Source organism: Alexandromys fortis, unplaced genomic scaffold, assembly GCF_014885135.2.
Source record: "Alexandromys fortis isolate MF-2015 unplaced genomic scaffold, M_Fortis_MF-2015_v1.1 scaffold_147, whole genome shotgun sequence".
Classification (NCBI taxonomy): domain Eukaryota; kingdom Metazoa; phylum Chordata; class Mammalia; order Rodentia; family Cricetidae; genus Alexandromys; species Alexandromys fortis.
The window spans coordinates 366254-431784 of record NW_026068029.1 but is presented as its reverse complement, the minus strand read 5'-3'; the positions used below and the strand labels follow the sequence as shown (position 1 = coordinate 431784).

At 39.5% G+C, this 65531-nt stretch overlaps 1 protein-coding gene and 1 long non-coding RNA gene across 3 annotated transcripts; one reads left to right on the top strand and one right to left on the bottom strand.

Moving 5' to 3' along the window:
- Positions 1 to 4960: 4960 nt before the first annotated feature.
- Ppef1 (protein phosphatase with EF-hand domain 1) lies at positions 4961 to 30192 on the bottom strand (the record flags this gene model as incomplete). The annotated part of the gene is made up of 10 exons (XM_050164399.1): positions 4961 to 5567; positions 6793 to 6877; positions 9312 to 9475; positions 14082 to 14188; positions 17304 to 17446; positions 19348 to 19533; positions 22514 to 22654; positions 25823 to 25972; positions 26963 to 26999; positions 29999 to 30192. Coding segments are annotated over 10 exons (1461 nt in total), but the record flags the coding sequence as incomplete, so codon positions are not given.
- A 16056-nt stretch (positions 30193 to 46248) lies between these two features.
- On the top strand, positions 46249 to 55499 carry LOC126515034 (uncharacterized). 2 transcript variants are annotated; one of them, XR_007595735.1, is made up of 3 exons: positions 46249 to 46572; positions 47698 to 47847; positions 54098 to 55499. It is a non-coding gene; the product is annotated as an uncharacterized lncRNA (long non-coding RNA). The 2 variants fall into 2 exon arrangements; XR_007595736.1 differs by lacking the exon at positions 54098 to 55499 and adding an exon at positions 50818 to 51798.
- The last annotated feature ends 10032 nt before the right edge of the window (positions 55500 to 65531 follow it).

Here is a 65531-nt window from a genome sequence, read left to right as displayed (position 1 = left end):
GACTTAATCATTAGATAAAAATATGAAGTCTAAAGATTATGAACAAATACTAAGAATGCAGCCCACACTAAAGAATACAAAAGCTCTATCACTGCTAGTAATATAGCAACTCAGACAACATGAAAATCCTTTTACTATAATCACCTAGATACACTGAGTAAAACCTCCTGTGATTATTTTAAATGTACAACGAGGCTCACAAATAATAAAAGCCAACCCCCAGGTGCCAGAAACAAAAGGGAAAAAGAAAAAGCAGAAGAGTGAATGCTTGAGATAACAGGGGGTATTTGTCTCCAGAACCTAGGGGTTTGGGATTTAATACCTTACATAGGCACAAGAAATGAGGCTTTGGGCTCTAGGGGGTAGAGAATTAAACTGAGTACTTCACATAAAGCCAAGACCCTCAAAGAACTATTTTATTTATGAAAAGATTTAAAAAACAAGAGAGACCACACAGGGCAACTGGGCTTTGGGTGGGAGAATAATAAAAGCTCTCTGAGAATTTAAAACCACAGGACTACCAGTCCTACGGCTTTCACTCTACCCACAGAATCCCGAGACTTCAGACTAAAAAGTTACATAAGAACAGTTCCTTAAACACCGATACCCCTGGGAAGAAGTCGAACAAAGACATAGAAGCAAAGCTCCCACATCCCAAATATCATGGACTGTTCCAGACATACGAAGATGTGGAGCAACAACGCTCTGCTAATGATGAGTTCATGATGGAAACTTACAAAGCCCACAAGTGAACAACCCAGGCTGATCAAGTGTATGCATATAGTACAAACACATAACTAGGTTCTCCCCCACAAACACACACCGATCATTCAAGAAACACATACAGTAACTGGAGACTAGCAAAGAATCAAACTCTAAAGATAGAACTCGGTGTGGAGGAAAGATAAAAAGAGGAAGAAGAAGAAGACCAAAACTTACATAGTATATCTTGGCATAAATATTTTTTTATTTATTTTTTGAGATTATAATTACATCGTTCCCCCCTTCCCTTTCTTCTCTCCAAAACCTCCCATGTACCCCTACTCAGCATAAATCACTTTTAAAGATTATGAAATGACATAAAACTCTTTGTTAAGATAGGTGAGCGAATTCTAAAATGATTGAAAACTATGTCATGTTTCTGAGCTTGAAGGGTGACTATAGTAAAGGCTAACTTGTAAATGGTGACATGCCTATCAAAAGCCACTAGCTGATTCTACAAACTTCACAAGCTGATTCCAGTGTGCATACCGAAGGGAAAGGGACCAAGAAGAGTCAAAGAAGTCAGGTGACGGCAAGGTTCATGCTACCAGAAAGCAAGAAAAATATAAACCTATAGTGTTTGATACATGAAGTATTTGCAAGAGAACAGCTCCAGAGATCAGTGGATGGTAACCATGAGCCACACGTATGTAGGATCCTGCTATATGACGGAAGTGTCATTACAAATGAGCCCAAACAAATATATTAGTCAATAAATAGCCCAAATCATTTGCAGTGAGTTGAGCAGATAAATGACCTTAAAAAGCAAAATTTAAAAAAAAAAAAGAAGAAGAAAAAGAAAATCTTCAGAGAACCCACTTGATTCTCATTATTTTGGATCTATGTATTCTAAATGAACATTGGATTAGCAAATATTGAAAGAATGCTCCTTGGGAAAATATAGAGTTGGGTTCTTGCCAGGCTTTGGCTACCATTTCTATCAACTGATCAATATATAACTTGTTTTACAAGTATTTTTCTTTAAATATAATCCATTTACTGTGTATTGTCGATTCGTTAACATGAAGCTCATGCCAACAGTACTATCGCGCATGCTTGGAATTATTTTTACTTAGCACATGTATCTGCTCCATAAGGCACCTCACAGTTTAGTTACTCTTAGGGAATACTAGGCACCACTTCACCACTGAGCTTGGGAGCCATTTTCAATAGCAAACTCTTTAAGAAGACAAACACACATATATGAAAAGCGTGATGCATAAGTTTATCTCTGGAAGAACATTTGGTTATGGTCTGGAAACTTAAACAAAAAGGCAGAGTGTCACCATGTTTGACCTCAACTGGAACCATGCATTTGACCCATATTTTCCACCGCCTTCGCACATGACAATTGCACATATTAATATTGAATTATGAATAAGTTTTAGTGAGCAGGGAAATTTGTAAATCTGAGATCTGAGCATGAGGATCAACTACACCTATATGGTTTTTTTAGGGTTCTAGAAAAAATTCTTGAGAATAAATAACCAAATGATATTCACAAAATAACAACAACAACAACAAAAAAAACCCCAGTCATCAGAGATGGCCTGAGGTTTTAGACATTTTGCAAACCCTACATTATCAGTCAGTTTTAATATGAGAGAAGGGGAAAGGAGTTTTGTACACGTAAGTTGAAGACCTCGGGTTTGTTTTCATAGTTGCTGCCCAGCCCATTATGGATGGCACCATTCCCTAGACAGAGGATTCTGAGCTATATGAGACAGGAGAAAGCGACATGAAAACCAGTAGACGCAAGCAGGGGTGTGCATATTCTCCCTTCCTCTTGACTGTGATGTGATGTGACTAGCTGATTGATTTCCTGCCTTGACTTCCCTGAAAAGATGAACCGGGAGCTGAAATTGTAAGCCAAATAAACCCCTTCCTCCTCTGTGATGCTTTCAGTCAGGGTATTTTATCTCAGCAACTGAAATCTTTTCATGTAGCAGTTATTTTTGTTGCTGTTGTTTTTGTTGTTAAGATTTAGCGTAAAGTTACAGAATTCTTGCAAATTTATTTTTAAAGTTTTATGGCAAATCTATAGTTATATTCTTTTTTAGTTTTCATTAATATGGCTAGCTTTTCACGTTTTTTTTCTTCAGCTCAAACCTAGGGCCTTGTGCATATTTACTTTGAATTTAATTGCATTAGAATCAGAGAATGTACTATGTTTCTCAATGATTGGTAATTGTGATCTGTTTCGTGGTCAGTTTTTATAAATGTTCCAGTGTGCTTAAAATATGTATTCTGTAGAGTGGATCTTAAAAATTGCATTTCAAACGTTGATTTGAGTTCCAGAAATGTTTGCACATGCACAGATCTATATAGTATATAGACATGCATTTATAGATACTCACATGATGCATCAGGTTAGTTAGACTGTCCAATATTTCATACTTTTATATTTCCATGACAAGTTATTGACAAAGATATCACAAAGCTTTCTCTATCAATTTAGCCTAGCACTTGTGCAAATTTCTGTATTAATTTTAAAGCTTTGTGATTAGATGCATATACATCTAAATTATTTTCTTCTTCATGGTGAATTATTCCCTTTGCATTTAGCAATAATCTTTTTGTAAAAATTCTCCACAATATTCTTTGTATTGTGAACTGAAGGGAAAAAGAGCTGCACCTGTGTTAAAGATTATACAAGGTCAAATGACTTAGTTTTGTGATTATGGAAAATTAAAATGTTTCAGCCCAAGTCAAATTATTTGGAGCTATTTTCAGTCCCTTTAAAAGTCATTCATTGCCCATTTCTGAGTTTGACAGAATGCCATGGATCCGAGAGAGAGCGGGGGAGGGAGGCATACATGGGAGGGGTTACAGGGAGGAAAGGGAAGGAGAAACAGGATGTAATTATATTTTAATTTAAAAAATTAATGAAACAAACACTTTATTTTATTTTTAGAAAGCCACTAGCTTCCATCAATCCACTCTTGTTGCCGCCTTGGGTGGGTCACTAGTCTAGGGGTTGTAACCCACCCTGCAGCTAGTTATTCCAGGGTCTCGGAGGGGCGCTACCTGGAAGGGAATGAGCTAAGACAGAAGAAGGAGGCCAAGCAGATTTGTCAAAGCCTCCGTTTATTAGGGTCATGGTTGCTGTTTATATAGGCCCGAGATGAGGACTTTGAGGGGCAGGGAAACTGGATTCTTGCCGCGTGTTCCAGGTCATGTGGTTCAGGTTCCTCACGTAGGCCAAGAGGTCACATTCGGACAGGTAGGCCAAGAAGTCACGAGTTGCCACACCTGGTTCCCTGGATAGCTGGAATGTGAGGCGTGTTCTGCTAACAGATTAACAGTTAATTGGGTGTGGGGCAGATTTTGTCAATAGAACGTAATTATGGGTGTGAGGTTCCCTGCAGACTCCCCAGGGTGATGGTTCCTGTAATGATTTTTAGGGGGAAATGGCTCATGACACACTCTAACAGTATCTCCTATATTGTGTGAGGTCTGGGATGGAGATTTCCACACTCTGCTATAACTCTCAAAACTGATGTTTCTCCCAATGTATTAATGTGTTTTGATGCATGATTTTTTTCTGCCACTGTAAAGATTGATTAAAAACTGTTACCATGTTAGAACATAGAATTAGAGGTAATACAGGTTTCTGAGCATGACCATACATATTTAAATAAATTATCATTTGTTCTTTGAGGTGAAAATTACATTTTTACAACAGCATTAATACCTATCTTGTCTGATGGTAGAATTATCATGATTTCTGTCAGACTGTTTTCCTGCCTCTGGGAGTTTCTTTTGCTTTTCTCCGAGTTTAGATATTCATTTCAAAAGATATCTGATACAATTCATGCATTATTTCTGATATATGCAGCAGGCAGACTTGTAGGATCTGGATTGTTTCTCAATCTTGAAGTTCTAAAGTTGTAAAACTAATGAAACATAGCCTAACCTTTCGACAGAACTTAATTGTCTGATATGCAATCAGAACAGCAGAGTAAGTTGTAGTATATATAACCAAGACCCTGTCTTATCAGTCAGGTTCTCAAACCATATTAATTATAGGGCTCAATCTGAATATACTTATTTTATAATTCCAACAAACATAAAAAAATAAGGGCTTTGTTGTTGGTCTCACAGTCTCTCTCAAGATTCTGATATGACCCTCATCCCTGAAGGTGGTCCCCCACCACTGAAGATCGCTGGTTATGGAATCTCCAAAAATGATGACAGATTGATGATGGAAATGCTTTATTTCAACAACAGTTTAGCATTCTTCTTATCCTCAGCCACTCATAGATATTATACCTAATAGTTTTCTCTCCTGCTCTGTGGGTTCCTTCCAGTATGCTTCCAAATTGTTCCGGTCTCCTGGTTAGGTATGATCTAAAACCAGCAGGCTCAAAGCCAGTTCATCACAGGTCATGTATGAATCCCAACACTGGAGGTCAATCTCATCAACAGATTTTTAACCTAGTCTTAGTGGTTTGCTAAGGACTGCCAACACTCACACTATGCATCTGCTTGTTCTATGAATTAGGGTCTACTTTGCCTGATTACGATGGATTTCAAAGGTCCTGGTTAAGACTAGAGATTGGGATCAGCTGTTTTCAAAGAGGCTGGGAGAAGTTTTTGTTCATCTTGAGCAAGATGGCTCTGCGGCTTCTCATGTTTATGTACTACATAGAAAGCCTTTAGGAACTCATTAAAGTCTATGTTTCCGTCTTTGTTGAAGTCCACTATCTTGGCAAGCTCATCAATTTGGGAATCATCAATTTGAACATTGTAGTGAGCGTTGAAAAGTTTCCACATGGTCCGGAATTCATCCAAGGAGATTAGACCTAAAAGCAAACAGGAGAAAGTTAAGTGCTAATGTTAAGACCCCCCCCCCGAAAGAGTAGGGGAGAAGCCACACTGATTGAATAGTCCCAATTACAAACTCACTAACATGCCCGAGAATCAAAGTACTGAAGGAAACAGAAAAATAAGATCATATGTGTAAGAAACAGTATGTTGCTTGCTACTACCAAGGATCCTGGGAATATGTTAATGCCAGAAAGAGTAACAGGTGAAGAACTAGTAAGCGGATATGGATGAAAGTGGTGTAGAAATTCTATAAACTAAAATCTAAGGGTATAAGATACAGAAAAGGATGGTAGAAGAGATAGCAACATTAAAGCAGGAGAAAGTACCCCGAGAGTCAATATGATGATGATGATGGTGTGTGTGTGGGTGTGTGTGGGTGTGGGTGTGGGTGTGTGCGCGCGCGCGCGCGCGCATGTGCAGCCTAAGCCATACTGCACATGCTGAGGTCAGAGGACAACTTGAGAGTCCGTTCCCTCTTCCACCCTTCTACCACGTGTGTCTCAGGGATTGAATTCAGATCATCATGGTCAGCGGTGAGCAACTTTGCCTGATGGGTCATTTCATAAGGCCATGGGTGCTGTTTTTATATGCAATAATCTATTTTCCTGGATCATTATTGATACTTTTTCACACTCAGATGTCTCTGCACAGAGGTTCGGGGCAGGGTGCTGAGGATGGTACCCAGAGCCTCATACACAACAGGCAATCTCTCTACAACTGAGCTATATTCCCAGCCCTGCCTTTTTAAATCACAAAATCAGTAATCATATACTAAAGCTAAATCAAAACTGAGTTTTCAATCCCTTAAACAAAATCAGCACTCTTTTCCTATTAACTAAGATACTACAGCAGAAAGCGAATCATCTTTAATTGGTTCTCAGTCTTGCGGCTACGATCAAGTGCGAGTCTTTCTCATCCCTGCTGGTGGTTTATATAAAGGAGCTGTTCAGTGAGACCAATGATTATAAAGGCTTCTGGAGAACTCTATGGTCTCCAGTACAGAATTTGTGGCCAAACTAAATGACCAATAATATTAAATATTCGTTTATTTTTTTCTTTACATTTCCCCAAGTTGGATGAAGAATGAAATCAATGAAAACTGAGTCCCAAACTCAAAGAAACAAACTAGCCTTTGCTTCGTATTACTCCTGAACCAATTGGTGTTCAGTATTACTCCTGAGCCAGTCAACATTCACTTACCTGAGTGATCAGTGTCGATGACATTAAATATGATTTTCAGGTCAGATCGGTATCTGTACAGAGTTTCAATTAGACTAGATTTCATCTAGAATCAAGATTTTTTAAGTGTTAGCATACTGAGGATTAATTTCATTTTACATTCCAACCGATCTCCCTCCTGTCTTTCCTCACTCTCCCCCCTCCCCTCCCTCCCAGCCTACGCCTCATCTACTCCTCCCAAAGGGTTAGGCCTCCCACGGGGAGTCAACAAAGTCTGCTACATTTCAGTTGAGGCAGGACCAAGCTCCTCCCCTCTGCATTGAGTCTGAGCAAGGCATCCCTCCATAGGGAATGGGCTCCAAAAAGCCAGCTCATGCACCAGGGATAGATCCTGGGCCCACTGAGAGGGGCCCTAAGATAGACCAAGCTACACAACTGTCTCCCACATGCAAAGGGCCTAGTTCAGTCCCATGGAGGTTCCACGGCTGTCAGTGATGAGTTCCCACGAGCTTGAATAAGAAAGAGGACTACCAAATGCAAGCAACTGCACATTGTAGAAAGCTTGGCAGAAATACCTTCATTATTGCAAATAGTTTAGCTGTGTTAGAGTTAAGTCCTTTCCTCTTAATTTAGACAAAAAGAAAGAAATATTACAGGACATCTGATCACACTGCGAACCCAGAGATTGCATTGTTTGCTGGACAAACCTGTTTCTAGTTGTGGTGTCCCTCTGCCCTAGCCCACACCTGTCATCCAAGAGCCTCCTTCATGAATATTGTAAGCAGGATTAAATAAAGTCAACCATAGGTCAAGAGGCAGAACAAGCAACCAGTTCACAAGAAGTAAACATAGAAAAAAAACAATAGAGACTACAGGGGAGTGAGGAGGATGAACAGAGAGATGCACAGGAAATAGAGAGGAGGGATATTTTAGTTTGAGGAGGCTTGTTGGAGACAGAGTAGGAGAAAGAGCCTTCTGGAACATCTGCAGAGGAGGAAGGTTGGCTGGGTGCTTTCTCTGCCTCTTTGAGCTAACAGGTTTTCACCACCCCCCCCCAAAAAAAAACCCAATACAGAATAATTTCAGCAAATGCAACAAATACAAAATAAACCCATAAATCCTTTTTATCTCTTTATGGTGCTAAGGGATAAATCCAATAAGCATGCTGGGCTTATTTACCACTGAACTAGGTCTTAAGACCACCAATTCAAATCTCAGAAGGCAAGCTGTCCCTTGGCCTAACCACTCTGAGTCTGATTAAAGACTTGCCCATGTGTTCTACAGGGACAAAGACTCAATACGACAGCAGGAAATAACAGCTGCAAATCTACAGAAAAGTCTACAGGGATTGTTCCATTTCATCTTCTATAATCTTAAAGAATAAGGACAGAAAAGAAAAAGATAAAGCAATTTTCCCAGAGGTAAGGTAGTGATATTTGGATCTTAGCCCCTCTGTGCTGAAGCCTATGATCTGAATCGCCGTGGTAAACGGTCGCTACCATCCAAGGCCTTCTTCCTGGAGATATTTTCCCATCTGGTCTACATGATTCTCTTTGTTCTTCTCATCTTCCCTACAAAGGATCACCCAGGTTCCCATCTGCTGTGTTCTAACTAGTAACTGATGAATTGCTAACTAGTTAGATGGGATCTGATCAGTGGCCCTGTGGTACTGTCATTTTAATAAGATATTTTATATCTTCTAATACTTTAAGGCATATTCTAGGGCATGTCAGCAGGTCTGTACATGCATGTTGAGTATTTGAGTGGTATTTTTTTATGAGAGACTGTGGTGATGTTGTTACAGCTGCCCGGGACAACACCTGAAACTAAGAATGTCAGATTTGACATAGATTTGCTTACAAAGCTTTTGGTTTTTTATTTTGTCTGTTCGACAGAGCACACACACATTTCCCAACCTCCTCATCTGTCACGAGCCATTTCCCCCCTAAAAATAATTACAGGAACCATCACCCTGGGGAGTCTGCAGGGAACCTCACACCCATAATTATGTTCTATTGAGAGAACCTTCCCCACACCCAATTAACTGTTAATCTGTTAGCAGAACACGCCTCACAATCCAGCTATCCAGGGAACCAGGTGTGGCAACTCGTGACTTCTTGGCCTACCTGTCCGAATGTGACCTGGCCTACGTGACCACGCGGCGAGATCCTGTGCCCTGCCCACCAAGTCCTCATCCAGGGCTATATAAGCAGCAACCATGATCCTAATAAAGGGGGCTTTGACAAATCTGCTTAGCCTCATTCTTCTGTCCTAGCTCATTCCCTTCCAGGTAGTGCCCCTCCGAGACCCTGGAATAACTAGCTGCAGGGTGGGTTACAACCCCTAGACTAGTGACCCACCCAAGGAGGCAACACTCACCATGTTCCCCAGAGATTCCCTTCTGGCCTTTCTTGAGACTGTCATTCCCGTCCATTAGATCATTCCAACCCTAATTTTTGAAAGCACTAAGTTGCTTAGAGGTTGTCCAAAGGGTGTTGTGACGGAGCCAGGTTTTTAGCTGGAACGAACATGTCACTCACCTCCTTGACAGGCTTTTCAATGTGGACATCCTGGAAGCTGGACATGTAGTCAACATTTCTATCTTCGTCTATGTGTACCAGGTGTGAACTCAGAGATCTCCATGGTAAGTTCAGCCCCAAAATGTTCTCCATAGAAAAAGCCCACTGTGCCAATGAAATCCTCCCTGACAGCAACAACAAAGGCCCATATGATTGGTACATAATTTGACAAAATAAAAGCGCAAGCTCCTTCACAGAGCTAGTGACAGCCAGGGGTTTTGAGGACTGAGGGCCCCTCCTCTCCTCCATGATCTGTCTGACTAGGTTCTAGCACCTCAAGTAAAGAATAAGTAAAGAAAGTTTTTGTTCTGTAAATCTTACTGTCACATGAAAGAAATTCTCCTTGTAGTCAGGCACTTGGGTGGCAGAGGCAGGTGGATCTCTGTGAGTTCGAGGCCAGCCGAGGCCGCACAGGGAAACTCTGTCTCAGAAAACAAAAACAAAAAGCAAAGAAAAAGAAAGAAAGAAAAAGAAAAAGCCCCTTTTCCTATTATCTAATACATAAAGTAAGATTTGAAAACAGAAGAGACTTACTTTCATTTTTAATATTTTAGCATATCATTTACCTATTTTCCCAACTGTTTTTGATTTAATATTATATTGTAATTTTCTAAACCATAAGTATTTTTATTTTTCTTATTATTGAAGATATATATTTATTTGAGGCAACTTTTTGGGGATGAAACTTAGTATATACAACAAGCAAGCATTCTACCATCAAGCTATATTGCCAAACCTTGGCTTTTGAGACAGAACCTCAATATATAACTCAGGCTAGCCTTGAGCTCACTATATAACTCAGGCTAGCCTCAAACTTACAATCTTCCTTTCATTTTTTTTTCTGACAGGTATGAGCCACCATGCCCGGCACTCAATGATTCTGAATAAACAATTTTATTATTTCTAGTGGTTTTTCTAAGTGTATAAATATTTTGCTAAGTGTATAAATATTCCTTGGACTTCCCACAGGGCAGGGAACCCTGACTGCTCTTCAGGCTGATGAGGGAGGGGGACTTGATTGGGGGAGGGGGAAGGAAATGGGAGGCGGTGGCAGGGAGGAGACAGAAATCTTTAATAAATAAAAAAATAAAATAAAAATATAAATATTCATATATATAAATACATGTATATATAGTGTCTCTTTTATTTTTAGACTTATTTTATGTATATGCATGTTTTGCCTGCATGTATGTCTGAGTACCATGTGTACAGTGCTCATACCTTGAATACAATATGTAGCTGAAGCTGTCCTTGAATTCTTTATCCTCCTGCCTCCACCTCCCTAGTGCTAGAATTAGAAGCATGAGCCACCACATTCGACACTTATTCTTAATTGTCTAAATGCTTTTACAGACCTTGAAACCAGGTCACAGGATGGAGCTCAGTTGGTAGAGTGTTTGTCTAGCATGTACAGAGCCCTGGGTTCGATCCCTAGTACCACATAAATTGGGCATGCTAACATAAATCTATACTCTCAGCACAGAGGAGGTGGAGGCAGGAAGATCCACAGTTCAGGTATTCATCCTCAGCTACACAGGGAGTTTGAGGCAAGATTGTTTTTTAGAGACCTTGTCTCAAAATTTTTAAATAAACTGGCCTGTAGTGGCGCACACCTTATTCCCAGCACTTGGGAGACAGAGGCAGGTGGATCTCTGTGAGTTGAGGCCAGTCTGGTCTACTGATCTACAAAGTGAGTTCCAGGATTGTCAGGGCTACACACAGAGAAGCTCTGTCTTGAAAAATCTAAAAAAAAATTAAATAAAATTAAACCATAAAACAGGGTTAAATATACCAAATAATTGTTTTAAGTACATTATAGGATATCTTTATTAAAATAGTGAATTACACTGACTGGGTTTGGAATGACAAAACAGCTTGGAGCTCCTAGTATTTATAGCAAAAGCCAAACTTGGTTGTGATATTCTAATATTTGACTATTTTGTTTATTTTTATATAAATGTATCAATAAGATCAGCCCTTAATTGTCCTTCTCCATATTCTTGTTAGGTTTAAGCCCAAAGGTTAGGTTGACCTCCTAAAATACTCTGTCCCTGTTCTGTAGAAAAAGGGATCAAATTACTTTCTTGTTTTCTTAAATGCCTGCCACCATGCTGAATGAAGCTGTTATAGAAACTTTCAAATTTTCTGATTCAGTTTCTTTAACAGTTACAGTCATTAAGCTTTTTGGTTTATTTCTGTCTCTGTTTAGAATGTGTGTGTGGATGTATTTATTTTAGGACTGTGTCCATTTGATGTCAAGTTCTAATACATTGCTAGATAAATTTTCATAATGTATCTAATGATCTTAATGATTATAAATTTCATAATAGCATCTCTTTCTATCTTACTCTTGGTTATTTGTACTTGAATATGTATTCTCTAATTTGTGTACTAGCTTGCTCCTCTCTCTCTCTCTCTCTCTCTCTCTCTCTTTTATCAAGTTTACCAGTTTCTTCAAAGAACTATTTTCTGATTAGTTCATAACAGTTTCATCTTTTAAAATAGATACATTCGAAGTGACCAATGTTTCTGTAATTTGTATTCTGTAAACTTTACACGTGAATTTCCATTATCATTCAGCTTGAGTATTTTAATTTCTACTATGATTTCTTCTTTGATCTAAGGACTACTCAGAAGTACATTTCTCATTTCCAAAAGTGTCTGTGTGTGCGCGCGCACATGTGTGTGCGCGCGCACATGTGTGTGTGTTTGCTGTATATCACAGGCTAGTATCAAAATAATGATTCCATTGCCTCTGCCTCGAGTGCTGACTGGGATTACAGGAGTGTGCCACCAAAAGAAATTTTTATGTTTAGATTATATAGAGCTGTAGCACTTGTCAGGGCATTTTCTTTGGTCTGTCTCTTTAGTTACTAAAGGAGGAATATTAAAGTCTCCCACTATGATGGCAAATTTTTCTATTTCTGCTCATTGCTCTGTCAGTTTAGTTTCACATTATTTTGAGGTTATATCAGTAGGAACACAAACATGCAGAACAAATTCAAGTGGCAAATTAAGTGTTTGCTATCATGAAGTGTCCCTTTTCATGTCTAGTAACATATATTTCCTCAGAATCTACTTTCCGTACTAGTAACAGAGTAGTTCCAGCTGTGTTTCTGTTAATGTTTTCATGCTATTTTTCTAAATATAACTTTCAATCTTTGTTTATATGATCCACTATCTACTGGCTTTTTTCTCAGTTGCTGATTAGTCTCTATCAGTCTAACTGCTGTGTCTTTTTAGCAATCTGTGTTTCCTCTCTGCTTGCATTTGAATGCCCTCTTCCCTATTGGTGCGCTGCATCTTCATTACAAGTGAATCGGAGGGCGGATTTAATTTTATTTATCCTGTTTGAGAATCATTGTTCCTCTTGATTTCTAGGACTCTGTCACGGGTCTGGAGGCATTATCGTGTTAAATATAGTCTGCCTCCCTTACACTCTCTCTGGTCTTTCTTCCTTGTATCCTGATAAACGATAGACTTAGATCCTGACTATATGTTTTGTTCATTTTTGCTGTCCATAATAATTTTTTGAGATGGGGTGTGAGTGACTATGTAGCTCAGGCTATCCTTGGGGGTTACTATAAGTTTAGGCTGGCTTTGGAAGTTCCTAGCTCTCAATCTAATTCTTGATGCTAACCTTCTCTTAAACACATTCATTATGAACACTCTCTCACTCTCTGGGGTTTTGTTTTTGGCTTGAGGCCAGGACTCATGTAGCCCAGCTGGCCTCAAATTCTTGACTTCCTACCACCACCTGCCAACTGCTGGCATTACAGGTAAGCAGCACCAGCGCTGTTTCCTCTTTATTTTAATAAACATAGTGCTATAAGTATTTGATACTTCTTCAAACCATATCATAGTTCAGATCTTTCAAGCACATATCCGCGGTTCTCATCCATGCCTTTCTTAGGTATTTTCTATTTTGTATTTGACAATTCCCACAGCTGGTTTCCTTGGGAGAAACTAGCTCTGTTATTTGCTGGGTTTTGTTCTTGTCATTGTTTGTCTCTCTGTCATCGCAGCTCACCTCATTTATTCAGTAGTCAGGCCTTAATTGCAAGCGCACACTAATTGATGCTAACCTCTGAATACACCAGTGGCTACAATTAAGGATGTTCTCTTCAAAGAGGCAGTTGGGGACATTTTTTAGTCACTTTGAAGGCACACAAATCCGAAATTCATTTTTTTCTCTCTTTCTACCGTGCTAGAATCTCATGTCAGGATGGTTGCTAGAGCAACATTAGCCTTCATGCCAAGACAGTCTAGCCTTCGGTGCTTAATTGCTGCTTCATGATTCCACACATGATTCAAATCATCTTTTTGTTATGACTGTACTTTTTAAAGACAGAATCTCTCCGTGTAGCCCAAGCTGACCGCATACTCATCATTCTCCTGCCTCAGCCTCAGTCTGGGGATTTCAGGCATGTGCCTCTATACCAAGCTCAAATAATTGTCCAAAAGAATGGCAGTCATGGGACTAAGATACTGGGAAGCTGACAAACATATTATGATTCTGCCTCCTCCAGAAGAGAAGTCTAATTCAGGGCTGTTCGTTTCTTAAATTCGAAGAAGCTTACTGAAAAGGAGATACATTCTGATTTTTTTTAGTGAATGGATTCTTTATTTTCTACCGTTCCTTTCTAGCAACAAAGAAGAACTAAAATCCCATTGAAGAAAACCTGCTCTGTATATAGCCAGAATGTTAAGAAATGATAAATAAGTTATTACCTGTTCTCCCATAGTCACGGAGCTGGAAAGCACTGATGAGATCAGTTTTTCGTGAAATCATTCTTTCTTTCAATATCTTGAAGGCACTGCATTCCAGAGCACTTACCCTATGTTAAGAAAACAGCATTTCAGTGAAACTTAAATAAATCATTAGCTTCTACTTAATTTTAATGTGCTATGTTACCACATACCAGTTTCTACATTAAATAAATTGTCTGCTTATACATACTATATTGCTAGATAGTAAATGTAGTATATTCGTGTATATATTTGGAAGATGTGTTAAACATTTGAAAAATTATTAGTAGTAGTAGTATTAGTATATTGTTCCTTTTTCATTTCTTAGACATTTTATGTTTTGTATTTGACAACTTGATATGGTGAAGGGGTTGTGCACAGTATATGTGAGCAGATCAGAAGACAATTTTGTGGAGCTGGCTCTTCCCTTATACCTTTATGTATGTTCCAGGACTCAAACACAAGGCACTAACTAGGCTTGCACAGGAGGTGCTTTTACCTGCTGAGCCATCTTGATGACCTGAAAATTCTTTTTTAAACAGAGTTTAAACTAGCCTACAATCCAAAGTCCTCCTGCCTCTGACTCCTGTGCGCTGAGATTACATGCATACACCTTCATGCTCAGCCATTTTGTTAATTTTTTTTATTTTGTATTTCATTTATGATCCAGTTTCACATTCTCACAGGGTCAGCAATTATAACAGCCACAAGAAATGCTTTCTTGTTTTTTTTTTTTTAAGATTATAGATAGAGTTTTCTGGAATTTGAGAGATTCATGTGAATGTTGAATAATTATTTGATAAAAGGAACCAAAAATTTTTTAATTGTTTTTCTTGATTTTATTGAGCTATATATTTCTCTCTACTCCCCTCCCTTCCTCCCCCTTCTACCCTCTCCCATAGTTCCCATGCTCCCAATTTACTCAGGAGATCTTGTCTTTTTCTGCTTCCCATGTAGATTAGATCCACGGAGATACCAAAATTTACCATTACATTAGTGCCGTGGAATAATCTTTTTGTACATTGAGAATATTTGTTGATCTCATTTGTCTAATAAAGGGCTGAATGGTCAATAGCTGGGCAGGTAGAAGTTAAGAGGAACTTGCAAACAAAAAAGAGCATGGGAAAGAAGGAGGGTTGAGTTGCCAGGAGACAAGGAGAGAAGCAAGATGAACATGCCATGATAAATAAAAAATGTACTGCCACATGGTAGAGCATAGATAAGAAATATGGGTTAATTTAAGTTGTAAGAGCTAGCTAGCAACAAGCCTGAGCTATTGGTTGAGCATTTATAATTAATATTAAGTCTCTGTGCATTTATTGGGAAACTGGCAGTCCTGACAGAAAAACTCTGCCATTCTGACTGTGATAAAAGAAAATATGTACACGAGTAGAACATAACAGGAACTTCAAAAAATAGATCCAACTATTATAAAAACACATATGGCAACAGAGGTAGAACAATTTAGTAGAAAAGACAATCCTTTGATCAATGCTAGAACACGTAGTTAACTACCTCAACATAAACTTCTACCCTCAATTATTTATAAAAAATGAGTTTGAAGGAGGAACGGAAGAACAAAAGAGTCCTGAGATACAGACATCTTCTGTGTTCACAGAGTGTAGAATCTAGGATACAAAAGATTTTAAAAATCTAAGGCTTGGTGTGTGGAGGGAATGGGAGGAGGAGAGGGAGTGGGAATTTGGACTGGCCTTTTTTTAAAAAAAAATCTAATAGCAGGGCGGTGGTGGCACACGCCTTTAATCCCAGCACTGGGAGGCAGAGGCAGGCGGATCTCTGTGAGTTCGAGACCAGCCTGGTCTACAGAGCTAGTTCCAGGACAGGCTCCAAAGCCACAGAGAAACCCTGTCTAGAAAAACCAAAAAAAAATCTAATAAATTAAAATAATATAAAACAAGAATAAAAGAGAAATGAAAAAAAATCTAGAGCTTTTCTCCAGGTTACAAAGAGAAACCCTGACTCAAACAAACAAACAAACAAAATGATAGATTTTCAGAAACTGAATGATCCTAATTTTGTCATGTGGTCATGCTGGCTGGGTTTATCATTTAGGTATTATGAAGAAAGTGATCTGGTTTCATTGTGACTTTTGTTCTTAGGGAAGCAAAGGAGACTCCCCATGTTTTGATAATTGCACTTCTTTCCTAACTTACAGGCACGTTGAGGGGCTCCACTCCCAGTTCCTGGGTCACAGTGAACTAACCCCTAAGTTGAAGCACTGGAATCTGTCATTTGCAAACAATGCTGATACCATTTAGAAAGATGTGCACCACCTAAATTCTGTCTCTTAAGAAAAGCTATCCACCTATGTATGGAAAGTCCCCTTGACACAACAGTTCTGGTTTGATAGTCATTTGTTTAAGCATGTATGCAAGGTGGATTCTGGCTGAGCCAAAATTGCACTGTGGATATGTATCTGTGTTTACATATGATTAGACAGAAGGCACTGTACATAGGAGTGTTGCTCTCAATCAATATTTACAAAACACGCAAACTTCTGTATCTGGAAACCATCATGCAGGTTCTTGTTGCTATGTGTCACATAAAAAATTCTAAGGCTTCTCAATTTCCTTACATAAACTGATACCATATTTACATATAATTGATATACAACTTCTTATATACCTTAATTTATAGAGTGTGTATAATTCCATTTAATATAAATAGTTGGTGTATTATATTATTTGGGGATATGATAACAAAAATGTCTGTACATTTATAGAACTGACTTTTTTAAAAAAATGTTTTCAATGTGGAACCCACTAATACAATGTGTAGGCTATGTATCAAAAAGATAAAATGACAGATGAAAATATGAATAATAACAGCATATGTAAGTAAATTAAGTAAATAATTAAAAAGACAGGGATTATGAGACTCAAATGAGGCTTCAAAATGAAGACTGTCATGCTAATAGGAGACAAAGTAGACATTAGATGAAAAGGGTAACTAGAAACTATAACTAAAATCTAGAGGTAAGGGAGGGGGCAATTCTTAATGATAGAAGATAATGAACCTAACAGCAAAACCAATAACTACATGAAGCACAAACTAAAAGAATTAAAGAAACAGATAACTCAACAACAAAGGCTCGAAACTTCAATGGCAAAGCTGCTCTTAGTCACTCAGGTCTGGTTCTACTCTGTCACAAATATAGTCCTTAGTATTTTTAGGGCTATCTACCTTTGGTGAAGCGGGCTCAGGCATGATGAACTAGTTACTTGGTACTGGAAAAATTGTGGAGTTGTACCATAACTTAGTCTGATGTAAGCTCCTCGGTTGCTGCCTTCTTCGTAATAATTAGAAGCAGAAAATAAAGTAATGACCTGATTAAAGGAAAAAGAGGATCAAGTTCATTAAGTTAATTCTCAAAAGGTCATTCAATATAAGCCAGAAATAGCTCAATTCTCAAAAAAAAAACCACCTCATAATCTGCAAATTATCTGGGTCTGGCATGATTTCATATGATTCCCTTGAAGGAAAATCTCCAGTCGGTGTCTCCATTACTAACTCCTAGCTTTTCGTCCAGTGCCCCAGATATGGCCCTGAATTCCTACCCATTAATCTAGTGCCAGATCTTAGAATTATGTTGTTTCACAAATTCTAATTTTCAACAGAGATAAATTCCATATTTTCTTACCTCGTGATATCTGTGGGCTCAAAATAAAATTTGGTTAGAAGCTCATACTTTTTCTTTTGCACAAAGCTGAGTGATTTAGAAGGTTCAGAGCTGGACGGATTCAATGTTTTAAGAGCAGAGACATAACAGGACTGTGGCCAGTACCTTAGGAAGAAGTCAGCCTGGGAGGTATGGTAGGTAGATTATAGAAAGATAATACTTGCTGGTGACGGGAAACTGGGTTTAATCCAGTTCTGGTCTAATAAGGATGCCACTTCAGATGAACCACGGCTATTTTCTAATTACATTCTAAATAATACTTTGCTTCTTTATCTTGCAGTGTTAGTATGAGCCAAAACTGAATTAATAGAGTTAAGAAATCAGAGTAGAAGGAAATGCCATAGGATTCCATATTCATCGTTCCTTGCTTCTATTCACGATAAAGAAAAACAAAAAGAACCATCCTAGGACACCTGAGGGTAAGGACCAGTTTCTTAGTCCTCTTCTAGCATTATTGACATACTCGGAGAACAAGACACTCCATTTTGATGGCAGAAGTTAAACTGACCACAGTAAGCAACTCGCTAGTGACCACCTCCTCAATGAGCTGAAAGAAGTGTGCTGTGTGTTTTCTGTCCTATACAGGGAATGTGCAAAAGAAGAGAGAAAACGGGATTGGATATGCTTTGTAAGGAGAAGTGTGGTCTGTGGGAATTGCACTGTGTATTGTGAGAACTGGCTTACAATTAGTAAAAAATGAAGTGTGTGTGCATCTGTGTGTTAGAGAGAGAGAGAGAGAGAGAGAGAGAGAGAGAGAGAGAGAGAGAGAGAGAGAGAGAGAGAGATAGGGGGTGGAGAGAGAGCAAGAATACTTGGTGTCACTGTTATGGTTTAAAGTGATATATTTGGGTACTGAGTTGGAAAGAGGTACAATTGTGATATACACTTGTGATGGTTCATTTCATCTGTCAACTAGATCACATTCCTGAGCAGAGCACAGTTCTGGGTGTGTCTCTGAGGACATTTCCAGAAAGGATTAATTGAGGGAGGAAGATTTTCCCTGAATGTGGATGACGCCACCACTTAGTATGGGGTCCTGGACAGAACTAAAAGGGGATGAGGGGGAAAAGGAAGACTCATGCCTTTAATCCCAGCACTCGGGAGGCAGAGGCAGGCAGATATCTGTGAGTTTAAGGCCAGCCTGGTCTACAGAACAGGTTCCAGGACAGCCAGGGCTTCATAGAGAAACCCTGTCTCAAAAAAAAGGTGTAAGGAGAATGTCAGCTGAGCATCAACATCTCTCTCTACTTCCTGGTCACCTGAGATGTGACAAGTGGCCTGCCACCATGTCTTCTCCATCATGTGAATATATATACTCTCGAACTGTGAGGCAAAATAAAGCCTTCCTTAAGCTGCTTCTCGTCACTTGGTTATAACACTGACAAGAGTAATTACTACATTCACACATCAGAATTTCTGCTTCTGGCAGTAATAAAGATAGAAGTAGTGAAGACATTGCTTGGCCTTTTAGGTATGACAACACAGTGTGGAGAAGACCAGGCTGTGGCAAGGATGGCTATGAGGATTTCGGTCATGATGCCAGCTCACCTTCCCATCGTGACAGATTTCATACCCCTCGGGTTTACACTCATGAGACCTAATGAGCATCTTCAACTGGTTTTTATTAAGAATCTTGGAAGTAACGTCTGGTCCAAAATAGCAGCCCCCTCCTCGGCTTGTATTTGGATAACAGCCTTTTCTGCCTCTGGGGTCACTCCACAGAAGGTCAATAATCTTGGAACAATAAAATAAATTAGGGTTATACTTACAAGTAACAGTCTATCATCTTTTTTCTATCCCATATTATTTAGCAGAAATATTAAAGGTAACTGGTGTTACAGGCATGAACCACCATGCCTGGCTAAATTCAGAAGAGAAAGTAGCGCCTTCCAATGAACACGTATTAAGTGTTCTTAACACTGACTCAGGTTTTTGACCTGTTGTACTCCTTAAGGAAACCTAATAAGTGTTTATTGAAAGGAACTACTTTCTCTTCTGAATTTAGCTGGGCATGGTTGTTCGTGTTTCCCCAAGAACATCCCCTAAAGCTTCTTTGATCTTTGGCCTCCATAAGACCATTTTCCAATTCAGCTGTAGGTTCACCTATTGACTGGATTCCAGAAGGTGTTCTAAACCCACAATGATTTTTTTTCAGCTTAATATTTCCTTTGGTGGCTTGAAGAAGCAAATGCAGGTCACACAATACCCAGGACTGAAGACTCAAATTTCTAAGAACGTTTTCACAGAAAAATCAGAGGTTGTAGAGTCTCTAATCTGTATTTAATATTTGACTCAATTTTTAAAACTACTACTGTAACACAAACTTAAGAAAGAGTGGTTTAAAAAAAAACCTGCAAACCTCTTTATCACTAAAGAGTGACAACCTTGAGAAATCTGTCTATCCTTCAATCAGGCATTTGGGTCAACTAACCTGCAAAGTATGTCAGGGTTCTAATAGACAATTATTCTAAAAGTCTACTAGTTTCCATAGTTTTCTCTGTTGTTCCTACGTGTGCAGAGAATTGAATCCAGGGACTCATGTAGGCTAGGCCAATATAATCCTTCTGAGCTACACCCCAGCCTCTCCACATCTGCATGTTTCTTTGGAGAAAAAACACACAACTGAAATTTTTATGTGTGTAGAAGCCAGGTCTACATCAGGTGTCTTCCTCAACTACTCTCCTCTCTCACTAAACCCATAGCTTAACAATTTAGTTAGACTGACTGGCCAACCAGCCCCAGAGATCCACCTGCCTTTGCCTCCCCAGTGCTGGGATTACAGTTGGGTGCTGCCACAACCAATTTTTTTTTTATGTCACTGCTGGGGATGTGAAGTTGGGACCTCATGGTTACACACCAAGCTGAGCCATCTTGTGAAGTCCCTTCAATAGAAAATCTCTAGTGATTCTAGTAAGTCTAAAGCAGGTCTTGAGAAGAGGTTCAGATACTGATACTGCCCTAAACTGGACTCTGCAGTCATTTCTAGGTTTGATATAAAGGGAGACGTGGAGATAAATGAGAGAAGACAGAGGGGCAGAGAGAAGAGCAGAAGGATCAGTACCTGCTCAGCACCAGAGCCACTCTGTACCGGGCTCAGCTCAGACAGCGAGTATTTGATGACCAGTTGAGGTGAGAATTAAAATCTCCCAAAGAAGAATCACCCCAAGGGCTTCCTTCCTTCTCACTGAATTCCAATATTGGCACAATTGTACCCTACACACACATAAATACAATGTAACACCTTTAAGTTCTGGTTCTTATGACAAAACAACACTTGTATTTCAAACGGAATCATATCTGGTTCCTGTAGAATGAATTCGCATTTTGTGTGTGTGACTTGACTTGTAGTATAATAAAGGAGGAAACATGGACGATAAGGGGCCATATTTTATTAGGAAAGGATTAAGCTTTCAATTCCTACATGAATATAGAGTTTAAAGGTAAAATTTCATCTGGAAAGCATCCTAACTTACCCTTGAAGTACAGCATACATTATTTTAGGTACGTAACCCTATATAGGAATATATATATGAAAATATTTCATGTATATGATAATATGATAACGGATGAGCAGTCCATTATAAAGTATATGAAAGTAAATTCTCACGGAATCTTTCTTTTTCCTTTTTACCACTACTATGAATACTCAAAATTTACATAAAGTAAATGTACATATGAGGGGAACATGATGGCACATGCTTGAGGGAGGCAGAGGCAGAAGGATTACAAATTCCAGGCCACCTGGGCTATGCATCAAGTCCCTGTCTCAAAAAAAAAACCTAAAGACTAGCATATATAGTGTATTATTAGAGTGCTTTCCTAGCCTACACAAAGCTTGTGTTCAATCTCTAGCACTATAAAAAAAATACAAATAACATTGCATGGACTAAATAGGATTTATGCATTATTTAGGTCATAGATAAGATAAATATAGATACATGCAATGACAATTAAAGCAGTGGTTCTCAACCTGGGGGTCATGACTCCTTTGGAGGGTTGAAGAACACTTTCACAGAGGTCTCTTAAGACCATTGGGAAGCACAGGTATATACATTATGGTTCATAACAACGGCAAAAATTTACGAAGTAAAAGCAAATTATGGAAGTAGCAATGAAAATAATTTTATGGTTGGGGATTAGCAACCCATGAGGAACTATAGTAACGGGTTACAGTAGTAGGAAGGTTGAGCACCACTGAATTAAAGGAAACCAGGCCATGAATTTAAATGAAAGTTATGACTCCATGGGAGGAGTTTGAGGGAAGAAAGGGAAGGGGAGATGATGTTATTATAATCTTTAAAAATTAAATCATTTTAAACTACATATTGCTGGAACTCCATCGAGGCAGGATAAGTGCCAGTCCAATGGCTTCGTAGGTAATTATTTAGGTTACCATAGGTGAATGTCTTTACTGTTTGACTGTTGTTGTTACCAACAAACAAAGAAGTATCTAGTATTCTTTTTTAATATACTTAAAATCACAAGGGCTGTTTTAAGAAATGAGTTTCTCTCTCAGAATGAATTCCATGAGTTCTAGATTTCTTTTTTGAGTCTAGAAATAAACTTGGTTAGATGCACAATATAGAGATGGATTCAGAGAAGATGATCGATCCATCGTGCCTACAGAGGTGAAGTCACTTTAACCTGCATTTCATACGGGACAATATCATCACAAACTGCTGTTACCACTCTGGTGAATGTTTCGGTTACCTACTTGTTCCCATTCATGCTTTGTTAGGTCCGTAGAGGATTCAGCCTTCCCAGGAGCACAAGTGCTCAAACCTGATCTACTTCTTTTTAAGTCGGCGGAATGGTCTCGATTTATTGACATCGGTGGCATCAGCACAGATCTCATCTGTAAAACATAGACTCATGCTTTAGTTAAATGCCATTTGTGGGCACTTCAGCTATGGTTGGAAATCTGTCTGTACTGTGTGCAGTCAACTCGAGGGAAAAAATGCAGCGCCCCCCCCTTCATCTCACTCACCTCATATGCATTTTTAATTTACTAATGTCTCTAAGGTGGGCCGATTAAAATAGTTTCTGTGTTTTGCAACTAAAGATGTTACTTTATGGAGAAAGCTTCGCATCAGAAATTCTAAGAGAGCCCAGAGGCCCGCGTGTAGGTGCTAGACATATTGCATGGTACTGTCGAAGGAAATCGAAGATGCGAAATGTAGGAGGGTCCGGCCCCCTTCTGCACCTTTCTCTACACCTGGGGCTTTCAGGAGTTCGGAAACAGATATTTTGTTTGTTTGTTTTTTGAGACAAGGTTTCATTGGAACTCACTGCCCTGGAACTCACTCTGCAGACCAGGCTGGTCTCAAACTCACAGAAATCCACCTGCCTCTCCCTCCTGAGTGCTGGAATTAAAGGTGTGTGCTACCATTGCCTGGCTCAGAAACATCTTTCAAAAGGGGGTATACATTTGATTTGCTTGCTGTATTTTCCCAGATAAACGAGTGGGAAAAAAACCCACATCCATGTCCATGAGAGTTCTCCCAGGGAACACAGGTTGAAAACCTGAAAGTTCTTCAACCTAAATTCAGTATAGCTCTTAGCCAGACCTGTCAGCAACTGATCATGTTGTCTAAGCCTAGTTATAAACCTGTTTCTTTGCAAAGGAAAGCTGGGCAATGGTGGCACATGCCTTTAATCACAGCACTAGGGAGGCAAAGGCAGGCAGATCTCTTGAGAGTTTGAGGTCAACCTGGTCTACAAAGTGAATTTCAGGGCAATTCAGGCCACACAGAAAAAAACCCTGTCTTGGAAAACAAAAAAAAGAAAAAAAAGAAAGAAAAAAGAAAATGGTTTAAAAATACAACATGATAAGCCCACTTGATTGCCTTATATAATCTGAGATTGGAATTCTGTTCTTGTCTCTTCTAAGCATTATACTTTCATTCAAAGCAATTAAAAGGTTTTACACTTATTTATTTATTTGTGTGTGTGTGTGTGCACGCACGCGCGCCACACTCCACAGCACGTAATGGAGGTCAGAAAACAACTTTTACCAAGTAAATTCCAGGGACTGAGCTCAGGTTGTTAGGCTTGGGGACAAACATCTTCACCTGCAGAGCTGTTTCCATTTAATTGGCCCACAGATGCTTTTTATAATACTTTAATTAAACTTTAAATAATACTTCTGTTACACTGGTGGCTGTAGTTTAGTGATGGACATCTCTGTGGGCGCCAAATGCGGCGGTTGGATTAATGAGCACCAATGATAATAGATATTTGAACAAGTTTAATAACAAAACCAGACTCACGAAACCAAGGTTCCAGCGGAGTACCCGGTGGAGACAGGAAGGGGCGCACAGCCTCTGCCCGCCCAATTTATCAGTAAACATACGCCCGAGGGCAGCCCGCCCCCAAGGGGAGGGCTTATCCCTACAGTTCATAGCCTACATTTTCTTCCCCAAGTAAATGGTCTTAGGTCTTAGGCAGAACAGAATATTCTGGGAAGACCTTCCAGGATTACGTCCACATAATTTATTTCTGATAAGCTCGTTAGGCATGGCCTCATGGCCACTTTAGAACACGGAGCTCTGTAGTTTTCAAAGCTCTTTAGGATCAGGCTGCTTTCCCCACACCACCATAGGCACCATTTTCTCCTGGGAGTCCTATGAACCATCCTTCTCTATACTCCTGCTTGGGAAGTTGAACACTACGAAACCAGAGCCTTTGTCTTATAGAATCTTACTTTGACATCTTGAGGCCTTGCTTGTGGTGAGGACTGCCCTCCTCGGGGCATCACCATAGACCAGGGAAAGAAGTTCTAAGAAAATTCCTATCCATTTTTACTTTGCCCTGCTTTGGTCTTAATTTCTAAAGAAGTATTCAACAAATAAGACATACTTATTACATCTCAGGTACTGGGGTTTTGGCAGGGATTAGAGAAGCATAAGAATATAGTAAGAAAATAGCATTACCATTCCTTACTTAAATTTGGCAACTTACGAAAGCTATGCATAAAGGTCTTGAGAGTGCATAAAGAGGAGCTATCTAGCCTAGAGGTTAAAGTGGAAAGTTAATGAGAAGTTGGCAATATTATCATTCACATGCGTATAAAAGTATGGAGGCTCCCACACCTCGAGGTGCAACTGCCATCACATTTCTGTCCCCATCAGTCTCAGACCCCACCTTCCCAGAATGACTGGCTAGTTACTATTGGTCTGTAAAGACAGCGGCTCAAGTTTCCCACTTGGACCATATAGCACCCTCTGTTCTATAGCTGCTGCTGGTCTTCATGCCCACCTGGCCCCTTGTTTACTTCTAGGCTTGGGGCTTCAGCTTACCTTTGGTAAAGGAGGAAAATAGCTCTCGTTGTGTGTAAGGTACAGCCCAGCAACCCTTTAGTAGGTGTAGAATCCTATAGCTACCATAGAGCCAGTTCCCTGAGAGGGTCTATACAGGCTCCTGTCCTGGCTGTGACGTCCTGAGTGATTATGTAGAGTTAAAATAATCTGAAGATAGTTCCTCTGCTCAGTTGAAATAAAGGGACAGGATAGTAATTTAGAAATAAATTCTATATGAGACTCCTTATATGAGTTACCTAGAGCTCATACAAGAAATATTGGTCATCGGGGCTAGAAGGAGAGGGAAGGAGCTGTGGCTGTTTTATGGGTTTCAGTCAAGGAAGCTCTGTTAATGGATGGTGGTCACAGCGGTGGCAGTAGAATAATAGGAAGTGCCAAGGAAGTTTATACTTACTCACAAGACAACAGTGCTGAATTACAGTGTAAGTGAATTCATGTAAACGCTACTTCTGAAACCTCACCTTTAGAAGCTATCTGATGTGCTAATGCATGCCGGCTTTCCCTTTCCGACAGGATTCCCTGTTGAAAATGCATGGTACACAGAAAAACCACCTAGTTGTCCTGCATGCAGTTATAGCTTTTTTTTCCCGACTTTTACTAATTGTCTCATCTACACCACCAAAGCCCAGAACTCTTTAAAATGACGGATAAAAAGAAGCATATTCCATTATAAATGTCGGATCCGTGCACATAGTACTTCTTACTTTATTTCTTTGTATGTGGTGGAGTGTACTCAAGTCTGTGGACTCTGATATCCCACCATGTATGACCAGGATTTCATCGTCAATAATCGTGCCAATTGGGAGCCAGGTATAGACTTCTTCCAGGACTTGCAAGATTTTTCTTCCATGTAGCTGTAATAAGAGCCTGAGTCAGTTTTTAGTTTCCTGATATGTCCAGGTAAGTGAATAGTCTCCATATGTAGACAAAACCCAAGTTTTCCATACCAACCAAAGGAAACAGTCAGGGAGCTATCAACCAGCTAGCGAGTATTTAGCATGGGACGTTTCCATCCTGTATTGTTGATACTTTTGACATTTTTGGGTCTTCCTCGGGGAGGAGACTGCCCCTGTCAGAGCTAATCCCTAGAGATCCTACATGACGGTTCTCATGTACAAACCAGCCATTTCAGAATCCACACTAAGGAATTCTTTTCCTGGACTCTAACTCAGGGCCCCTTCTCTGGTGTGCTAACCAATCAACCCAGAGCAAGATAGTAGACAACTACCGACGATGACCGTCATGCCCCACAGCTGGCTGCCATTGTGCAAACAACTCAGCTTTCAACACTGAGGGGCTTTGCCCTCTCTCTCCCATGAAACCTAACAAATGTTCTCATCTGTACTTTCTTCTGGCTCCATCTGCCTGCCTCTCTCTCTCTCTCTCTCTGTGTGTGTGTTTGTCTTTCTTTCTCTGTCTCTCTGTCTCTGTCTCTCTCTGTCTTTCTCTGTCTCTCTCTGTCTCTGTCTTTCTCTGTCTCTCTGTCTCTGTCTCTCTCTCTGACTCTGGTAGTTCCCTATGTGGTATCCCCAATGTGGGATGCTATGCCTCCTGCATGTATAAAACCCCTCCACTATATTGGTAATTTCTCTGTCTGCCTGCCTGAATTAAATATCAAGGATGGGTACCTTTGAAGCAATGCAATATATTCATAGCTATGCTGAAACTGATCCAACAGTCATAATGAAAAAGAAAATCTAAGATTCTACCACGGTGAGGGGTTCCTGCTGTGCTTATTATTTTATTGGCACAGATTCTAACTCATTAGCCCATCACCTTTCTTAAAGCAACAATCTGGTCTTCTTTAGCTCCTTTTTTCACAGAAAAACAAGTATGAGTCTTACCTTGTACTTATGTAAAATTTCTTTTGTGAATCCATACCTGAAAAACATATTTTAAACTATTAATTATTGCTAAGAGGAGAGTCATTGATGTCTCACTATTACCAAATAGTAGGAACTCAAGAAACTAAAGACTTCAGTGGTACTTATCAGAGTCTCTCTGGAGCATTGTGAGAAAGAACAAAAGCAATCAATAGCACAACCTCTATTTTCAAGAAGCCTAGAGTATAACTGGGGAAAGAAAACAGATACTTGTGGAACAATGCAAGACAACTTAACACATGCGTACCATAGCTACGTAAAGGCTACAGGGATTTCGAGAGGCATGCAATGACATTTAGAGAAAGCTGGATGGAGAAGACCTTTCATTTAAAAAACATTGCTACGACATGGATCATGGGAATGAATGGTATTAAGGGTTTTAATAGAAAGTATCAGGAATTTTAATGCCTGGCTAAGAAAAGCTAAGGGAGAGTTTTCAATTCTTTTTTTTTTTTTCTTGCTTTAGGATAGTATTGCGTACCCTTTTCAGGTAGCCCTTTCTCTTTAACACTGGGATTAAAGATATGCAATACCACACCCAGATAATAATGTGTACTCTTCAGAGCCAACAGGTAAAGGAGGAACAGTGCAGACTCCCCACTCGTTTCCCTACAAACCACATCATGTCAGGATTCTCCAGTAGAACACCGCGTTTTTTCAAGATGAATTCCCTCCCCGTACTCACCAAAGACATCACATTGTTAGACCAATATACATCCTGCCATCTGTGGTGCTTTGAATGAGAATGGCCCCCATAGGTTCATATATGTAATGTTTGGTTCCCACTTGGTAGACCGTTTAGGAAGGATTAAGAGGTGTGGCCTTGTTAGAGAAAGTATATCAAGCCAGGCCTCATCTCTCTCTCTCTCTCTCTCTCTCTCTCTCTCTCTCTCTCTCTCTCTCTCTCTCTCTCTCTCTCTCTCTCTCTCTCTCTCTCTGTATGTATGTATGTATGTATTTGTCTTTCTCTGTGGGTGTGGGTGTGTGTCTGTCTCTGTTTCTATCTCTCTGTGTCTGTCTGTTTTTCACTCTCTCTGTGGCTGCCTATCTCTGTTTCTATTTCTCTTCTGTGTCTGTGATTGTCTGTGTCTGTCTGTCTGTATCTCTCCCTCTCTCTCTCTCTCTGCTGCTGCTTGTGGATACTATGTAAGCTATGTATGCTTTCAGCTTCAACTCCAGCACCATGCCTACCAGCTTGCCACCATGCTTCCCACCGTGATGATCATGGACTCACCCTATGAAACTGTAAACAAGCCCCCAATGAAATAGCTTCCTTTATAAGTTGTCCTGGTCATTCTTTGTAGTCATAGCAACAGAGAAGTAACTAAGACAGCATCCTTAACTTTCTGGCCCTTTTTGAAACACTAAATATCATTGTCTGTACCATGCTTCTAGAAAACTTCCTCCCTTTCATTTTTTCATATTCTGTCCTAGGCTATCCATTGCCTTCAATTTCTTCCTTAGTACTCTCACCCCTAGCTAGCTAGGCTTTCAATTGATATCTAGTATTAATAAATACATAGAGCGACACTCCAGGTTATAATTCATTTCTATCTCTGGACCCACACTCAACAATACATCAAATAAATCTACCTCAGACTAAATCCATTCCCATTCAGAATGATGCTGTTATGCCCTTAAACTCAATCTTGCTCATCCTTGATTAATTCCTCAGTTAAGACCTCCCTATCAAGTTCTTGGGTGCTCAACTGCTATTGCCTAAAGTCTAGGTCTATTTTGGCCATCGCCATTGCTATCATGCTAGTCTACATAGGATGCTACCATTTCTTCAACTGAACTCCAAAGAGCCATTCTTGGCCCTCCTCCAAATTACTCTTCTTTTTAAAACAAGTGCAGTATTCTTCAATGATATTCTCTTATCCTTAGATACATGCTCATATACCTTCACAACACTGAACCATCTTTTACATCTCCAATCCTACCAGGCTCAATCATATTTGGGTCTCTATTGCTGTGCTAAAACACCATGATCAAAGGCAACTTGGAGAGGAAAGGGTTTATTTGGGACATGTAAATGTCCCAGTCACAATACATCATGAAGGGATCTCAAGGCAGAAACCCGGACATGGAAGATCCCTGTTGAGTGACTTGCTCCTCATGTTTGCTCGGCCTTTCTTCTTAGAGCACCCAGGAACAGGCTTCCTATAACACCTCTGGATTCTTGTTCTTTAGAGATTCTGCATTTGCAAACTGCACCTCGAGAATTAGAGCTGAAACTCTGCTTGAGTCAGGTGTTGAAACTACCCAGAAGACAAAGGGGATTTGCTGAGCTTTGATCCCAACACCCAAAAGCCTAGGACCCAAAGTGGGAGACATTTCCTAGCCTCCGTTGTTCTAGAACAAATTGATTTCTGTTTGCCATAAAAAGGAAAGAAAAAGAAAGAAGGAAACATTTATTACCTACTGTGCCTTTCAGACAGAATTCACAAGCCATTTAAGCAGTCTTTATCCCTCAAATCTCCAGTGAGTCAGATAGTCCAAATGCTATGTTACAGCTGTTCTCAAAAATGTTTATGAGCAGCTATGCCAGAAGCAATTACCAGGACACCAAAAAAAATGCACGCAGCAATATAAAACACTGTGCTAGCTTCTGAGACAGAATTTGAAGCAAGCCAAAAGAAGCAAGAGAAACTTCCATCTAAGTCTGCTCATACAACCTACCAGACCTACAAACCTGACCTGGCATGCCCACCCAGCGTGCAGTCTGGACTATGAAGGGGAAGTAAGACAGAAAAAAGGACATAGTAAAGAGGAAGCAAAGACGTGACTGGAAGAAGAGGTAGGAGAGCTTCAAAGCAGCTGACACTTAGCTGAAAGATGGGGGTTGGTGAACGAGGGTGAGAACTTGGAGACTCTCCTTGCGATTCATCTTCTCTCTTCTTCTATACAGCTAACTTTACATATATCATCTGGGAAACTAAAGAGAGCAGCCGTTCCAGAGGGAGAATAAAAGATGAAGTCTAAAGTCAGTGTTACCTCAGGTTCATCATGAAGTCTTCATGGTTCCCCCTATTCAGGTGCAGGTCATTGGGGTAGACGAGAAAACTAACGAGCAGGATCATGAGGATCTCCATGGAATTGTTCCCTCGATCTACAAAGTCACCATTGAAAACATACGGATTGTTCTCTGAAGGCAGGCCATTCTGGGAAGGAGAGGGGGCGAAAACAAGGAGTCAAAAGGATGTTCTTTTAAAAGTAGGGCTATGCGTTTGTTCCTGCGGAAACAGAAAAGAGGCCCAGTCATTTCTTTCACTGGGAAGAATCTGCTCACTGGCTAGAGCTTCATCCAGGGCACATATCAACAAGGGACCTGGAACCAAAGAGAAGGCTGGCAACAGGAAGGTTTCAGGGAGGGTGGGGGTTGTTTATTCGACCCATCGCATGAGTTTTCTCTGAAAGGAGCCAGGATTTGTCCAGTCCAAAGGAGATAACCTCGTGGGGGAAGGGAACCTGTGAGAAGAGTATGCCGTATGAAAAAAATCCAATGAACAAGAAAACACATGATGTAACTTCCAAGAAAGTCTTATCCTGCCCTTTTTTCTCTGAAAAGAGGGAAACTTCTACCCAGGGAAAAACACTAAGTTAACAGTTGGAGCACTTTCATTCAAAGGGCCCTATATTTAACTTCCCTGGGTTGTAATTTTCTCAGTTTGCAGAGTGGAGATGACAATATATAACTTGCCAAATCACCTGTGAGAACTCAGGCAAGCCGGGCAGTGGTGGTGTACACCTTTGATCAGGAGGCAGAAACAAGCAGATTTCTGTGAGTTTGAGGTCAACCTGGTCTACAATGGGAGTTCCAAGACAGTCAGAACTCTTACACAGAGAAACCCTGTCTCAAAAACAAAAAACAAACAAACAAAAAAAAAACAAAAAACAAAAAAATAAAACAAAAAAAACCCCAAAAAACCACAAAACCAAAACCAAACCAAAACAAAACAAAAGAGCTCAGGCAACAGGACTGTTTTGTTAGCTATGACTGCGACAGGACTGAATAATAGTGGGCAGATATAACCATACCTGGTGCCGCTACTCAGTATGTGTTCTGATTGGTTGATTTATGACCAGGCCATATCAGATATCAGCCCCTTTGAGTATCACTCCTGAATATGAGATACTATTTTTATTTATTTCTTTATTTTTAAGATTGTACTTATAAAAACAGTATTGGTATGAAAAGAAACTGAGAGCGAGCAGGACAAGCATTAATTTTAAAATAGCTACTAGCTTGTTCAGCTCCTCACTGCAACTCTCAAACAAAACATACATAATACGACATGGTTACATTTTCTCAGTGCCATACTTGATAAGGAAATAGCCAAGTGCATTCCTACTGCACAGCAAGATACAGTCAAATGTTTTGAAATGTATTACAAAGAGGAGAGTCATATCAAATATACACTTTTCTCAGAAATGTTATCTTTGGGAAAGAATACACATATTATAATTATTTTAATGTTTCAAACTATTTTCAAATTCTTCTTTTGTCAGATTTCAAACTAGGTAAGAAAACCTTATTACTTTATTTTAACGCTCTACCATTTATGGGCATTTTAAATCATACATTGCGTTATAATAAGTAATTGAAAACAATACAGGTTATAATACATGACTTAGGGGATTCCAAGAATTATCTTCACAGTATAATGTGTTCTGGAGATAAGTGGGGGAGGGACGCGGTGGCATATTGTAATAAGATGATTAATATCACAGTCCAGTTTCCTGTATAACAGTTATCTTTGAGAAAGCCATCTGACCCTTCCTTCATCTGAAAAATGGAAATGAAAGCCCTCTTTAATTACCATGCAATAATATTTAGGAACTAAGCATTATATGTACAAATAATTCCATGCAAATCACAAACACAAATAGAGTCAGTAATTAGGATCTCCATGCTATTTCTAATTTTAAGAGTGCATTATTTAATATTTTCCTTTGTAAACTTTTTTATTTATTCTTTGTGTCTTGTCTTTCATATCATGCATGCCTCCTGGTTCCCCCATCTCCCTCCCCACCCCTGCCCTGCAGAATGAAACAAAATAAAGTTTAAGAGAAAAAAAAGAAATAAAAGAAGGAAAAGAAAATCTTGTCATAGAAGCTGCATTGTGACCCAGTGAGCCATGCAGTAAACCCCTTTATCCATGCATTTTTACATGGAAGCATTCATCACAAAAGAGCACTGGTCTGGTTCAAGACCCTTGGTCTCTGCTACACCATCAACATTGGGCCCTCACTGGGACTCTTCCTGGACATCCATTGCTTGTCTGTGGCATGGAGGTCCTGCAGCTCTAGGTCCACAGGACTGACCCCCTCAGTCTCATACTCCAGCAGATCACAAATGGAGTGGATGTTGGGGTTGGTCAACACATTACCTTGATTCTGGGCCTGGGCAGTTACAGGGTTGGTCCCCACCAGGGTGAGCTCTCCAGCATTGCTCTGGCTACTTCACCCCCTGCAGTGATGAGCAAGGGGTGTGGCCAGTTCTCCAGCTTTCACATCCTCAGGGTTGGTTCTCTCACACCTACACCTTCAGGGCCAGCTCAACTGTGTGGTCCAGGTGAGGCATCCGGGCCACTCTCCCAGGTGCTGCAGCTGATGAGGGACAGGGACGGTTCTCCTGCTCTTATGACCTCAGGGTCAGTTCTTCACCTGCCTCAGGAGTTGATGGGAGGGGGTGGGGGCATCTCTCCACAGTTCATGCCACCACATGACCGATAAGTAATGGGAGTAATGGGGATTCTCCCATGCTCACAACTTTAGAGCTGGCTTGCCCATACCTCTGCCAACAGGGTTGGCTTTATTGCGCTGCCCAAGCAAAATGTAGGATCCACCTTCCCGAGTGTGCTGGTAAGAGGGGTGTGTGTGGGGGGGGGATCAGCTCTCCTGCTCTTAGGACCTCAGGGCCAGCTTTCCCACCTGCCTCAGGTGTTGATGGGTGGTGGCGGGGGTGGGGGTAGGGGTGGGTTGGGAGGGTGATGAGGGAGTGAGGGGGTGGAGAACATTTTCTTAATGGGGCTCAGATAGGGCACACTGTTACAAAAATATAAGCTATACTCATCAAAACTTACAGAAAGAGAGGAGGATTCGGTATCTCTGATATTTGTCCTTTCCCCAGCCTTCAGCTGGTTAGAATAAGAGCTGTGAGGACTGATAGACTCTGCTGAGATGTACCTTCTCTGGAAGAGGTTAGGGGGAACAGCAGCAGAGAGTGCTGGGGCAAGGACATGGAAGGACTAAGCCTGAGGGGAAAGAAGGAACCCGTGACAAAGGATGACTGTCTCACAGGAAGAGGACGGTCCTGCTTGGGCTTTAGGGAATGTTGGATCTTCCTAGGAAAAGAGTGGGAACTGCTTTCAAGTAACAAAAGTCAAAACAAAGAGCAACTTTATTTCAGAAGAAAATTGTAAGACACGTATGAAGCATAAAAGGTCTCAAAATTCATGGGAAAGGCTGTAGAGATGGCTCAACAGTTAAGAACAAGTATTGACTAATACAAGGACCAACACAACACTGGACAACATACGGAGTGAGACCTTGAAATATGCTGTGCTAAATGGGATGACTTCATCAAAGCCCTTCCCTTAGGAAGTTTGCAGAAGAGGAAGCAAAAATATTCTAAGAGTCAGGGAGGATGGAGGACACCAAGAGAAACAAGGCCTTCTAGATATAACAGGACTAATGTACATATGAACTCGCAGAGACTGTGGCAGCATGAACAGGTACAAGACAGACAGCATGCTAGCAACGGGATGGGGAAGAGGTCATGAGCTCCCATCCCTAACCAAGAAGCTATCCCCAGTTGGCAACCTCTTACAAAGGAAAAACCAGTTTTCTTGAATAAAGTCTCATGGGGTATAGAAACCACACTTAAATATAGGCCCCGGGCCCAGCAGTAGATGGCCAACACAAAGTAAACACAATGGTGGTTTTGTAGATATCTTTTTTTGTCTCATAATGCTTTGGGGGGGGGCAACTTTTACCTTACCTTATTGTCTTTTTTTTCCTTTGCATAGTATGGTTTCCAATGTTGTGCATATGTGTGTATATATATACATACATATATATATATATATATATACTGGAATGTGTGTTGTGTATGTGCTTCTCATGCTTTTTCTTTTTTTCATATTCTAGTCCTTTTTCTTTTTGCCTGTTTGTTTTCTAAGGAGAGAGAGAAAGAAGGCATAGAGTTGGATGGATGAGGAGGTGGGAGTATCAGGCAAATGAAGGAGGGGAAACTATGATCAGAATATAGTGCATGAAAAAATATATCTTCAATAAAAATTAAAGTAAGAAATACTGTTCTAGCAGAGGATCCAAATTCTTGTCCCAGCACTACATCCAGTGGCTCACTTGCAGCTCCAGCTGCAAGGAGATATGATTGATGTCTCTGGCCTCCAAGGGCACCTGATTTCAACTACATAAACACACACACACTCACACACACACAATGTAAGTAAGTCTTAAAATTTGTGGGATTAAAATAAGATATTTAAGTTTTAAAAGTTAATAGATTAGAAATAACTAAAAAAGAAATGAAAAATATTATTGACTTGAAAGAGCAAATAGATTTTTAAAAAGCAAAAATGGTGAAATTCATAAAGAATAAATAGAAGCCATGCATGGTAATGTATGGCTAGAATCTCAGCATTTGGGTGTGAGAAAGAGGCAAGGGTGACAGGAATTCAAGGTCATCCTTGACTACATATTGAGATCAAGGCCTGCCTAAGAAACATAAAGCCCCTCAAAAGAATAAAAAGAAACAAAAAGAACAAAGGAATGAAGAAAAATAAGAATAAAGGAAAAAAGGGAGGTAGGGAGGGAGAAAGAGCTCAAAACCCAAGAAACTAATATACTAATAATAGGCATTCCATACTGGAAGAGAACAGATGGAGAATAAGTAATTAAAATAATACTAAAAGAACTTTTCAGTGGCTAGAAGCTAGTGATGGCTCAGTGGTTAAGAAAGATTGTCGCTTTTGTAGAGGATCCAGCACCCACATTGAGCATCTCAAACCACCTGGAGCTCCAGAGGAAGAGAATCCAATGCCTCCTTCTGGCCTTTATATGTATCCATATTCATGTGCATGCACAGATGTGTGCAGACACACGGACAAATTAAAAATAATTTTTTAAAAGAAAATTTTAGTTTGAAGTTTGAAAGAGCTCATTATTCTTAGATATAATGAGGGAGAAACTCTATTACTTGTTAAAGGCCTTCGAAGATGCCAACAAAAAAAATAACAGAGGAAAGAATAAGCCTGGTATTATACTGACCATGTGACATAGAGAAAGGCAGAAGATGTTAGAATAAAATCTACAAATTAAAGAGAAAAAGGGACTATGAGTGAAGAATTCTATATCAACAAAGACATCATTAACATCTAAGGATAGCAGAAAAATATTTACAGATATGTGAGGGCTCAAAGGTTCTTCAGGGTAGAAAAAAATATGTAGTACCACAAAAGCAATGAGCATGTATACATGTATACCAAGCATAGTTTTAGGTATAAGGAACAACCAAGTTGATAATACAAAGCCATTGTATTCAATGAGCTTGCACTCAGAGAGATAGCCCTCTTAGGTTTCACACTCAACAAAATACTCTAACCAAGTTACAACAATAACAATTAAAATGTCTTCAAGTCAGGGAAAGACTAAGAGGAAAGAATACTGTTGTGGAATAATCTTTTTGTACACTGTGAAGATGTGTCTTTGATGAAGTGCCTTGTGATTGGTTCAATAAAGATCTGGATGGCCAATAGTTAGATAGGAAAAGAGGCTAGGCAGACACAGAGGTCTCAGAAAAAGACAAAAAGGCAGAGCCACCAGCCAAATGTAGAGGAAGAAGGATATGTAGGAGAAGAGGTAAAAGCCACGAGCCATGTGGCAGCACATAGATTAATAGAAATGGGTTAACTTAAGTTATATGAGCTAGTTAGAAACAAGACTAAACAAAGATCGAACTTTCATAATTAATAGGAAGTCTCCATGTGGTTATTTGGGAGCTGGTAGGCAGGACTGAGAAAGACTCATTACACATGGTACCCAACATCTGGCCACATATATCCACATAAGGCCTAAGAAAAGTAAAAGAAAAAAAAGTTTTGAAGACAGAGCCAAATGAGGCCTCCTGGTGACCAAGTTGTCTTGGATAGGCTTGACATACAGAGCTACAGCTACCGGCCACTGGCTGCATGTTGGAACCAGTCACCAGTACTATGTGCCAGTACCATGTACTAAGCTGAGCTGTGTGGCAGCTGGCATGACAGTTCAGGATTTGTCTCATGCAGTCAGACAAATAAACTAAAGATAAAGCCAGTAAATATAGAGCCAGGTGGGAAAAAAACCCTCTAAACAGCTTACAGTGTGTTTTAAAAAAATGTGTGTAGGCTTAAAAAGAAAAGAAAATGGGTATAGACAGTCATAGAAAAACATAAATGGTTTATAAATAATAAGATAAAGTACTTAAAGACAGAATAAAATAATATAAAAAAGGATAAACCACATAAACTTGGAAAATACACAGTCAGAATCTTATATGGTGTCTTGTTGACTTTGGGTTTTTTGATTCCTGATGAATAACAGCTGCTGAGCGACATGGGATTGTAAGAGTGGGTGCTGAATTAAACCAGCCTAGATACTATAGGAATGCTTTAACTTTAAAATGGAAGTCAGAAAATATATTGCTTTGGGGAGAGATTATGCTTTTGTTTCCACAGAAAATGAAAGGCTATGGATTCCTTCAAGGTCGATAGAGATCAGGTTTGATCAGGAAAGGCCCCCTGAAAATCCTGGCTACAGACATAAAGAAATAAACCCAGAGAAACTACAAGACAGGTTATATATAATGTACCTGCTCAGGCATAAAACAAAAAAATCATCTTTGGCTGACTTGTGGGCTATATACCATACTTGTGTTAACGCAGATATGTATGTTACCTTTGAAAGTTTGTGTGTCAGAGCAACGGGTGGCCCAGGTGATAGTGCCTCTGTTGCAATTTCCTCAGGGTTCTACATCCACAACAGCTTCAAAGCTGCTGGCTGAGATTGTCCAGCCTCACAGACTATTCTGGCCAGGGCTACAGATAAGCCTTGCACTTTTCCATTGCACAAAGAACAGACAGCAAATGTTATGGCTAGTTTTCCCAAGACTTGACCATTATTTCATTTTTCTCAGGTACCCTAAAGATGTGATCACCCACAGAGAACAGGAAGCAGTCTAGAGAATACAACACCCACATTCCCCATAGGTATGGTGGGATAATTTTGGTTGGTAGGTGGACTATGGATGTTTGTCATCATTTGGGGGGGGTAGGTTACACATTGTTACTGGTCATGGTCAGGGTAGAAAGCTAAACAAAGGAGATTAGATTCAGGGATCTCTTTCTGAAGGAAAAGAGGGGATATAATATAGAAATAATGAGATAAAAGGGTAGATTGTTGAGTCTCCTTTTGAACAACCACTAGTCTCAAATATTTTAATATTGGTATGGATTTTTGTAAATTGATACAAATTTAAGGTTATTTTTGTTATACTATATTTGTTTTTATTTTTGTTTAAGGTATTGTACCTATACAGCTCATTTAAAAATGTAAAGTTTTAGTCCTTAAAAGCTATTTAAGATAATAAAGAAAGACAGGTTATTAGTTAGTTGTCTGTAACAATCAAGCTTATAGTCATATTAGGTGTGTTTTCTAGGGCAAACACAGATATATTTTAAATATATAGATGGTCTTCAAACACTTCAAAGACATAATTTGGCATTTAAACTGTTTTAATAACATAAGTCTTTTCATGAGAGTAAGAGACATCTACTCCTGGCAGCACCAATTTACTTCAGAAAAGAATGATGGACATTGAAGAACCTTCATATGGAGTTTGCTTTTATTAAGGCAAAGTTAGCCGTTTGTGCAAGAAACTTCCCTTGCCTTGACTGCTGACAGTATGCTGTACAAAGTGGACATGCAGGACACAAAGAAAAGTGACTACTGAACTTTGACAAGACATGGTAGGATAGTCCCTCAAACTACTGCTTCACAGAAAGATCTGTCAAGTCTCTAGGCCTGTAGGTCAAAGATAGATGCTCCAATGTTACAGAGGAACCTTGGGTGACTGTACAGGCAGCCAGCAGTTTCTGTCATTTCTCATAGTTTTGAAAGTTGTTTTCTCTGCTTACTCAAGTAATATTTTATCCTTCTTAGGTCTCTGGTGGGAATTGAAGATTAAGTAGTTATAGTTTTACATTTTGTCTTGTTACTTAATTCAGAAAAAAAACTTACATAAGAGATGTAAAGTTTATAAGATTGAGAGACATAAAAGCTTAGTTTATCTAAGAAAATGTTTTGAGGTCTAAAAAGATAGTTTTAAGATGGTAATGCAAGTTATGATAGAAAATGTTTTAGGAATAAAACTTTAGATTCTTTGAGATAAGATAAATAATATAGTCTTTTCTCTGAATTTGCCAAATACAAATGTACTGGATATTGTAATATAATTCTTACCTGATAATTGTTCTTATTGTATATAGTTTTACTATGTTAAATACCTTTCTTTTTTTACTTAAACAAAAGGAGGAAATATTGTGGAAAAATCTTTTTATACACTGTAAAGATGTGTCTTTGCCATGATTGGTTTAATAAAGAGCTGAATGGCCAATAGTTAGGCAGGGAAAGAAGTTAGATGGGACTTCTGGGGACAGAGAGGTCTTGAGAGAAGAAGAAAGGTGGACTTGCCAAAAAGACACAGATGAAGCAGGAGGAGCAAAATGGAGATGAGATAATGAGCCTGTGGAAAGATATAGATTAAAAAATATGGGTTAAGTTTTTTTTAAAATATTTATTTATTATGTATGCAATATTCTGTCTGTGTGTGTGTCTGCAGGCCAGAAGAGGGCACCAGATCTCATTAGAGATGGTTGTGAGCCACCATGTGGTTGCTGGGAATTGAACTCAGAACCTTTGGAAGAGTAGGCAATGCTCTTAACCACTGAGCCATCTTTCCAGCTCCCTGGGTTAAGTTTTAAGAGCTAGCTAGAAACAAGTCTAAGCTAAGGCTGAGGTTTCCTAATTAATAATAAGTACCCATGTTGTTTTTATTGTGGGGAGCTAGTAGCCCAAGAAAAATCTGTTTACAGAATACAACTATGAACTGTTAGCCTTCAAATATATTATTAAATATAACTCAATATGAAATTATCAAACTTGCATTTAAGCACTAAGCAAGAATTCTAGAAACAGAAGAGGAAATTGTTTAAAAGTACAAATACATTATTCAGATTGAAGAGACAGAAATTAATAAAGCTCAGGATCTAAAAAAATAGGGCTGGAGATGTAGAATGTTAGCTTGTGTCTTAGGTTGTCTATTGTGAAGAGACACCATGACCATGGCAACTCTTATTAACATCTAATTGGGGTGGTTTGCTTACAGTTTCGAAGGTTCAGTCCATTATCATCATGAAAGGGAGCATGGTGGCATGCAGGCAGACATGGTGCTGGAGCTTAGAGTATGACATCTTGCAGGCAGCAAAAAGTTGACTGATAGAGAGACCTCAAAACCTGCTTCCACAGTGACACACTTTCTCCAACAAGGCCACACCTCCTAATAGTGCCACTCTTTTTGGGGGGCATTTTCTTTCAAACCACAATATGCATGAAGTCCTTAGCACCACACAAAACTGTGGTGCTAAGGCACTTGGCAGTCACTTGCATTTTCAGGACTTGAGACATGGAGGTAGGAGAATCAGGTATTCAAAGTCATTCTCAGCTACATAGAGAGTTCAAAGTCAGTCTAGGCTAAATAACATGAGACCTGGTCTCAAAAATAAGTAAATGAATGAATGAATGAATGAATGAATAAATAAATAGCATAAGAAATGTATGCTGTGTTCAGTAAAAGAGAACCATGATATACTAGCTAGTTTTATATCAACTTGGCACAAGCTAGAGCCATCAGAGAGGAGGGAGCCTCAGTTGAGAAAATACCTCCATAAATTCAAACTAGAAGCAAGTCTGTAGGGCATTTCTTTAGTGATGTGTGGGGAAGGACACAGCCCATTATGGGTGGTGCCACCCCCAGGTTGGTGGTCCTGTGTTCTATAAGAAAGCAGGCTGAGCAAGTCATGAGGAGTACGCCTATAAGCAGCACCACTCCACGGCCTCTGCATCAGTTCCTGCATGGAGGCTCCTGCCCTGCTTGAGTTCCTGTCCTGATTTCCTTTGGTGATGGACAGTGCTGTGGAAACATAAGTCAAAAAAACAAAACCAAACAAAAACCGTTCCTCCCCAAATTGTTTTTGGTTGTGGTGTTTTATCACAGCAGTAGTAACCCTAAGTAAGAAATGTGGTATAAAAATAAATGCATAACTATTTAATAAATACACACAATGGTTAGAAATATCAAGAATAAGAAAGAAATCAAAATAAATGGGGAAAAGCTAAATTTTCAAACACAACTTTAAAAATTAGTTTTAAAAGTTTAAATATAATAATAATATAAAAAGAAAATCAACAAAACAATATAAAGGAAAAAAAAACAAAGCAAAGCAAAATAAACGGTAAAGAAGAAAAATTTCAAACATGCGAACATTAAAATATGAAAGATGTATTAAAACAAAAACTCAGGTAAATATTATTCTAAAAATAGATAATATATAAGTAGCTTAGAGAAGACTGAAAACAGGTAAATACAACAAAGAGAAGACAAGAATAGAAATATTAACAGAAGACAAAACAGAATTTAAGATTAAAATGTTAACTGGGGCCGGGCAGTGGTGGCGCACGCCTTTAATCCCAGCACTCGGGAGGCAGAGGCAGGCAGATCTCTGTGAGTTCGAGGCCAGCCTGGACTACAAGAGCTAGTTCCAGGACAGGAACCAAAAGCTACGGAGAAACCCTGTCTCGAAAATCAAAAAAAAAAAAAAAAAAAAAAAAAAAAAAAAAAAAAAAAAAAAAGTTAACTGGGTGTTGTATCAGCATCTACAATTCTAGTACTGGGGAAACAGAAGGATCACAAGTTTTAGGCTAATTCAAACTACAGAACAAGTTCAAGGCCAGCCTGACTGACATAGTGAGACCCTGGTAGAATACTTGTCTAGCACATAGAAGGCTTGGGTATGACCCCTAGCACCGTAAAAATTCAAGTATTTAACAAAATCACAAAGCTTAATTATAGCACGATAAAAAGCACTTTATAAGCAATATACATTTTATGAGTTTGTAATCAACATGCAGAGAAGAAATATTTGCCTCATATTCTAACCACAAGTGCAAGAAGAAATTGCTTAACAATACAAAAGTAGTGAATGTTTGCCTTTAATCACTGCTTTAAAATAACCTCCATAAATTCTTGACACCTTTTTGAAAGATGAAGTCTAATTTCCTTCCCCTTGAGTGAGACAGACTTAATGACATGCTTCTAATAAACAGAAAGAAAGTGGAAGTCATTATGTGAAACTTTAGAGACTTAAATTATAGAAGACAGTGAAGCTTCCTGTTTCTCCTCTTAGATCGCTCACTTTGGGGAAAACAAACTGCCGTGGTTGTGAGAAGGTTTAACCAGCCTTGTGGAGAGGTCCATGGGTTTAGGAATGAAGTGAGATGCTATACCCAGAGCCATATGAGTTAGCCATCTCTTTTTGTACTCTTAAAAGATTTAAAGATTTATTCATTTTATGTGTATGTGCTTGTCTGCACGTGTATATATATGCATACACTATGTGTGTACAGTGCCCTCAGAGGTCAAAAGATGGTATCAGATGCCCTAGAGCTGGAATTAAAAATGGTTGTGCACCGTCATGTGGGTACTAGGAACCAAACATGGGTCTTGTGCAGGAGCAGCAAGTGCTCTTAACTACTGTGTTTTCTCTCTAGCCCTGAGTTAGTCTTCTTGAAAATAGGTTCTTTTGATAGTCAACCTCTCAGGTGACCACAGCCCCGGACAATAGCTTACCGATAATTCCATGAGAAACCCTGGACCAGAAGCATACAGCTAAGCTGCACCCAAATTTCAGACCCACATAAATTCTTACATACTACATTTTATGATTTCAAGGCACTAAGCATTGAGGTGATTATTTATAGTAATGTATAATACACATACTTAGACAACTAAAATAGAAAATATATGCAAATTGAAAAAACAATAAACTTATAGATATATAGAAAATTGTACAAATCAGTATAACTAATTTTTCAAATGCCCACGTAACCTTTGTGAAACTTAACTTTATACTTGGCCTAAAAGAAATCTTTATTAAATTCAAGATGAAAAATATCTCACATGGCATTTTCTTATATTACAGTCCAGTAAGGTCTGAAATAAATAATACAACATGACTAGAAAAATTCTTGCTCCATGAATCTATTCTTAGAAATTAACAGTTGTATTCTTGATAAGCAGTGGATCAAAGAAAAAACTTAAAGCAAGATTCAGGTTTCACACGAGGAATGAGGAGAAGGCTCAGTGAGTAAGGCAGTTGATAGGCAAGCGTGAGGCTCTGAGTTGAGATTTCCAGAACTCCCAGTAAAGATAGGTGTGCTGGCACAGGTGTGTAAGCACAAGCCAGGGAGACCAGTGGATCCCGGAACTCAGTGGTTAGCCAGCCTAGCCAAAAGTAAGCATCAGGTACATTGAAAGACCCTGTCTTAAAATATCATGTGGAAAGTCATGTCAACCAATAGCCTGCACATATGCTAGCAGAGGTGAGTATACACACACACACACACACACACACACACACACACACACACAGGCGCATGCAGGCACACACGCCCATGCATGCATAAACACCTCCATCACTTCCCCACGCCACTTCCACAATTAAAAATAAAATCTTAAATGTATACTGATCTCTTCTGTTAAGCCTCTTATAAGGCAAAGGTTCCAACAAAGGCAAGATTTATTTGGATGTATTTCTACCTCGCTTGTTGCATAATCTAAGTTAGAACACATTTCAGTCTTCAAATAATAAAAGAACTAAGTATCCTTAGTTACATGAGTCTCTAGGCTCTTTAGGTTCCTGCTACTGAGAGCTCCCTCAGTTCCTTTTAAAAGAGCAAAAATTCTTCACTCACTTCCAATAAACTCGGATTTATGCTGTAGCTAATAAATACCACATCGCTTATGACATGGAGATCAAACCAAAATTTACAGAAAACCCAGGGTAACTACACATTTAAAAAGCGCTCAGATGATCTATGAGGGAAAAAGAAAAAGAAGCAGAGCATAATTTGAAAAGACACACACACAAATGAGACCTTTTCCTATATTCTCACCTACTTCCTACTGAAGCATTTTTATAATAGACACCAGGAGGTGATTTCAACATATCTGGACATTTTCATAAGGTATACCAAACATTAACTTCTGGACTTCAACTCCATAACATTGCAACTTTGATTTTTTTACAACCTCGATCTTGAAGATCTAGTCTTCTGAGAAAGGAAATGACTCCCCCCCCCCCCCCCCGTGGCAGCAGGAAGCACCCGGGCGCTGGGCACAAAGGGTTTGATTACCTTGCCAGCAGGAAAGGTATGGGGGGGGGCGGGGGGGGGAGAGCGGGGGCTGAGGTGGAGGAGTGTGGGGCAGAAAGCAAGAAAAGTAAAACAAGACCGCACGGAAGCCCAACAAACAGCAGCATGCTACCCACAGGGTTAAGAGTTCATTGGCTGCCCTGTGGCCATGGCCAGCTCCTTTACAGCTTCAGGAGGGCCACTCTCAGCTCCAATTTAACGAAACTAATTCACTAACACTTGATCTGCAGCTTCAAGCTCTCCATTCAGGGAGGGAAAATGTCTTGGAATGCTAGCAAGGCTGAGGCTCTAAATGAAATATTTCAAATTGGTCACTCCAATTAAGCAAAAGTGGCTGATTAAAATTAACCTTTTCAGAAAATAAAATCTAAAAACGCAAGCTAACTAATGATATGCAAATGGCTTCACTTGATGATAAAATTACATTTGAAGACAGAAAGTGGAGGTGCCCTTTTAAGCAAATGTCTGTTGTGGTTAAGAGTGTGGTACCTAGAGGGGAAAAATTCTTTCCCAAGCCAGATGAGATAGTGTGAGCTGAAAATATATCAGTATTGAAGTGCTAAATGACAAAAATTTTAAGGATAGTCAAATACTAAACAAACAAACAAAAAGCCAACTAAGAAAAATTTCTCTGAAATCCAAACTTTATTGCAGTATACCACATGAAAGTATGTAACAAAATCCTCCCTACCCTTCGAGACTTTTCTTCATGATTTTTGGGCCCTTAATAAATTATTAAAATTCCTTAAAAGGCTTGTCAAAACTGGCATCTCTTAATCCAGCCGTAGTAGTACATGTTTGTAATCCCAGGAGTACTCAGAACGCTAAATGATAAAGATTGTGAGTTCAAGGCTAGCCTGGGCTGTATAGCGAGGCTATCTCAAGGTAAAATAAAATGATAGTTAAGTCAGGTGTGATGCCACACACCTGGATTTGCCAGCACTTGGGAAGTTGAGGCAGGAGTGCTACAAGTCAAACTTGGTCAAAGTTGGTTCCACAGCAAGATCCTGTCTCAAACACAAAAACTAGCCACTTCACCCAGGAAGTCTTCAGCGAAGTTAGTGTCCCACCAATAAGTTCCCTTCGACCTCCAAAGTCATCCCAATCAAAATACATCTTCTCTCAATTAGCTTTTGTTTGTTGTGGTCCCCACCTCGATCCCTGTGCTAGGAACTGATCCCAGGGTATCTTGTCTTTCTTATCAATCAAATTCCCACTGAAGCCACCTGCCAGTGCAACGATGTTCTCTTAGTCATGGTATGCTGTCGAGTGTTAGCATATCATAGATAACCGGTATATATAGCATATAGCATATATATAGCATTTCATATGTAACTGGCATTCAATATGTATGAAATCCATACATATTGGATGGATCCTATAGTCCATCTTTGTATGTTGCTCTACTTTTTCCATAATCCTTCTGCCTCCAGCACCACAGAGACCAAATAAAAAAACTTATTAAATGAATAAATTCGTGGAAAGATTCATTTTTTTGCACATGATCAGTTATAATGATAAAAGTCTTGACCCTGAAATCCCATTACTCAAGAGGATGAGGCTAGAAGATCACAAGTTCGAGGCATGCCTAGGTTCTAGGGGGTGAGTCTAATGTCGTAAACTTAAAAAGATGAAACAGGATTGAGGATATAGTTCAGCGGTAGTATGCCTGACTAGCATATGGGAGGCTCTAGGTTAAGTTCCTGGTACTGTAAAACAAAGTCTTGAGCCAAACCCACCACCTGGAAGAGAAAAGTGACCTGGTAAGGCTTTCCAGTAAAGCTCTTTTCTCAGACGTGGTTGACCGGGACCAAACCTGAGCAGATAGTCCTGCTCATATTAGAATGTACAGAGGAACCGACGAGAAAGGAAGTGTATAGCAAAATGCCACCTGAGAGGTGCATACGTTTTCATTAAAGCAAAGCTTCTGGGTTTTTTTTTTTTTTTTTTTTTTTTTTTTTTTTTTTTTTTTAGCATTGATGATGAAGAAGAATTTAGCCACAAGAAGGCAAAACATCTGGTACTTTTAGCTTTAAATTTTTCCAACAGGATACAGTTGAGCAAACTGTTCTGCAAACAACAAAATTTGTTTCCCTTAAAGCATAACAATCAAATCAATGTGAGTTAAAGTGTGACCACTAGCTAGCTCTAAACAAGCTTTGGAGATCAGGGTTCACAGCAACATGACTCAACCCATAGCTCCTGTCGATGAGCCGAAGTGAATCACTGCACTGGACAGGAATTCAGGGAGCTCTTGTTGCACTAATTAAGAACAACAACAACAAAAATATCACAGTGAGAATCCGAGCCCGCACAGAAATCCCACCATGCCCTGAGGCGATCACTTAGCTCTTAGCGAGGCGCCTGCTACAACCCTGAGCAGAAAACCTTTGTATCTGCTGCCACAATAACATTTGTTCCTACATACATTGTTTATATGAATTATCCAGACCCGGGAGACTGACTTCTTTAAAAGTTAAAATATTTTGTGGGTTACTTTAAGCGTTTTGGTTGGGAATTTGAAAACTGTTCCGTTTGTTCACTTGCTTCTTAGCAGACTGTGCCACATGACCTAAAACTCTCCTGATCACACAGGCTAACCATCCCCTTAGGTGCTGCTGCCAAGTCAAACATGGTTCCCAATATTGCCCAGTTCAGACTATTACTGCCTCGTTTCCTCTCTTGTTTTTATAATTACACATCTCCTCTTACCATAAGGAAGTATGCTCACTTTTCATTGTTGCCATTGTATCTGACTTTTGCCTCGTCTCTTCCTACTGACCAATCACCTATAGCCAGACAGGCAAATTTATGCAGACCTTGTGTGAGGAAATAGTTCCCCGATATATGATTAATGATCTTTGAGTTAGGGCCTATGGTCTGCCCTATGAATAAAGTTGAAGGAATTCAGGACTACGTCAGGAGGTCAAGAGAGAAGATTTGAACCCCGTCCTGCTGGCAACCATAGGAGCGACGGTGAAGAAAGCAATGTAGCTAGGAGCCTGACAACGTGAGAGGTGAGGTAGCCTTTTCCTCATATGGAAAACACTGGTTCTATTCCTAGACCGGTTTGCATTCTTGGTTTTATGTAGGACCAGCCTCATGCAAATATAATTATAATTCTGCATTTAAATTACAGGCCAAAATGAGACAGACATGGCCAAAATGTTGACGTTCTGGAATTAGAGAGTGCTGCTTTGGATGTGTCTTTTGTCCTGACTCTTCATCTCACTGCTTTATCTAAGCACTCAGTTGTCACACGCTGAGACCCTGTACCATCATCATAAGATTATCCTGGCATTTTCTTTTCTCAGATGCCATTAAACTGCAACTTTTTGGGTATTTTTCCCAATAGATAGAAAAGAATCTCTTTATCCAACTAGTACAAATGCCTTTAAGATAATATGAGGCTTGGCAGGATGGCACATGTCTATAATCTCAACACTTGGGAGGCAGTGGCAGGTAGACCTCTGTGAGTTCAAAGCCAGCCTGGTCTATAGGGTGAGTTCCAAGCCAACCAATGCAACAGTGAGACCCTGTCTCCAAACAGTGGTAATAGTAGTCATATAAGCTGAGCACGGCGATTCAGACCTGTAATCTCAGCACTCAAAGGAGTATCATCCTGAGATTTAAGGAAGCCTGGGCTTGAGGGGAGCCTGGATTACAAAGCAAGATCCTGTCTCAAAAAACTGAACCTATACACACACACACACACACACACACACACACACACATGCGCACACACACACATACACACGCACACACATACGCACACACATACACACACATGCACACACATACACACGCACACATACACACACATGCATGCACACACATACACACACGCACACACATATACACACGCCACATATATACACATGAGCGTGCACAAACACGCGCGCACACACACGCGCACATACGTAGGTATGTATGGTTTCAGCACTTTTTCTTGTGCCATTGTTAAAAACACTAATGATATTAGTTTCCAACTCCCCCTTTGCCCTCACTGCCTTATCACAGTTACTCCCGACTTCCTTTTAAAGGTTTTTAAAAGGCGATTATTTCTTTTTAAATTAAAAAAAAAACTAAATATTCAAAAAATAGTTCTTCCTTTTAAAAGGTTATTATTGTATATGTTTCAGCTATATAACATATGTGACTGGCAACATACAAAGACTAAAGGAGGAACCACAGTGAAGCGAATCAGCATACCTATCATCTCACAGAGCCGGTCATGTTTTGGCGCTAAGCACTCACTCACATCAACTCATTTAGCATGAATCTCAGACACGGTAAGTAACAGAGCACAGTGGTTTCACAACTCGGCAAGCATGAAACCCAAACAGGCATGACCAAGAAATGACAGCGAGGGAAGTCTGCTCCCTGCAGCATGCAAGGGACCAGCAGCGTCGCTTTGTTCCTAAATCAGCATCCTCTCTCAGGGTGTGCATGCTCCGGAACACTCACTCAGGAGTACGTTTCTGAGCATGTTCAGTTTAAGAAAGAAAGACAGCGGGCACATTTTTGAGTATGCTCAGCTCAGGGTTAGGAGGCACACATTTCAAAGGTCAACATGGAAGAAGGGACACTTTGGGGTATGCTCAACTTGTATATAAAGATGGCAAGAAGGAAAGCACCTGGGCATGCTTACTTCCCACATAAGGTTTTAGCTGCAGAAGGGAAAGGGTACTTTTTGAAAATACATTAATACTCTAAAAGGTACCTACCTCATTACTCAGCAGTCAATAAACATATCTTTATTAATATAATTCTCATGTTGTACATAGATCTCTTTTCAGTTTCTTAAAAGTGAAACCTTAGCCAGGCGATGGGGTACATGCCTTTAACCCCAGCCCTTGGGAGGAAGAGGCAGATGGATCTTTGAGCTCGAGTTTGAGGCCAGCCCAGTCTACAGAGCGAGTTCCAGGACAGTCAGCCAAGGCTGTTACACAGAGAACCCTGTCTTAAAAAATCAAACAAACAAACAAAATTCTTAGCCAGATAGTAGTGATGCAAGCCTTTAATCCCAGCACTCAGGAGGCAGAGGCAGGCTGATCTCTGTGAATTGGAGGCCAGTCTTGTCTACAAGAACTAGTTCCAGGACAGGCTCCAAAGCTACACAGAGAAACCCAGTCTCAAAAAACAAAAAGTGAAATCTTGCCATTATCAATGATCTTTCTCTCCATTCCCCGTTAAATCAAGCAAGTCATGTGTATAGTTTGTTCCAGACCTAATCAGCGTTTACCTCTCACCTTGAGTTTGGCAACATTCTAACCCATGGCTCTTATATATCACCCACAAATGTCCCCCAATCCATGCCAGAGTAGTTTCCTTCTCTGTTATTTCAGGCCTGTAATCTCCATTTTCCCTGAATAGTGTCACTGGAGAACTCTTGAGATGCTTCTTGCTTCCATTTGAATGCTATATTTTCACCTTGAGTTCTTTTTATGTTTCTTTCCGCCCACCTCCTCCTGTTCAGTCTTTACATTAGCACCTTCCAGTTTTCTATGCTCCATGTCACTTTGCCAGTGCAATTGAAGCACTGTGTCAGAATACTCTGTCCTGACCTCTCTACTCCAGGACTCAGTCTGTGATCACGCCTCAACACCTTCAGCTCCCCTTGAAAATGGTTCTTTTCCCAATGTCTTGGAATTTAGTGGCCACATTCCCCATTCCACTTGGTCAGCCATTTTCCGTTTTACCTATTTTCCAAAGTCTCTAGGTAAAGACTTGCCAGATCATTTTGGTTCTTGCCAGATACTTTTGACTATTGCCAGATTGTTTTGGTTATTGATCTCCGTATCCCCATCCTCAGATGGACTGGACTTTTGGACATTTACCATGCGGTAATAGGGAAAGTCAGGCAAATAGTCCTCAAATGGGCAACCTGACACTTCCCTTTACCGTTCCATCTTTATCTCCTACACCTTTTCAATCTGGCCAGGAATAGTCCTATGCTACGGTAAACACACTCCCTCTAATTCTCCTCATCCAGAAAGAATCCTCTCCACAGGTGCGGGCCTCCCTTAAGGATGCTGCTGGAGCCCTGACTCCAGCGCCGCTCTGGAAGAATAGAATCCATTTCCTGCAAGGATGAGCCCTTCAGGGTCCGGGTAGGGGAAGTTCTAACACTTTCCCTGCTTCCTTTCAGACCCAGGACCTTTGACTAATTGTCTTCCTCAGCTCCTCAGCTATCGCTGGGTCTACGGGGTCAACTCATTCGACACCTGGTCCGTATTCTCCTTGCTGCTCATCCTCTTTTGCACACCCTTGTAGCTTGTCTTCTGGATTCCGCCTCAGATCCTCATTTCACCTGGCAATATTTCTCCTGCAATTTTCCATCCCTCCTGCTTCCTAAAGCCCTTCCAGCTACTCCCTAACCCTAGTGAGCATTCTAATCCTTCGGTTTTCCCATTCCTCCCACACTGGCCTCCCCTCCTTCTCTTGACTCCTATGGCTGAGATCCAGACGTTCTCTTTACTAACTCCCTCAGTTCCCTACCAGTAAGCCTTGGTCTGTAATTCCTAGACCACTGCGTGGGGAGTTCCCAACTTCCTATAAACACCCTCTGTATGTAACCTTGTTTAGGCTCCTGGAAGTCTCATCCAAATCCCTCCAAAGTCCCAGATCCAATGACCTACTTTTAGTTTGGCCTATCCCGTTTTCTTCCAAGTTGCCATTATGGATGGATGAAACAAAATATTACATTTCTGTTATAATGCAGTTCTTTAAATATGCTATTGGGCCAGCTGGGCATGGCCGTTAATCCCACCACTCAGAGGGAGAGGCAGGCAGATCTCTGTGAGTTTGAGGCCAACATGGTTTACAAAGAGAGATCTAGGACAGCTAGAGATGTTTGCTACACAAAGAAACCCTGTCTTGAAATACCAGTAAAATTGCTATGGGGTCAGAGAGAGAGAAATGCTAAACCATAAACTTGAGGTTGGGTTGAGAGGGACATGGGAAGGATCTAGGAGAAGTTGAGAGAGGGGGAAAAAATACGATCAGAATATATTATATGGAAAAATTCAAATAAAATATAGTAAATAAGCATTAAAAATATAAATACTCTTGGATAATTCCGTTATTTTATCTATAAAATAATGTAGGGAGTGGAAGCCCAAGGTAATATGGAAGCTGAAAACTGAATTGTGGTTAATCTTGCTGGTCACGAGGATGACGTAGATGGATAATTAATGCATTAAACAAAAAAAAAGAGAGATGTATAAGACCAGTGTTAAAAGATAACACTGGAATTCTAGGATCCATTTTCTAGATGTCATCTCCTAGAAGCGAACATTCAGGAGCAACTGTTGACTCAGAGAGAAGAAGGAATCCGGTCAAAGGGATACGGATCAACTCCCCGCCAACCACACGATTTTACATCCTCTGTGCAAAAGAAGACACACCAGCAGAGCCTCTGAACTCAGAGCTGATGAGTCAAGGAAGAAAAGTCATCAATTTGAAATTTACCAAAGGAATCTCTTTTCACACATAATTAGTGTGTGATCAAAGTGAAGACTCGCTATACGACGTGTTAATTTCCACGCAAAATAAAACAGAGTACTTTCTCTTCATCCTGTACCACTTCAACCTTTATGAGATACTAAAGACAGCCAGATACACATTCTAACTGATATACAGATAGCCACAATGTTGAACAAATAATCTAATTATATCTTTTTAGCCAATCTCTGAGATGTGTGAAAAAAAATCAAAAGACATGTCTCTACGAATCTTTGAGTTTCCAAGATGAAAAAAACCTGCTATATTACATTTGTATTTGTGGTATAGACATGCATACAACAAAACTAATATTGTTATATGCCCTAGGACTGCCCTCACTCAACAACAGCACAAAGAGTTACAATAGCAATCGTTTACCTTATAGAAGATCAACAAAAGATCATCCAATTTCCCATGCAAATCACCTGAAATACAAACGAAAAAAACATCACTATTCCGTAAGCACCAAGATGCAATGCTTCCTTTGTTATAAAATTTTAAATCTCAAATACCCCAAGTGTTCTCATGGGATGGGGTTTTCACCTGGTGTTGATGATACTAATTGAATATGCACTTTGCTTCCATGAACTCTTTCTTCCCCTCCTGTGGTGCGAATGGGGGCAGGCAGCATCTGGAACCTGTTTTCTCTAGTCTTTCGTAGGGCTTCATTCCTTCTGAGCTAAACTCTATACTAAGAAATTTATGTTTATTTTCTTATTCAATCCTCAACAAGCATTTTATGAGATGCGTAGTAATGTCATTCTTATATTCCAAATGAGGCCCAGAGTAGTTAAGAAACGTGTACGATCACCCAGTCACCAAAATCAGAGCTAGAATTCAAACCCAGCATATTCTCACCTCAAAATTAAAACTCAGAGTGATTTACTCTGTACTGCCTATATTTTCAGGCTCAGGAGAGCAGCAAAAATACCTATCACAGGAAGCATTAACTCTCCAGGGACCTACCATAGAAACCCAGGGAGTTAAAAACATGAACTCTTCAAAGACCTACCATAGAACCTAGGAAATTGCAGGCACTCAATATGTGGCATGCATTTGGTCGCTAAATCCATAGCCATTCACAAAATCTAAACCATTGCTGGGTTTTGCTTTATTTTACTTCTAACTTTAAAAGTTTAAAAAGTATGACTAGATAGTTGAAATTCTTTTGACAAGACAGTTATAGGGAAAAACAAATCCAACTAAGGGAAACTATTGAATATATGACTCATTAATTAAAAAATGAGCGACTATATGAATATTCAAAATTTCTATTTGGATAAATAGTTTTAAGTAAAATATCTATCCTTCATAATCTATGCTCAAAATTTGTATTCAACTTAATTACCATTTAATTTAATTTAGGAACTTTTTTCCCAGTTTAAAATCCCACAAGCAAGATAAATCAAGTCTATGTGACAGAATCTTGAATTACACTAGAAATAATAAAGCTTAAGTCCTACATCACCAGTACTTATTTATAAAATTGTCATAATAGTAACAATAAAATAAAGGGGCATATTGATGTTAGTGGATACTTAAATGTCAATACCTTTAGATAGTCTCCCTCCAAAAGCTAAACAGTTAAAGACTTAATATATTCTGCTAATTATTTTGCTTTCCTAATTTTCTTCAGAGTCGTTTGCCTTTTAAAAAATATGAGTATTTTGGCAGTGGAGATGATTCAGTGAGTATGGAGCTTGCTATTCAAGCCTGACAACCTGAGTTCGGGTCCCCATTAACCAAGTGTAAACAACATGCAGTGGCCCCCATCTGTAACCTCAGTACTGGAGGCAGCAGAGCCAAGCAGAGTCCTGGAGCTCACTGGCCAGCCAGCCTTGCTAATTAGTGAGCCCCAGCTTCAGAGAAAGACCCTGTCTCCAAAAGTAAAGTGGACAGCAATGGAGAAAGACTCCTATCATCAATCTCTGGTCTCCGCATACATGCACACACACATTCCCACGTGCATGTGTGTGCACATGCGCGTGCGAGCACATACGCACACATACACACATGTACACACACAGACACCACCACCGCTGCCCCTACCACCACCATAAACACCACCAACACTACCATCAGCACACGTACAGAAATCTGAATCTGAAGTACTACAATAGCTAGCTTGCTGAAGTACGAAGTTGTTTGAGTATATTAGGAGTTGAGGGTCCTTGGGTTGAGTCACAGCAGACAGGAACAAAGAAAACTATAAAAATATTTTTAGTTTCTAGTTGGACATAAGATCAACATGCAATGGGAAGGCAGACAGAAAGATATTTTCCCTGCAAACAATGACATGAGTACAGAATTGATTATGATTTGTAGCATGAATTGGAAACTAAACAACAAAACTTCAAGAAGCTAAGACAGAAGGATCAAGAGTTCAAGACCATCGTATATTACTCAGTGAGTTCCAGGCAAGCATCAGTAACAAATGAGACACAATCTAAAAATTATTTTTCTTAAAAAAGAAGTGGGGGACAGAAAACACTAATTTATGTTGAGAAAATCTACTGGTTTTGGCTTTTCTCTTTACCGAAGGTGCTATGTATGTTTGGGTGTGTGGGGGGAGGATATGGAAATAAATGCCCCAAATGTAGCATCCCTTAAATGAATGGACTTGCCCAGTCTACCTAGACTCTGGTAATTTTCTGATGATGGCAAGTAAAAAATAGCCAGACAAGTGCAAAGGCGGCCTTCTCCTTAGTCTGGAATGTAGCAGATCTCATTTTTAATCCTAACCCTATCACTGACTAGCTGAGCAAATTGGGGTACAGGGTACTATATAGAAGTACATTGGCGACAATATGTATTTCCCTTTGGGCCTCTGTTTCACCCATAAGAACAGGACATGGGGCTGGGAATATAGTTAGTGATAGAGTGCTTGCCTAGCATGTGCAAGGTCCTGGGTTTAATATCTAACACAGGAAAAAAAAAGTTGAAAAATTTAACCAGAACATCTCTGTAAGAGATTTTTGGTTCTCATAGTGTGGAATTCTAGGACTTCCAGGCCCTCTAACTCATTTCTTCTTCCAGGGTGCAGTGGCACACATCTGTGACCTCATTGCCGCTAGATCTGCAAAGGCGACTGGGGGGCTAATGGAAAATGCACAGGAGCAGATCCTAACATCTGGTTTGGACTGTTAAAGTACATTCGACTAGAAAATCTAGCCCCTGGCTTCAGAGGCTTCCCAGGTTGGCACGGTTTCCTGAGCCTTTGTTTCCATCAAAAGCAAAGCTTGCTAGGGCTTTGAATAAAAGGTCTCTGTGCTGAGGTACATTATTGTCTTGAGTGATCTGGCGGCCTGATTAGGTTGAATTAAACCACTGGAGACTCTTCAAAAACCGGAGTCAAGCCATGTCATGAGGTATATACTGCGACATCAAGTTCCTGTCACCACTATGAGCTGCAGGGAATGGAAAGGGTTCAATTAGGTTGCCAAATCCACTTCTACCTGCCACCAGAAGAGAACGTGGGCTAAAAACTGATTTGGAAAATAACAATCACTGTTTTGTAACCTAAAGCCTTAATTAGAAGTTAGGGAATTGCTGTTCCTTCCATGCACCCCACTCTCAGACAGTGTAAGCACGCTGAGCACCAACTGTGATGAATTTCAATGTGTACTGTTTCTCCAAGCAATATCCTGCCAGGCTGGCCTATAAGATAACAAAATCTCCAATCTTGTTATTTAGAAGAACAAGAAACAGATTTTGGGGACATTCCCACTCCTTTAAAAACTGCAAAGACCAGTTGGAAAAAAAATCTAAAACAACAGCCAAGGGCAGAAAAGAATTTAATCTCCACCCTGCATTGGGTGTTTCTGAAGTGGCACGCATGCAGAGACCCACCTGGAAAAAGCAACATGGGACGGAGATAATGAGAGCTAGGCAGAGGGCAAAGAACACTTAGTCTACCCATCAGTGGCTTTCCATATTAAAATGCTATCTGCCTTTAGAAAAAGCTACAAGAGTTCTTTAATGTCCCACATAATTAATTCCTGCCAGCTGGTATGCAAAACAAAGACAAGATGGGGAACAGTATTATCATGATAGATAATTCTATATTAACATTTTCCCCTTAACACAATCCAATTTCCATAGTTTTCAAGTGAGGCAAATGACGCAGGACCAAGAGGCTCCGAAATATTAACGTGCCAACTCCACTCCGAAACTTACCGCAGATTGTGATCTCTTTGGAGGGAAAGGTTTTTATGTGAGTGAAATTCGGCATTTGCTTCAGGACTTTCCTAGCTTCAAATAGCACCTCTAAGACGTAATGAGCATGAAGTGTCTGTGAAAGAGGGGCAGAGGAGATGGAGAGAATGAACAAGGGCGAAAGACATGATTGTAGAAAACTGTAAAAACAAAGCGTATGAACACATTTCAGGATAATCCTTATTCTCAAATAGATTATTCTAACATAGTGTCTAGTACATAAAATGCCCTCAGGAGCTATTTGTAATTGAATAAATGAATGGTTCCTCAAATCATTTATAGTCTCATGTTATTTTTTTTGACATTATCCCTTTGCTTAGAATATTTTTGATTATTTTTGGTTCTTAGATTCCAAGAGGAAAGATGGGGAAAATGGGGGTGAGATTCACGTGCCTGAAGAAAGGGTTCAGACAAAAGACAGTCAGAATCATTTCAAAGGGAGGGAAAAAGGAAGCAAGGAAGGAAAAGAAAAGCAGAGAGCTTGTGAATGAGGTGTAGCTCTGTATTTGGTGAGACACCCTACCATTCGTGTAGTAGGTGTTGCTGAGCATGGAGACCTCACGAGGCAGCCACACAAGCTCCCAAACCTCCTAAAGACAGCTCCAGAATTTGGTGTACAGAATGCTCAGGACAAGAAGCACATTGCAATAAAAGTCTAACTATAGAAAATATTCCAGTCTCAAAATACACGGACAATTTGCTACTGCCTTCCCATACTCCTCCAGTTACAGCATCCATAGGGTCATTGCTTCCTACACATTTACTCTGTGTTCCCCCTGAAGCTTTTAAACATCTAATGTGTCTTTCTCCTTGGTTTTAAATTATGAATTTTCCAAACACATACTCCACAAAGAAAAGATAACAGATAAGTGATTATCACACAGACTTAACTGATATCAACACAGCTTTAAGAGTCACGTTGGCTTAGAATTGGGATGTTCACTACGGTAGTCATTTGCAATATTAGATAACAGAGTGCTTAAAATGGAGGCTATTGAGAATTGAGATGTGCTAAAAGAACAAAATTTAGGCACGGCGGTGGTGGCACGCATACTAGGGAGGCGGAGGCAGGTGGATCTCTGAGTTTGAGGTCAACCTGGACTAGAGTGTGAGTTCCAGGACAGCCAGGACTACACAGAGATATCCTGTCTCAAACAACAACAAAGAATAAAATCCAAACTGGATTTCAAAGCCTTGGTATGAAAATAAGCACAGCAAGCCTCAATGATTTTAATATTATTATATATTAAAATGTTTCACATACTGAATTAAATATAGTGTTAAAATTGATTTTGTCTTTTTTCTTCTTTTAAAGTGACTACTAGAAAATTCTAAATATATGGTCCATATGTTTCTATTAGACCATCATTTCCTGCCCATGTAAGTCTTTTCCCTACAATAATATTCTAAAGACATTCAATCCACATCCACATCTTATTACTTTCTACTTGTCTACTTATTTATTTAGGTTTGTAACACAGGTTGACTCAAGCATCATGACAACCCTCCTGTCTCAGCTTCCCAAGTCTTTGGATTAACATTTTCTTTGTAGTTTTACATTTTGCTATATATTTTATTGGGGAGCACATACACGTCACAGCACGTGTGGGAAGGTCAGAGAACAACTTATGAGAGCTGTTTCTCTCCTTCCACCATATTCTTCAGCTTGGTGGTATCTGCCTTTGCCCACTGATCAATCTCAATGGCCCCTGGATAAATATTTTTAAAGAATGGGCAAAAACGCTGCTTTTTACTGTCTTGTTTCTGTCTGTGCATTTAATCTACAGATTTCTAATGCTGGTTTAACATTCAGTTATAGCTTTTCTGGCCCTTTGTACCATTCTCAGAGTAACTGCATCTAAAGGCATATTTCTTTTCTTTTTATTTTATTTACTTATATTTTGTGTATGTATATGTTCTGCATGGATACTTATATGCCAGAAGAGGGCATCAGATCCTATTATAGATGGTTGTGAGTCACCATGTGGTTGCTGGGAATTGGACCTCTGGAAGAGCAGCCAGTGCTCTTAACTGCCTAGCCATCTTTCCAGTTCTCATTTTGTTTTCTAATGTTAAAAAATTTCACTGAAAATATCTTATGAACCGAAAATTCTTAATATAATTTTCTCTTTTCTTGTTTTAGTTTTTCGAGACAGGGTTTCTCTGTGTAGCCCTGGCTGTCCTGGAACTAGCTTTGTAGACCAGGCTGGCCTTGAACTCACTGAGACTGAGATTTGCCTGCCTCTGCCTCCCGAGTGCTGGGAATAAAGGCTCATGCCATCACCACCTGGCCTAATATAGTTTTCTTGAGCATCCTTAAGATTGGATAAAATAACGTGGTCAATATTAGTACTTGCTTAGAAAGCTATGCATCAGCAGATTTACAATTGTTATGTTAAAAAATGTTAAATATTCAAAGTAGTTTATTCAAATGTTGCTTTTTGCATTTATAAATATATCAGATAAAAGAATCACCTAAATATTAGCATTATCATAAAAGGATTCAAGGAAGAAACTTCTACTTTGAAAGTATATCATCTTCTTTGTGTGTGTTTGTGTGTGTGGTAATGTGTATATGTGTTTGTATGTATGAGAGAGAGAAAAAAACAGAGAAACAGAGAGACAGAGGGAGATGAGATAAAGAGAGAGATCGGTTGTCGTAGAACTAGCTATGTAGACTAAGCTAGTCTTGAACTTGGAGCAATCCTTCTGTCTCTGCCTTCATACCCAATTCTGGAATGCAGACATATGCTATCATGTCTGGGTTATTTCTGTTTTTAAGTTGTTTGTTGAAATAGGGTCTCACTATATAGCCTTGACTGACCTAGAAGTCACTATGTAGACCAAGTTAGCCTTGAATTTATAGTGACCCTATTGCCTCCGCCTCCCAAGTACTGGGATTAAAAGCATGTGTCACCATAAATGGCTCAAGTAGTTTTTAAATGACAAACAATATATTGTTTTTATTGAATTAAAAAAAATCATTAAAAAGGAGGTGGAATAAGCCAGGCAGTAGTGGCACACACCTTTAATACCAGCACTTGGGAGCCAGAGACATGCAAATCTTTGTGAGCTCGAGGCCAGCCTGGTCTACAGAGCAAATTCCATAATGGATTCCAAAAGATACAGAGAAACAATGTCTCAAAATAACCCAAAAGGGGGGGGGCACAGAATAATGAAAATTTTTTTCCCTTTTAATTTCTGTCCCTAGAGATAGCTAATGTTGATAATGTTTTGAGTATCTTTCCCTTAAATATTCTTTGTTTATGAGCATATAAAAATTAATATAACCATATATTAATATTCAAATGTAGGCATAAATGTTCAATCCCTTAACTAAATGTGATATTATATATCAAAGTAACTGTACATTAACTTAAAAATTAGGTCGAAAGCACATGGATGAACTCTAACAGCATCATGAGAAGTGAAAGAAGCCAAACACCAAGGACCATGTCTGTTCCACTAATATGAAATATCCAGAGTAGTGACTGCTGGGAGCTGAAGTCTGGAGGAAAGAGAGTGACTGCTAATGAGTAGAAAGTTTCATTTTGAGATGACAAAAAAATTTGGAAAATAGGAGTCCTTACCCAGTATATACAAGGCTGTGGGTTCAATCCCTAATACTGAAAAATAAATTTTTTAAAAAAAAAAAAAACTTCTAGGACTAAATAGCATTGACAGTTGGATAGCATTTTAATATACCCCCAAACCATCTTCTTTGCAATTGCTGTAACAAAACAGGACCAAGGGAATTACGGTTCCAGAGGATGAGAGCTCATGGCTGTCACAGCAGGGAGCAGCAGGCAGGCAGGCAGGCCGTACTGAGGCAGTAGCTGAGTGCGCAGGGCTCTACAATCAACAAGAACTAGGCAGAGAGAATGGCTCTAGTCTTTTAAATTTCAAAGCCCACCCCAAGTGATACCCTCCTCCAATAAGCCACACCTTCTAATCTCTTCAAACAGTTTCATCAATGTCTGTGTGTTGGGGGGAGCAAATACTCAAATATATTGGCCTGTGGGGGCCATTCTTATTCAGACCACCATAGCCACCAAAGCACATACTTTGAAATAATTAAAATGACTAATTTTATGGGATATTTATCTCAATTTTAAACATGTATTTCTCAATTTATTTTTACAAATGAAAACACATTATATACAATGCTTAACATTGATTCCTCTTTTAATATAATTTTTTCCATATTTATAGAGCCCAAATCATCAAACATCTATATAATGGTGGCATATTTTATCTACTTGAACATACTATCCATGTTTGTTTTAACTCGGCCTCTAATGATGTAATTATTTAAATACTCTACAAGTCTGTTGCCATTGTTTCTTATTTGCCTCAGTTTTATTTCTTGTATTTTGTATCCTCATAGGCCCGGTGATATTGATACTGAGTTCTGGATATTATATATGAAAAACTATAAAACTATTTTAGGCCTATTTTCTCCCAGAGAATTTAAATTTGCTGTTGGCAGGTGGCCAGAAGAACTAGCTATCTAGTGTGATCTCAAATCATTTTTAGGAATTAGATGATTCAAAGGCCTGCTGCACTTCCAGCAAAGCCAATCTACCACTTCCAGTTCACTCTTATTTCTGGGCTATGCCTTCTAGCATCCTAATCTGAGAATGAGGGTTTGGGATGATGTCAGAGAAAAGGGTAGGATAGGGAAATCCAAGACCCAATCTTTCCAGAGAACTATTGAAAAATCTAGCAAAATTTATTTTCCTTTATTTTCCTTTTCCTTTTTCTCTCTTGCTTGCTCTTGTCTTCTGGTGCTTAAGGCAATCTCTGTTAAAATATTAACTGTACACAAGCTATAGGAACAAGCTGTAGTAACAAAACTGTTCACAACCAGACTTAATAGACATCTATAAAACACTTTACCCAGCAAAAGAACATTACATATTTACCTTAAACACACGTGGAAAATTCTCCAGGGTAGACTAGATGATAGGCCACAAAATAAGCCTCAGAATTTTTTTTATAAAAAGTTTTTTTAAATTTATTTAATTTTTAAAAAAAATACCAATCCAAGTATCCACTCCCTCCCCTCCTCCCATTCCCTCCACATACCCTCTCACCCCACCCCCATCCACTCCTCAGAGAGGGTAAGGCACATTGCTTTGTGGAGGGTTCAAGGCCCTCCCTACTATATCTAGGCTGAGCAAAGTATACATCCAAAGAGAATGGGTTTCCAAAAAGCCAGTACATGCAGTAGGGATAAATCCTGGTGCCACTGCCAGTAGACCTGTAGTCTGCCCCATCCATTCCATACAACTGTCAACCACATTTAACATGAATTTGGCATGCAAATGGATGGATTTAGAAAACACTATCCTGAGTGAGGTAACCCAGACCCAAAAAGATGAATATGGCATGTACTCATAAGTGGATACTAGCTATAAACAAAGAATATTGAGCCTCAGAATATTTTTTAAAAATTAAAATTGAAAGCAAGCAGAGTAGCTTCTCTGATCAGAATGGAAAGAAATCAGTAGCAAAATTACCAAATTTATAAATATGTGAAAATTATACAACAAATCCCTAACCAATGAGTTAAAAAAGGACAAAGTATAAAAAATTAGGACATGAGCAGAAATGAAAGCACAGTGTACCAAAACTTACAGGATATAGAAACAAACATGCTCAAAAAGAAATATATATTGCATTTTTAAAAAAAAAAAAAAAAGGCTCTTAAATCATTAACATAAGGCTTTAAGGTGGGATGGAGAGCTAGCTCATCAGTAAAGAGCATGTGCTGCTCTTGCAGAGGACCCAGGTTTGGTTCCAGCACCTAGATGATGGCTCACAACCATCCATTACTCCAGTTCCTGCGACTCCAATGCCGTGATGCCCTTTTCTGATCTCTGTGGGTATGATGCACTCCCACACATAAAAAGTAAAAGACAAGCATGATCAGCAGGTGGGACTTCTGCAGGCAGGCTGATCCCCCACCCCCACTACACATGGGACTCTGTAACCTACAAGCCCCACTCAGGCCCCCAAAGCCACAGAACCCATCCCCCCCAAACAGCCCTTCCTCATGCATCAGCGACCCCCAAGTCATAGGCACCACAAGAACAGATTGGAGAAGAGGTGGATGATTGGTCTTCTGGCTGTACAACTGAGGTCTCTAGGTCTTAGGCCTTGGGGTACATCCTGTGCCCCTACCCCTCCCACCACAACCCCAGCAGCCAGTCAGCAGAGAAGGCTACTGCAGACAGGCTGCTTTACCATCCCCACCACCCACAGGGCCCTGTAGCCTACAAGTCCCACTCCACCCCTACAAACCCATGGAACCCATCATCTCCCCCATTTCTGCCAACCATTCCCCAAGGCATTAGTGGCCCAGAGGCACAGACACCATCTGCACAGATTGGAGGAAGAATCAACACCTGTATCTATAATTACCCCAAACCCAGATGGGTAGACGGCAGTGTAAGAATACATTCAAAAAAATAAAAAACAACATAGCACCACCAAAACCTAGTGGTTCTACGACAGCAAGAACTGAACATCCCAACACAGATGAAATAGAAGAAAACAACCTTAAAAATAGCTTTAAGATGATGATAGAGGCCCTTAAAGAGGAAATGAAAAATTCCCTTAAAGAAATGGAGGGAAAGATGAACAAAAAAATTGGGAAAAAATCAATAAAGCCCTTAAAGAAGCCAATAAAAACAATCAAACAGGTGAAGGAAACAATTCAAGACTTGAAAATTGAGATAGAGACAATAAAGAAGACACAAACCGAGGGAATTCTGGAAATGGAAACTGTGGGTAAAGAAACAGGAAAGAAATCAAAGACTACCTAAAATTCAATGAAAATGAAGGCACAATGTACCCAAACTTATGGAACACTATGAAAGCAGTGCTAAGTGGAAAGTTCATAGCACTAAGTGCCTACATAAAGAAGTTGGAGAAATCTCATACTAGTGACTTAACAGCACATCTGAAAGCTCTAGAACCAAAGAAGCAAACTCACCCAGGAGTAGACAACAGGAAATAATCAAATTGAGGGCTGAAATCAATAAAAAAGAAAGAAAGAAAACAATACAAAGAATCAATGAAACAAAGAGTTGGTTCTTCAAGAAAATCAACAAGAAAAACAAATCCTTATCCAAACTAACCAAAAGACAGAGAGAGAATATGCAAATTAATAAAATCAGAAATGAAAAGGCGGACATAACAACTGACACTGAGGAAATTCAGAGAATCATTAGGTCGTACTTAAAAAATCTGTGTTCCACAAAACTGGAAACTCTAATAGAAATGGATAATTTTCTGGATAGGTATCACATACCAAAACTAAATCAAAACCAGATTTTTTAAAAAAATATTTATTTATTTATTATATATACAATATTCTGTCTGTGTGTATGCCTTCAGGCTAGAAGAGGGCACCAGACCTCATTACAGATGGTTGTGAGCCACCATGTGGTTGCTGGGAATTGAACTCAGGACCTTTGGAAGAACAGGCAATGCTCTTAACCTCTGAGCCATCTCTCCAGCCCTCAAAACCAGATTTAAATAGACCTATAACCCCTGTGGATTTAGAAGCAGTCATTAAAAGTCTCCCAACCAAAAAAGCCCAGGGTCAGATGGTTTCAGCACAGGATTCTACCAGATTCTCAAAGAAGAGCTAATACCTGTACTCCTCAAATTGTTCCACACAATAGAAACAGAAAGAACTTTGCCAAACTCTTTTTATGAGGCTACAGTTTACCCTGCATTCCAAGTCACACAAAGATACAGCAGAGAAAGAGAATTACAGACCAATCTCCCTCATGAACATTGACGCAAAATTACTCAATAAAATACTGGCAAACCAAATCCAAGAATACATAAAAAATTATCCACTATGATCAAGTAGGTTTCATTCCAGAAATTCAGCGATGGCTCAACATACAAAATCCTGTCAATGTAATCCAACTTATAAACAAATTGAAAGAAAAGAAACCACATGGGTGGGTAGGAGGTAGAGGGAGGGGAAAGGGAGGGAGAGGGAAATGTGGTTGGTATGTAAAAGGAATAAAAAATTAAAGAAAAAAACAGAAATCAAATGGAAAGAATGATTTAATGCATTAGAAAAAGAATAGACTGAACTAAAAGCTAGCAGTTGAATGAAAATAAGGATTATGGTAGAGATAAAAGCATTTTTTAAAAAAGCAATCAAGAGTCAACCATAATTGATTCTCTAAAAACCATCAACAATTTTTTCTAAAAAAAAATCTTTAGCTATAGTAAAGTAACTGTGGCAAGGGAAGGAGAGAAGGAGGGAGGGAGGGATGAGGGAGAGACAGAGAAAGAATAAACTGGGGTATATAGAGGTAAAAAAAATCAGAACAAAGTGAGAAATCACTATCAACATTCAAGACATTTCAAAGGGTTATGGCAATACTATGAGTTACTGTATACCAATAAATTTGGTAAGTTGGATGAAATAAAACCACATCTGAATGGTCCTTGAAAAAAATGCAGAGATTAGATCAGTATCCAAAACCCTCTAACAAAGAAAGTTCAACACCTTGGGCTGAAGAGATGGTATAGCAATTAAAAGCACTTGCTGGCCAGGTGGTGATGTCACACGCCTTTAATCCCAGCACTTGGAAGGCAGAGGCAGGCAGATCTCTATGAGTTCAAGGCCACCCTGGTCTACTGAGCGAGTGCCAGGACTGGCTCTACAGCTACTGAGAAACCCTGTCGCAAAAAACCAAACACACACACACACACACACACACACAGCACTTGCTGCTTTTACAAAGAACATAAGTTGCTTCCCAGTATACATATGTTAGTTTCCTAACTGTCTATAATTCCAACTCTAGGAGATCCCATACCCTCTTCTGACTTTCATACATACCAGGTATTCACATGTAGCAGACACATACATGAAGGCAAACACTTACATACATAAAATAAAAAAAAATATATCTTGGAAGGGGGAGCACTGATGAAGTGTACCAAACAGTTAAAAAGGAATTAACAATCTTTCTTAAATTCTTCATAAACTATTGGAAATACTTCCTAACTTACTCCATGAAACCAACATTATTCTGATAGTAAAGTCAAAAGAGATATGAAAATAAACTACAAACCATTATCTCCTGTGAATATAGACCTTAAAATCCTCAAGAAAATGTCAGCATACCAAATCCAACAGCATTTTAGGAAGAATCACACCACAACCAAACAGAATTTACTTCAATGATACAGGGGTAAATGAAGTTAGAACATTCATCCATGTGATGAAGATAGAAAATGAATCAATGCATTTTAAGACATGAACAGAATGAAAGAACACACACATACATGCACACACACAAACTCACTACAGTTGACATAAGAAAAACATTTAACCAAATCCACAACTTTTATATGAAAACTATGTAAAAAACTATGAGTAAAAGGCAACTTCCTCAGCATGAGAAAGGGGAAAATCTGCAGCTAACAGGAAACTCAAAGACAAAACACTCAACACTGTTGGATGACCTGCAACAAAATAACTGCGCCCACTTTTGTTACGTGTTAACTCTAAAGAGGTCATAAACCTAAATGCAACAGATAAAAATTTTAACATTCTTAGAAGAACAGGGAAATCTTCATGATCATGAGTTTGGCAATGGATTATAAAAACATACATATATATATATATATATATATATATATTTCAACCAAATTTAAAACTTTTGTATATCAAAGTGCATTACCAAGAAAGGACCATTTGGCACATACAACCAAGTAACATTATACATACTGATCAGGCTATACTTAGGAATATGTATGAGTATACATATGTGCATGGAACAGCAATTAGTGAAAAAGAGGCCAAGAAATTGAAGAGTGGTGAGAGATACATGGAAGGGTTTGGAAAGAGAGAAAGGAAGGGAAGGGAAGGGAGGGGAGGGGAGGGGAGGGAAGAGGAGGGGAGGGAAAGGGAGGGGAGGGGAAAGGAGGGAAGGGAAGGGAAAAATGTTGTAATTACATTATGATCTCAAAAAATACAAAGTGAAAAGACAAACTAATGAAAGGGGAATATAGTTCCAAGTCATATGTGTGGTAGGGCACTTATATCTAGAGAGAACCCTCACAACTCAGTAATAACAAGATAACTGATATTTAAAACTGGCAAAGGTTCTATAAAGATATTTCTCCAAATGTTTACAAATGGCTGGTAGATTAAAAGACTGAACATTATTAGAGAAACGTCAGTCAAAACTAGAATTAGACATCACTTCAA